Below are 60,948 nucleotides of genomic sequence, written 5' to 3' on the forward strand. Positions count from 1 at the left end.
AGGCAAAACCAAGAGTCTGATGCTTAACTGACTGAGCCACCCAGGTGCTCCTATTCTTTCTTAAATAATTCAGGGGAAAAGGTGTTCCTTATACTGTTTTCATAACATTTCTATATATGTGACATCTTTTTCAAAACGAAAAGTGCTGGAGACTGAATGTTTGTGTCCTCCAAATTCATACGTTGAAATAACCCAATGTGAGGGTTATTTCATGAGTGGGTTTAGTGCCCTGATGAAAGGGACCCCAGAGACCTCTCTCACCCCTTCCACCGTGTGAGGACCCAGCATCTATGAATCAGAAAGCAGGTCCTCACCAGACACCAAATCTGCCACCAACTGATCTTGGACTTCTCAGTATTCCGAGTGTGAGAGATAAAATTCTGTTGTTTCCAAGCCACTCACTTTTGTGAGCTTACAGCACTCAAAACTTATAGTGCCCAAACAGACTAAGAAAAAAAGTTTAAATTGAAAAAAAGTAAGAATAAGATCTAGGGTTACGAATGTTTATAGCAGCAATGTCCACAATAGCCAAGCTATGGAAAGAACCTAGATGTCCATTAACAGATGAATGGATAAAGAAGATGTGGTATATATATACAATGGAATACTATGCAGCCATCAAAAGAAATGAAATCTTGCCATTCGCGACAATGTGGATGGAACTAGAGGGTATTAGGCTGAGCGAAATAAGTCAATCAGAGAAAGACAATTACATGATCTCCCTGATATGAGGATGTCAAGAGGCAAAGTGGGGGGCATGGGGGGTAGGAAAGAAATAAATGAAACAAGATGGGATCGGGAGGGAGACAAACCATAAGGGACTCTTAATCTCACAAAACAAACTGAGGGTGACCAGGGGGAGGGGGGTAGGGAGAGGGTGGCTGGGTTATGGACATTGGGGAGGGTATGTGCTATGGTGAGTGCTATGAAGTGTGTAAACCTGGCAATTCACAGACCTGCACCCCTGGGGCTAATAATACATTATATGTTAATAAAAAATTAAAAATTAACTTAAAAAAAAGATCTAGGGTTAAATGCCATTAATGGGAATTAAAACACATCCTCACAGCATTTCCTATGTGTTACTATGTGTACCTATGTTCACCAAAGGACATGTATTCTATAATGTTCATCACAGCCCAATTTCAAAGAGCCAAAAGCTAGAAACAACCTAAGGGTCCCTCAGTAATAAAATGGGTAAACAAATTGTGGTCCATCATGCAGTAGGATTCTAGGCAGTAACCAAAAGGAACAAACCTTGATACATGCAATTTGGATTAATGTTACAGTTACAATACTGAGTAAAAGGAATCAGACACAGGGTGCCTGGGTGGCTCAGTGGGTTAAAGCCTCTCCCTTCAGCTCAGGTCACGATCTCAGGGTGGTGGGATGGAGCCTCCTGCCTGGCTCTGTGCTGGGTGTGGAGCCTGTTTAAGATTCTCTCTCTGGGGGCGCCTGGGTGGCTCAGTGGGTTGGGCCGCTGCCTTCGGCTCGGGTCATGGTCTCAGGGTCCTGGGATCGAGCCCCGCATCGGGCTCCTTGCTCGGCGGGGAGCCTGCTTCTCTCTCTGCCTCTGCCTGCCTCTCTGCCTGCCTCTCTGCCTGCTTGTGCTCTCTGTCTCTCCCTCTGTCAAATAAATAAATAAAATCTTAAAAAAAAAAAAAAAAGATTCTCTCTCTGCCCCTCCCTCTACCCCTCTCTCTCTCCCTCTTCTAAAAAACAAACAGGCAAGACTAATGTTTGCTGTTAGAAATCAGGATAATGATTTCTCCTTTCTCCACTTAGGTGGTGATGGGAGTGGCTGTAGCTAGAAGGGGTACGGGTACGAGAAGGGGTTTCTGGGCTGCTGGAACAGCCTGTCTCTTGATCTGCATGCTGGTTCCACCCGTGGGTCTACCCAGGGAAAAACCTCCGAGCCATCTGCCTATGTCGTGTGCTCTTTCCTGTGTGTGCGTATTTCAGCAAAGAGACGTGAAACAGTAAGACGCAGGTATATAAGGACAGATATCAACCCCAGTGGGGTGGGGGCCGTGAGAAGTGGGGGGAGCTGAAATGAAGGGGGGAGATAAAACAAAAGTGCGATGCGGGCTTTGCAAGGACTGGCAGCGATCGCATCTTCAGAACCAAAAGGAGGGGTTAGCTAATGCTCTGCACTTGAGTTTCAAGACTAAAGAAAGGAAAGGGTCCCCATTATCTGGATGTCCCTCACCAACCCCCAGGAGCACGAGCAAGGTGCACTCGATGACCAGCCCCATTTTAGCGTGAGGACTGAGGTCTGGCTTGAGTCAGGCAGTCCGGGCAGTCCCGACTCCTGCCCCAGTGTTCTCTCTTCCAGGGCCTACTGATCCGCACCCACCCGTTTCCCTGAGGAGCCTTCCTCCTCCCTGACCTCCTCCGTCCTCGCCAGGGCTCCAGGGCTAGGGCCTGTGAGGCCGGGATCTGGTGACAGCTATAAAAATAAAAGCTCCCCCAGCCTGGCTCCCTGGCCTCCAGACTCACCCCATAGAGCTCCCAGCTGCGCTGGCCCCAGACAGGCTAGCAAAGGTGCCTCCCAGGCCTGGCAGGCTACGGGCTTGCTGGAGCAGGTGGTGGCAGTGGCAGCAGGAGGCGGAGGGGTTATTCAGGGTGGTGTGGGGTGTCGGGTCCTGGCGCCGCCTCCCCGTGCTCTGCGAGCTGTGCGGCAGGGACCGACCCTCTCTGCTTCCAAACTGAGGACCTCCTTGGTGGTTTGCATAGAGAGGGTGTGGGGCCAGGATTCGACCTTGCTGGGCTTAGCAAAAGAGAGTCTGTCCGTTCCACACAGGTTGATTCCACTCGGGCAAATGCGTCAGTTAGAAATAGCTTCAGCTGCCAGTAACACGGAGCCAAAATGACAGAGACCTCCGTAAGATTGTTTTTATTTTTATTTTTTATATCATATAAATAAGTCCAGAGCAAGGCAGGCAAAGACCGGTGTGGCTGCTGCACTACCGTCAGGAACCCAGGTGCCCTTTATCTTTCAGATTCATCACCCTCAGTAGGTGGCTTCCATGCTTCCATGTTTGCCACATGGTTCAAGGTGGTCCCTGAAGCTCCAGCCATCGTATCTGAGCTCCAGGCAGAAAGTAGGAAGAAGTAGGGGGTGGGGGGGAGCCGTGGAAAGGGTGCAGAGGAAGGAGGCAAAAGGAACTGCACCTCATAGCTGAATCAGCAATGCCCCCACCCCCAGAGCTTTCCTGGAAACCTCACCTACAAATTCTGTTTATACTCATTAGTCATCCCTTGCTGCAAGACCATCTGGGAAATGTAGTCTCTTACCTGCCCCCAACACTAGAGGGTCCCACTGCTAAGGAAGAAGGAGGGGAGCAACTATCAAATAGGCAACGTTGGCGATGATGAAGAAAAAAATACACATGAAGTAAAAATTCTGGAAAGAAAGAACTGCAAACAGAACTCACGCTACCATTGCCCTGCATGAATTTACCTGTCAGATCTTTCCAGAACACCATGAGGAACTTCATTATCTTCTTAGCAGAGAGTGGGAGAACGGAGGGACACCAAGATGCCGTCACTTGCCCCGAATCACACAGCCACGAAGTGGGGGGGTTCAGAACTAGAATGCAGGGAGCCAAATTCCAGCGCCAGAGCTCTTAACCCACCAAAACGGTAATGAGATCGTTAATAATGATGATGACGGCTGACGCTCACTGCACGCTCACACTGCTTTAAACACGTTGATGGTTTCACGTGTGTAATCCTCACAACAACCTTACGAGACAGGTGCTACCATTCCATTTTACGAACACAGAAACCAAGGCCAGAGAGGTAAAGTGACTTGTCCAAGGCCACATAGCAAGTGTTAATGGGGTTTATTTCCCCATAGCGGAATGATGGGCACTTTCCATCCCCTTCTTTTTTTTTTTTTTTAAGATTTTATTTATTTATTTGACAGAGAGATCACAAGTAGGCAGAGAGGCAGGCAGGGGGGTGGGGAGCAGGCTCCCCGATGAGCAGAGAGCCCGATGTGGGGCTCGATCCCAGGACCCTGAGATCATGACCTGAGCCGAAGGCAGAGGCTTAAACCACTGAGCCACTCAGGTGCCCCCCATCTCCTTCTTTTATTGATGCCCTGCCTTCTCCAACCCTTCCACCAGGATCGTGCATTGCTTGGGAAATCAGAGAAAAAGGAAACACCTCTCCTGGGGTCCAGCCTCCTGCATACCCTCCAAGACTCCCATCCCGGAGGCCTCAGGGAACCAGGCCCCACTTCCCTCTCCAGGCTGGCCTTCTTCCCCTCTGCCCCCCCCACCCCCCTCCCCGTGCTCTCTCCTCTGCAGTCAGAGCTTCCCAAGGAACTCTCCCCCTCTTGGCTCCCCGCCTTTGCTCCTCCGGTACCCCTTCCTGGCATGCCCTTCCCCTCATTCCTGCCTGGTGAACAGCTCACTATGGCTCCAGGCCCTGGGTCAGAGGCTGCTCACCCATGAGATCTCCTGGGCCCCGGGCAGGAGGCCTCCCATGCCCTTCACCCACTGCACTTTGCCTCCTCCTGAGGCTGACGGGCCTGTTCCGTCCCATCAACAAACTTGTTAAGGGCTTTCCAGGTGCCAGCCCCTGCCAGGGACACCCACTCATTCCTCCTCCAAACAACCTCCATCAGCTTCATGCTGGCCTCCACGGCTCTGTGTGAGGGACCCCGCCACCCCTCTGTTCTCCTCTCTCCACGTCGCCCCTGGCTCCCTCAAACCCTAGGCCAGCTCCTCGCTCTTTCCCAGCACACCGAGCTCCAGCTCCAGCTCCGTCCTGTCTCAGGGTCTTTGCATTTGCTCCTCCTTCTGCTTGGAATGCTCTCTAATCACCCACTCCTTGTCCCCATCTACCACTCCCCTGCGCCTTCATTTTCTTCTTTCTCCCACACCAGAGCATCAACTCTGGGAGCCCAGAGACTGTCCCAGCCCACAGTAGGTGCTTGCTTGACTGACTAAGTACGTGACTACATACCCAGGCCCAAGGAGGTCAAGCATCTTGCCCAGAGTCATCCAGCAAGTAAGGGACAAAGCTCAGAACTTTTGGGGGTTTTTTTTGGCCCGAGCATCTTAACCCTCAAAGGCTGTAAAATCGAGGTTTGCCCATCTGTCCCCCCAGAGTGCAGTGATGGCTAAGCTTGGGGCTCACACAGGTACAGATCTAATATCCATTCTGTTTTCTGGGCAGGTAATGTCCCCTCTCAGGGCCTCAGGTCCCCCCACTTGGCCTCGATACCCAGGAGGGGCTCAAACCCTGACAGGTGGGGACTCCGGAAGCCCCAGTCCCCCCAGCACCCCCAGCCTCCCTCACTCCCCTGCACATGGCCACAGCCAACACAATGTTGAACACCCCCAAGGAGGGGCAGCCAAATGGACTGCTGGAGCTGCTGGGACTCCCTCAGGGGTCACCTAGAAGGCCAAGAAAGGATGGGGGAGGGGAACAGGACAGGAAAACAGAGCAAATGACAAGTTTGGGGCCAGAGGCAGAGACAGAAAGAGAAGGATTCTCAAGTTCAAAGGTAAGATGTGAATTCAAATGTCACAAGTCGCTCATCAGCTGTTGGGACAGTGACTTCGTCTCTCTGTGCCTTGGTTTCCCCAACTGAGGAAGAGGAATGATAAACAGCTCTCAAGTCATTGGGTTACTGTAGGACTAAAAGCCACATAAAACACCGTAACACCCAGCACAGCGTGCGCATGCCCAATAAACCAAGGCCCGTCCCCCTCACACCTCACCTGGCTCAGGTGTCTGCTCGCATGCCGCCTCCTTTGAGGCCTTCCTGGACCTCCCAGCCACTCCCTGCCCCACTTCCCTTCCTTCAGAGCCCTTGTCCCCACCTGTCATTACTTCGTTCTAGTTGGTAGACACTTAGTGTCTGCCTCTCCCCATAAACCATCACCTTTTTCTTGGTCACCATGTCCCCAGCCCCAAGCATCGGGCCTGGCACCCAAAAGGTGCTGAGCAAATGCTTGCCAAATAAATGGAAAAAGTAACTGGACAGATAATTATCTCAGAAACAAACACAAAATGGTCCCGTCCCAGGGACTCCAGGGGAGGAGGACACCTTTTAAGTGTTTCCACGGGGGAGATTCCCTTCTCTTTCCTACCCCAACTCGCACATTCTCAGTTGTGCCACCTTGGACAGGTCCCTTCCCCTCTCTGAGCCTGTCTGCTTGGCAGGAAAATGCCCATCACCAAAGCCGCAGCCTCCAAGAGGCAGCCGGGGTAATTCAACCGGCAAGCAGCCGGCAGTGTCTCCAGCTTTCACTCTGGACACCCACTTTTCTCCCTGGTGAAATCACCAGGCTGTGGGACAACTGCCTAAGATTAGGAGGTATGAATGTGTTTCGTCAACTCTCCTGTCCTAAGCCAACGCTGGTTGGGGCTCCCAGCTAGCCTCAGTGGTCAACCCCACTAAATGGGTCTGTGGTTAACATGATCAGCCTTCTTGGGCAGACAGAAGGATCCAGCAAGTCCATCTGAGCCAAGGCCTTGGAGTGGCACTTTGCCCATCGTAAGCACTGAACTCACACACGCTGTTGTTACTATTCCTCGAGGCTCATCTCTGGCCTCCTGCCCCCACTTCCCCCAGCCTACTCCCTTGTTTTCTGACTTGTGAATGGCTTCCTCCCTCCTCCCTGCAAGCCTTTAGTCCTCCTAGCCTTGTGATCCATGAGGTGGCTGTTCCTCCACCTACAACATCTCCCAGAGTCCTTTAGGCACAGCTCTGTCCACAGTGCTCCTGCACCAGGCCACCCAGACCACCAGCAGAGCCCTCAACCTGCTTACTTTTTCCCAACCTTCTTCAGATGGGCTCAGGGTCAAGTCCCCTTTCTTTTGCTTCCAAATTGTGAAACTGTGTGCAAGTCACTTAACTCTAGCATTGGGGGTACCTGAACTTGGGGCCAGGCAAGGAGTCATCAGGCAGGGCCCAGGACCAGGGGAAGGGGCTAGGATCACAAGAGGCTCTCGACGCCAAGCTTTCCCCGGAGACCTAGGGGTCAGACCCAACTCTGAAACTGGCTTCACCCCATTCCTTGAGCACTAACCCTACTTCTGTAGGCCGCAGTTTACTTTTATAAAATGGGTATTACACCTTCCCTGGAGTGTTTCTGGAGATTATATCCAGATGTGAGCGTGGAAAGGGCTCCAAGACAGTGCTCAGGAAAAGGAAGCCTGGGGTTACCATGTGGCTGGGTGGCTCCCCTCTCACCTTGGAGCAGCCGCCACCAGCCAACTCTCAGTGATAAAGAGGAGAGTGGGGATGGGGAAGATGTATTTCTGAATCATGACCTCCCCACCCCCAGCAGGACGGAGCCCCCTCCTTCCCTGGCATCGGGCTCCCAGCCTTTGCCCTTGAGCCCAGGTGCTGCTGCTGGTACTTGACTGACTTGGCGGGCCCAGGGATCCAAGCAGTCACCTGCCCAGCCAGGACAGAGAGGAGACCTGCTGGGGGTGGGAGGGACAATGGAGACCCAGGACCAAAGTGAGATTTTTCCCGTGCCCAGTGCCCATCCAGCCCCCTTGCCACAAACAAAAGGTTGGGGTTAGGGGGGCAGAGTTTGCCTGGCCCCTCAGCTCCTTGACTGTGGGAGCTGCTTATCTCTGCCCCCCTTAACCGAGGCTCCCACAGCGAAAGCACATCCAGGCCCCCAGAGGGAAAAGGAGGGGGAAAAGCATGTCCTCTTCTAAAACCACCATACCAGCAGCTGTTTCTCCACCCCAGGCTGCCCCAGGCCCTTGGCGAACCACTCTCTGAAGCTCCCATCTGACCCCACCCCTGAATTCCTAGGACAGGGGGACCCCAAACCATCTTCATACCCTTAGGGATGTGACAAAAGACTGCTCCATGGCTCTAAAAACTGGCCTCACAATCGTACCCACCTGTGCTAAGGTTGTTGGGAGGCTTACATGCAATGCGTTAGGTCCAGGACTTACTGGACACCCGACCCCTGGTAGGCACTCGCCACACTCTCGCTGCACTGAAGACTGGTTGCCAAATGCCAGGAACCTCCCAGCAAAAAATAATAACAAGAGCAAACGCTTATATAATACCTCCTGTGTGCCAGGCCCGGCGAGATGCCGAACGTGTACCCACACTAAGCCCTCCGTGTCCATCCTCAGCTCTCAGGAGTGCTGTCCAGGGCTGGAAGGGCCGTGGGGGTGCAGTGCAGAGGGGTGGGAGGGTCTCAGGGGGCAGAGAAGCAGAAGACTCGCCAGAGGTCCCTTCTGTCCCAGGGAATCAGAGACAGTGGTCCCAGGTTCAAACCTGCTCAGCCACCATGAGCAAGCACGTAAGCCTGGAACTTGGTGTCCACACCTGGGCAAAGAAGGCAAGCTGGTAAACCTCCCGCCCCAAGGAAGGGGAATGGAAATGTAGGAACCCTTCCCCCGCCTCCCTCCACCTGGCCCAGCTTCTCCCCTCCGGCAGGCCAGGGACACACAAACACAAGCTCGCCCACACACCCAGGCTCCTCTTAAAATAAATATATACACACACAAGTATTTTTTAAACAGCCCGCCCAACTACACTCACCAAAAAGAATCTGCCCCAACTTGGGCTCAACGGGACCAAGACCTGCACCCTCTTCTCCTACATAATGTGGCCTGCTGGCCCGATCCCCAAACACTATACAGAGGTCACAGAGACGCTTCTGAACCCAAGCCTGGCACTCAGGACCAGCCGGAGGCCCTAGACCTCTCCCCAAGCAAGGTTCCTAGTCACACCTCCTCAGCACCCAGGGGCGCTGAGTCACTCTGAGAGGCTGACCCAGCACTCCCCTGCCTCCCCCCACAAGGCACCCCCATCTCCAAGCACAGACCGTGAAGGGAGTAGCAGAGGAGGGGAGGAAAAAGAAACAGCTGTAACACCCCCACCCAACCACCAAAAACGCCAAAATTAACAGGACCCCCCCAACACACAAGAATCCCCCCACACCAGGAAAGCAAATATAAAATCATATAAACCAAAAATAAAAAAAAAATCAAAAGCCAACTACTGCCCCCAAAAGGCCTTTAACCATTCTTAAAAAAAAAAAAAAAAAAAAAAGTTTATTAAAGTGTTCTTAATGCTTGAAACGGAAAAGATTTCCAAATATACAGACGCCTCTTTTCTCATAGAAATAGATTATTTTTTATAATACAAAAAAAAAAAAAGACCAAAAAACAACAAGAACAACAAGAACACAACATCAACAACCCCGTAGGAACATCTTTGAGCGATTACTCAGGGCCCGGCTGACAGTTACACGTGGGTTGCGTCAGTCCCGTGTACACACGCGTTCAGCCATGTTTAAACCGATTGCATCAACTTCGAAACCGGCCCGCCCGCCGGCGCCTGGAGAGGAGGCAGGGGGAGAGGCAGAGAGTTTATCATTCATCTGTACACATAGACATTTCTTCTTTAAATAACACCACGGGCGGGCGCCCCATCTGCATGTGCGGTTGGTTTGGACAAAAATATAGATATATATATAATAAAATATTAAAATTACCGACGAGCTCCCCGCGCTGCCAAGTGCCCCAGTGCCAAAGTTTTGCCGGCGCCACCAGGGGCGGGGGCGGGAGCGCGGGCGCTTCCCGGAGTCTCCGCGGCCGCGGCGCGCCCGGCAGCGCGGAGGCCGGCCGGCAGGGGGACGCGCGCGGGGGCCGCGCTAGCAGTGGCCGGAGGAGGCGAGCAGGGGCTCGGGCAGCTGCTTGAACAAGTTCCGCAGGGTGCTGAGCTCGCGCGACAGCTGCTCCACCTTCTTCTGGAGCCGCTCGTTCTCGGCCGTGAGCTCCAGGACCTTGTGCTGCGTCTCCAGGTTGCGCATCTTGGCCTTGTCGCGGCTCTTGCGCACCGCGATGTTGTTGCGCTCGCGCCGGATCTTGTACTCGTCGCTGTGCTTGTCCACTGTCTTCTTGGCCTTGCTCTTGACCTGCGAGGGCGCCGGCGCCGCCCCCGCATAGCAGGCGGCCGGGGGCGCCTTGGCGTCGGCGGGGCTCGGCGTGCCGGGCGGACTGGACGACGAGGACGTGGACAGGCTCCCGCTGCTGCCGCTCGGCACCGCCTGGTAGCCGAGGTAGGCGCGCAGCGCGTACGGGAAGCCAGCCGCCATGCCTGCGGCACCGCCGCCCGGCGCTCCGGCCTCCTCCTTCCGCTTGCAGTCCGCGGGCTCGAAGCCCGGCTCCGCCTTGAGCTCGGCGGGCTGCGGCGGCGGCGGCGGGGGCGGCGGGTGCAGGGGCGCGAAGCAGCCGGGGTGCAGTGCGCCCTTGGCGGCCCCCAGGCGCCCCAGGCTCACGTAGCCGTACTCGGATGCCTTCTTGCAGTTCTTGCCCCCGTAGTCGTCGGAGAAGAGGTCGGAGAGGAAGTCGTGGTGCTGCCCGGAGGAGGCGGGCGCGGGGGCGGGCGCGGGCGGAGCCGCCTCGAAGGTGTCCGTGGCTGTGGCCGGCGCCGGGGCCTGCGGCGCGCCCAGCGGCTCCAGGTACGGGCTGAAGTCGATGGCGCGCTCGTGGTCGCCGATGCTACCCAGCTCGCCGGCGGGGGGGCGCGGCCCGGGTCTGGCCGCGGGGGGCGCCGCGGGGGCCGCCTTGCCGGCGTACGCAGCAGCCAAGCAGTCCGCCTCGTAGTAGAAGTTGGCCACTTCCATGGATTTAAAGGCAGGCGGCGGCGGCAGGGGCAGACATGCTGGGTCCCAGGCCACCAGGCGTTGCATGAACGCGGGTGCCCGGGGAGGGGGCCTGGGGCTGCCCGCTCCGGCCGGCCCGCAGGTGGCGCGGCCTCCTGGCTCCGAACTGTTGCCGCTGTGTCGCTGCTGCTGCTGCTGCTGCCGCTGCCGCCGGGGTGGCCGCTACTAGTGCGGGGGCTGACGGCTGGACCCTCGCGTGGGTCCTCTTCCCGGTCCCGTGCGCGGCTCTGACTCGCTAAAGTTTCTCCTGAGCCCGGTTATTTATAAAGGCGGCCCATGGCAACGGCTGCGTCACGCTGGCAGCCTCCCCGGCCCCTCCCGCCGCCGCCGGGACGCGGTGTGGCAGCCCGAGACCCCCGGGAGGGCGTCGGCTGGGCACGGCGGCCAGACCCGAGAGCAGGACTGCGCCCTCGGGGGTCGGTGGGCCCCGGGGGGCGGCCTCACGCCCCCTGCCCACCCCCACCCGGCCGCCGCGGGATTGGGAGCGAAAGGGGGAGGCGCGACCCCGCCCCCGGACCGCCCCCTCTGGGCTGGAGGCTGTACTGGAAGGGGGGGGAATCCGGGGAGGGGGCAACGCGATCGCCTTCCCCCACCCAAAACACGGCCGCCGCCCGCCCCCTGCTGGAGGAGGCCGTGGCTTCAGGATCCGCGGCGCCCAGTCCGGACGCCCCACGGAGGAGAGGCTCGCATGCCGGATCGCGGAGACCCCAGCCCATCGCCCCCCGCTCTGGCTCCTGGAGAGGTGACCCCGGGCGCGGCCCCGCCCCCAGATTTGCCCCCATCCCTAGCTCTCGGAAGGAAGGGATTCCACGCCGGTGGAGAGTCCCCTCCTAAAGCTACGTCCAATACAAGGACCCTGGTAGGGGGGCATGATGGGCAGCTCAAGGGAGCACTCCACCCGGGCCTCTGCTGCCGCGACTGCGCCCCTCCCCTAGCCCCGCCCATCGGACCCGCCCTCTCCCTTAGACCACACCTGGGTCTTCTCTGGCCCCACCCGACCCGGACCCGGGCCCAGGAGGTGGAAGGGGGTGGGAGTGCTAGAATCTGCCACACGATGTGACCTTTGGTGAGTCACTTCGCTTCTCCAAGCTTCGTCCATGAAGGTACCGTTACGGTTATTAACTGTGTTACTGTCTACGCCACAGATTCCCAAACATTAAGGCTTCATTTTTAAGTCCACTCTGGGAGGCACATCAGAAAGAAGCCACAGGCCCCCCCCCCAACACACACAGGGTAAGAAGAAGCCCCGGTGGGGGGCTACTAAGACACTCAGAGTCACAGGGCCTCGTTGCCCCCCTCCTAGTCTCCAGAGCTCTTGTCAGGGCACCCTAAGGACCTATTTGGCAACCTGAGACCAAAAAGCCTATTTCTGAGGCTGGGGTGGGGGTGTCAAGCCAGACCCCACCGAGAGCCATGCAGGAGAGAGAAGGGATTTCCCCCGTTGTTACCAGGTCCCCACTTTGTACTGATGGTGGGCCTGGCCCCAGGGTTCACTTTTCCACCCTGGCGGGAGGATGCTTCTGCTACTCCTGGTACACAGATGGGAAGACAGGCCGTGGCCCATCCTGGATTGGAACAGTGGGCTGCGTGGGCTCAGGGGGCCTCTTGCCCTCTCCAGCCCCATTCCTAGGCCATTTGGGCAGCTCCCTGGGCCCACCCCTCTGCCACTCCCAGCCCAGGCCGCCCAGGCAGGAGCTCCCAGCCTGCCTGGGGATAACCCCCGGCCCACTGACCCCAGCCCTGGCCCTGGCGGGCAGGCAGGCATTGCTCAACCTTCAATGTTATCTGCTGAGCTGGGGTGACCTCCGCCCCAGAGAGCTGGAGAAATGACATCTCCAAGTGCCCTTGGGGGGTGGGGGGAGCAGGGAAGAACAGGATGAAACACTGACCGTGCCTGCTGGCTTTCCAGGCCTTCCCAGCAGCCTCTGGGGCAGGGAGGGGTCTGAGGCCCCAGGGCTCCTCAGCCAGGCCTTCCAAGCGGCAAAGTGGGACGCTCAGAGCTCAGCAAAGTGGGACACTCACACCACCTCCAAGAGGCCCTCCTGGCCCCACCTGCAAGTGAATTTCCTTCCCAACCTGTCACCAGCTACCATTATCCTACTTGTCCAGTCTACCTCAGTCTCCACCCCTGCAAAAGCCTGCCCATTCCATGAGGGCTGGCCTGTGAATACTGGACCTCCTTGCCTGGGCATGACCAAAATTTACCAGTGGTGAATGCATCTGCTGTTCCCTCTGGACCAAGAACACTGTTCCCCTAGCTCTGCCCAAGACAACCCCTCAGGGTTCAGCCCAAAGGTTACCTCCAAGAAGCCCTTCCCACCGAAAGTCACAGACCCTCAGTGGCTTCTTTCACATTCCTGTATTCTCTTTACAATCAAAATTATCTCCCTTATGCATGTGGCTTTCTATCCCCACTGTCCCCTCCCCATGCCATCCCCATTAGGGCAGGGATTTTTGTTTAGTTCATTGCTGTGCCCCATGCCTAGAACAGTGCCTGACAGAGGAAAAATACTCAATGTATGAGGAGGCGGAGAAAGCCCATGTGCTGGGCTGTGTAACCTCGGGCAAGATGGTTTCCCTCTCTGGGCCTCAGCAGCCCCCCCACCAACACACACACACCTATCAGGGTTCTGGGGAGACTGCAGTGAGATCCAGGGTTCTGAAGCTCATTAGAGGATTTGCTGTGTGTCCTCAAGCATCTTCCACCCTCTCTGATCCACATTTTAAGCTCTCTGCTTGTATTAACGCATTTAACCCTCTTGATAACTTATAGGAAGCAGATCCTGTTATCTCCACTTTACAAATGAGGAAACTGAGGCCAACGTCACATTTAAGGGGGGGAAAGGACTAAAGCCTTTCCAGGCTCACCTTCCCCCTTTGGATTTATAATAAATCATAATGGGTCTGGGGATGTGAACCCCATTTTCTGAGTGGAAGAACTGAGACCCAGAGGAGGCTGCCCCAGGGTCACACAGTGAGTGGAGGGGCAACCCAATCCTGGTGACCGGCCCCCAAGAACCAGACTCACCCAACCAGGGTCTTGTATGGCTGGCCTCCAGGATGGACTTCACCCACCAGACACTGAGCCTTTTGCTGCCCGCCCTTCCCTGCTCCAGATTCCCCACTCTGGCCTGACGGAGAAGTCCACGGCCACCGCAGTGCCACCCCCAGTGCGGGCACAGAAGCTGTGTATTCGGGTGACGTAAGGCCTTGTGTTTACGAGCCTCATTGCTCAACAGGCCCTGCTAGCTGCTGCACCGTGAACATTCAGCCTCCCCTCCAAGGAGGGTCTGATGAGCACGGAACCACTAGGGCCCAGGGGCCACCAGCACGCCCCGTGGCCCTGTGCCGGGGACGGGCCAGAAGCCACGTTCCACCTGACACCACCCACAATGCCCTCTCCCAGTTACCATCCCACCTACGTGTCTGTAGGAGCCTGGGGTGGGAAAAGGTCTCAAATGGGGAGCCAGGAGTCAAATCCAACCTAGAAATATGTTCAGCGTGACTCTCTGGCATTTTGCTTTATTGTGTGGTTTTTTTTTTTCCTAATGAATTTATTGCCAACATTTAAAAATCAGGAGACTTCACATCAAAATTCCAATTTTCAGCTTCTCTTTTAAAACCAGAACCCGTGGGCTGGGCCTATGTGGCTGCAAGTGTGGGCAGGAACCAGGCGGGGGCTGTGGAGGAACAGGATCTTTCCTACCCGGATACACCCTCCTCTGCCCCCAAACTGCTTTCAAAATCCCTTCTCCCAGCTACTGCAGCTTCTCCTCGGCCCCATTTTCAGGAGAAGAAAACCAAGGCAACTTGCCCAAAGGGAGTCCCAGTGTCGCTCCCTTGATGGAGAATGGTTAAAGGTGTTCGCAGGGGGTAGAAATCAGCCCGCAAGTAGAAACACAAATCTGAAAAAGGAACCATCAGAGATGGTCTCTAGTGGATCTGGAATGGGAGGCTTGTAGGGGGTGGACTTTGGTTCCTGTTCTGTACCCTCCTGGCTGGGGACACTCCAGTATATCCTCTCGACCTCAGTCTCTGGTCTGTAGAGTGGGGTGATAATATCCCTCTGTCTTGGGCCTTCCAAACCAGCAGTTGCCCCTCCCACTGGCCCACCATGACACATGGGAGTGCATCTCCCTAGCCCCCCAGAGGGCCTGACCCTGGTCGGTCATGGAAGCCTCACAAAGTAGGCTGATGGGAAACAGGTCCAGAAAGGGTTAGGACCTTCCCCTAGATCACAGTGAACCAGTAAAAGAGCCAGACTGAAAAGCCAGACCCCTGATTCCCAGACTTTCCCCACGACACCTCTTCTTTAAAGTTCACTTTCCCCATCTACCAACTGGGGCTGGAATTAAATCCCTGAGGGCTGTCAAACCAAATATCCTGGGACCCAGAGTTTTGGAGTCCTGGGAGATGCTCAGGGCCAGCTGGTGAAACTTGTCTGCGCGTATGCTGCCACCATGTGGCGGGCTCTGGGAATGCAGGAGCGATTTAAGTAAATCTTGTTGCTTTGGGATACAGAAGTCGGCACTGTGGCTAGGACAGATACCCACAGGACAGGAGCAGGCTACTGCAAGAAATTAAAATGTCCAACGGACCAATGTCTACAGACAAAAAGTGCTCATCTTCACTTAGTCGTTCATCAGATATTTTTTGGCACCGACAGTGGCTTGTGCCCTAGAAACATACTCATGAACAAGACAGAGCGATTCCTATTTTCATGGTGTTGACATTCCCCTTGGAGAAGACAAACAAGAAACAAGGTCATTGAGTAACATATACATTGTGTTAGATCCTGGTAAACACCCTGGAGAAAAATACAGCAAAGGAAGGGAATGGGGGGGGGCTGGATTTTAATTTTACATTAGGGAAGTCGGGGGAGGCCTCCCTGAGGTGACATTGGAGCAAAAACATGAACACAGATAGCTGTGGGGAGGGTGGGCCCGGCAGGGAGAACAGCACGTGCAAAGGCCCTAATGTAGGAGCATGCCTGGCCCATGCAGTTGCTGTAGGTGGAGTAGATAGACAGTAGGAAGAAATTATTTCAGAAATAGTGGGGGCCAGGAGTGCCTGGGTGGCTCAGTCAGTTAAGTGTCTGACTTCAGCTCAGGTCATCTTGGGCCCTGGGGTGGAGTCCAGCATCAGGCTCCCCACTCAGCAGGGAGTCTGCTTGTCCCTCTCCCTCTGCCCCTCCCCCTGCTTGTAGTCTCTCTCTCTCTCTCTCTCAAATAAATAAATTTTTTTTTAAAGAAAGAAACAAATAGTGGGGGCCATATCACACAGGGTTTTGTGGGGCACTAAACAGACTTCGGCTTTTACTCCAGGTTAGCTGGGAGCCATGGAGAGTTCTGAGCAGAAGAGGAACAGGGTCTGACTTGGGTTCTAACGGAATCCCTCTGGTTGCAAGTGGGGGGTAGGGGGTGGACGTTACTAGCAGTCAAGGCCGAAGCGGGGAGCCCAAGGAGGAGGTAACCACAGTCCATGCAAGCAGCTGATGGGACACTCCCCCAGCAGGGTGGCTGTGGATGTGGTGAGAGAAGGGGTCAGGTTCCGAATCTTTTTTTGAAAGTAGAAGCTTCAGTATTTGCTGATAGACCCAACTATGAGACAGCCACACTCCACATGGACCGCCCCATGAACATTTAAAAGAATACAGTATTTGACTACCCGAAGCACAGACCCCCACAAGAAAGAAGTAGATAAATCAGACGATGTCAAAATTTAAAACTTCTGTGCAGCAGAGGGAAAAATCAACAGAGTGGTAAGTCAGCCCTGAGGAAGAGGAGAAAATACTTGCAAATCATGTATCTGATATCCAGAATATGTAAGAAACTTCCTACAACTCAACAACAGAGGAACAACCCAATTAAAAATGGGGGAAGGACTTGAAATCGACATTTCTCTAAAGAAGATATGTGAATGGCTAATAAGCACATGAAAAGATGCTTAACGTCACGGATCATTAGACACAAATCCAAACCACCACGAAAGACCACCCCACACCCACTGGGATGGCTACTCTCCAGAAAAATAGGAAATAACAAGTGTTGGTGAAGATACGGAGAAAATGTCGGTGTGAATGCAAACTGGTATAGCCACTGTTGGGAACAGTTGGGAACAGGCTCCTCAAAAAAATTAAAAATAGAACTACCATAGGATCCGGTAATTCCATTTCTAGCTGTAGGTTCCAAAAGAACTGGAAGGAAGGTTTTGACGACATGCATGCACACCCATGCTCATACAGCGTCATTCACAACAGCCAAAAAGGTAGATGCAACCCAAGCGTCCATTGACGTATAAATAGATAAACAAAACATGGCCTCCACATACGACAATTATTCAGCCTTTAAAGGGAAGGAAATTCAGAGATACTACAACATGGATGAGCCTTGAGGACATGACACTAAGTGAAATACACCAGGCACAAAAGGACAAATACTGTATGAGTCCACTTAGATGAGTTCCTGAGAGCAGTCACACTCATAAAGATAGAAAGTAGCATGGTGGATGCCAGGGGCCAGGGGCCAGAGGGGCGGGGGGGTTGTTTAATGGGGAAAGAGTTTCCATTTGGGATGATGAGAAGCTTCTGGAGACGGATGTTGGTGAAGGCTGCACTACGGTGATAATGTACTTAATGGCACTGAACTGTGCATTTAAAAACAATTAAAATGGTCAATTTCATGTTATCTGAATTTTACCACAATTTAAAAAATAAATCAATAAAAAGGACAAGGCAGATCTTCAGATGTCAACATGGAAAGGTACCCAAGGGCCCAATGAAGTAAAAGAAGGATGTGGCGAAGCAGGATCCTGGTCGAGTTATGTTTGTCTTGAAAATATTGGCCATTAGTTAAAGAAAAAATGTTTCTCATTACACGTAGTGTTGATGGTGTGGGAAAACACTCTTACAAACGTCTTGTGGCTGTGTAAAATGGTCAAACCTCTGGTTGTAATTTGGTCCAGAAACGTCGCTGAGCCCAGAAAGGCTGGGCGTTTATACTACAAAGATACTCACAGCTGCACCGAGAAAAATGGACATGGTCATAGCAGGAGCTTGTGGACAGCATCGGGGGCGCCCATCACTGGGGAACACTATGCTGCTGCTGGGGCTGAGTGATGAAGGAGAGGACCTAGGGAGAGGATCTAGACCCACACTGTCCCATAGAACTTTCTGGGACAATGGCAATGTCCTACATCTGTGCTGTGTCATATGGGAGCTACAAGCCACCTGTGGCCAGTGAGCCCTTGAGGCTAGTATGTGATGGAGGAAATGAATTTTTTTATTCCATTTTAATTACATTTAAGTAGCCTTCTGTGTTTAGTGGGTACTGTACTGAGCAACACACATCTAGAACCGAGATCTAGAAGGAGATCATTAAGAGGAGAAGACCAAGGGTGGGCTGGGAGGTGTGGTGTGCAAACCCCACAGAATTGAGAGGAAATGCAGAAATTCACTCCTGCGTGTGTTTGAGGAGGTTTCTCCCAATGGAAGGGCCACCAGAAACTGGCGACCAGGGGCAGCCTAGGGCACGGGGTGCTCTGAATACTGTTGTGTGATAACACACCCCGGAACTTAGTGGCTTAACACAATCGCCATTTGGTTTGCTCCCCATCCTGTGGGTCAGAAATCTGGGCAACTTCTCTCTGCTCCAGGGCCAGCTGCTGGCTGGAATGTTCAAGGTGACTCCCTGACCCCTGTGTGACACCTCGGCTAGGATGGTCCAGATGGCTGATGACCAGCTGGGGCATGTCTGCCAGCTTAGTCCTCAGTCTCTCTGTTCTACATCATGTAGTCTCTCCCTCCCGCCACGGTCTTCCCGGCACAGTAGCCACACATCTTATACAATAGTTGGCTTCCCCCAGAGCAAAAATGAAAGATGCCAGGCCTTCTTTAGGCTTAAGTCCCAAACCGGCCCCACCATTCATCCTATTGGTGGGAACCACTAAAGTCAGTCTTCTGCGGGAAGAGGGCTGGGGGCTGACGTGGGAGGTGGGAGGAAGCCCTACCTTTTTTCTTTCTAACTTTAAAATGTTCACAACGGGTATGTGTTACCATATTATTTGTTTTGAGTTTAGAAAGCCATACGTTGCATGGTCCTGCCTCCACAACTTGGCCTGTGCTGTTCCCTCTGCCTCAACACCCTTCCCTTCCACCTGCAGCTGAGACGATGCCTGGAGAAACCTTCCCTGAATGCCCAAGTCAAATGACTCCCTGTTTGCTCTGCACTCCCCACCTTTATGCCTCTAGGATCTCATTCTGCCCCTACTGGAGTTAGTTTTGGGTAATCCGCCTCTCCCGGCAGACCCTTCAGGTCAACCCAATCTAGGTCATGTCTGTACACACATACACACACCCTGAGTAGGTGCTCGGTGAATTCGGGGCCCAGACACTTGCCTGACCCACCATGTCCCCACCCCACTGGGCCTGTTGCCCGCATCTGTGGGTGCACTGTCCAGAATCACCACCAGGTGGCAGTCGAGCCCAGCCTCCAACCTCCCCCGCGCCTTTCTGAACCGAGAAAGCCCCCGCAGGTTGGAAAGCTGAGAGGTCACCGAAGGCCAGGGCAGGGGGTCCCAAGCCCAGCTTTGAGGATAAATTACCCATCCCAATTGTCCATGCCCCTGCTCAACTTCAAAACTTGCCTCCCCCTCAAGCAAGCGGGCTTTAAGGCGTACCAGCAAACAAGGGGGACCCACCCACAAAATCTTGCACCAAGTGAAAGATACCAGACACAAAAGAATGCACCCCGCCAGCTTCCTTTCGTATGAAATATTTTTTCCAAGGGAGAGAGATCTATTCAAGTTCCTTGGCCATTTCTGAATCAAGTTTTTTATGCTTGTGCTTTTGAACTTTGCTTAATTTAAAAAGTCCTTTCTCAGGGCACCTGGGTGACTCAGTGGGTTAAAGCCTCTGCCTTCGGCTCAGGTCATGATCCCAGGGCCCTGGGAGTGAGCTCCGTGCCAAGCAGAGAGCCTGCTTCCCCTCTCTGCCTGCTGCTCTGCCTACCTGTGATCTCTGTCTGTCGAATAGGTAAATAAAATCTTATTTTTAAAAAAAAGCCCTTTCTCACCTCTGGCATTAAGTCACTTTCTATTCTTCTACTAATGGGAGAGTGCTTTTTTGGAGTAAAGTATATATAAATAAAATGATAAATGAAATTTATCATTTTAACCATTTGTAAGAATACGATGCCGTGGCGTTAATTACATTCACAATATCTTGTACATAATCACCACTATCAATACCCAAAACCTTTCCATCGTCCCTAACACATACTCTGTCCCTACTAAACAATACCTCCCCATACTCCCTTGCTTCAGCTTCTAGCAGTCACTGTTCTACTTTCTGTCTCTATGAATCTGCCTATTATTGTTCTTCCGTGTCTGGCTTATTTCCCTTAGTATAACACTTGCAGGATCTCTCCATGTCGTAGCATGTGTCAAAATCTCTTTCCTTTTTTTAAAGATTTTATTTAGAGAGAGTGTGTGTGTGTGTGTACATGCATGCAGGGGGAGAGGGAGAGAGAAAATTTCAACCCAGCTCCACACTAAGCACAGAGCCTGACATGACCCATGAGATCATGACCTGAGCCGAAACCATGAGTCAGATGCCTAACCAACTGAGTCACCCAGACGCCCCTAGATTAATTACTGGAGAAACATTGAGCAGCTATAATGTGGGAGATGGAGAATCTCATCCAGGCACTGAGATACACCAAGCCCTGAGTCCTGCCCTCATGGGGCTTACAGTGTAGTGTCAGGGCAGGTCGGGGGAGACAACAAACACGCGTATGGGATCATTTCAGGTACTGATAATACGATAAAGGAAAATAAAGCGGGAGCTTGATCTGTGTTGGTGGCAGCATTATTAGAGGGCATGTCTGAGGAGGTCTGAGCAGAGGCCAGAAGGAGCCGCATCTGGTATATACAGACTGCATGTAAAATACCAGTGGAAGATCCTGACACATAGTAAATGCTCAACTAACAGTGGCTCACGGCTCTACCCTACCGATGTGTTTCCGGGTTTGCTGAGCGGCACAGGCCCTGGGCTACTGTCACATTTCCTCCTCCCTTGCTCCCTCCAGCTTAGAGGCGGCAGTGACTTCTGCTGAGAAACCCCAAGCTTTTTCACACCCTCTTTTTTGACTTTTGGGCTCCTCCACCACCCCCCTCGCCCCCGTCACCAGTTCCTTATGGGAAAATATCTCTGCTTAAATGCACAGTGGTTTCCTTTCCTGTGGCAAGGAAGGGATCTGAGAGCAAACTGGCAGTTGAACAGCACAGCAGGCTTTCACAGCCCCTTCCCCCTTCTTCCCTGGTGGCCTATAGGCAGGAGAGGCAGCTGGGGGCTGGGGACCAGGCCTGGTTTTGTCCTAGCTCTGCCAGGTGTCAGCTCTGCAAACTTCGTCAAGCCAGGTTCCCTCCCTGAAGGAGGGATTGCACTCATTGGTACAGGGTGTTCTGAGGATTTGATGGGGTGTGGCATGGACAGCCACAACCGTAAGAAAGAATAGTAAAGAGGAGACTTCCCCTCACCTGAAAAAGGCACATGCCAGTATAAAACAGTGGGGTCCTGGTGCACAGAGACACGGGCCAACGAGGGAACGCAGTGGGGTGGGAGCCGATCACAGCTGTCTGAGAGCCTCAGGGTCTGGACCACAGCCCGCCCGGGAAAGGACGATCCTTCAGGAGATGGTGTTGGGAAACTGGCTCCCCAAAAAACTGTGAACAAAGGCAGACTCTTCACATGGATTAATGTCTTAACACAGAGGGGGAACACCATAAAATTAGTCAAGTTACAGACACGTGGTGGAATATTGCTCAGCCCTAAAAAGGAGTGAGATTTGGGGGTGCCTGGGTGGCTCAGTCATTTGAGCCCTACACACTCCGTGGGGTGTCTGCTTGAAATTCTCTCCCTCGGCTCCTCCCCCAAGACGCTCACGTGCACTCTCTGTCTCAAATAAATAAATCTCTTAAAAACTCATCTAATGAAGGAATTCTCTCATCACATCCTCACTAGACATCCACATGGGTGCATGGGTCCTTACGTTATAGAAGAAACGGAGGCTCAGAGAAAGTCCCAATGTGCCCTCCCTCACCTAGCTAGTAAGTAGGGAAGCTGGAATTCAAACCCAGGCCACCTCCTCACCTTGGTGCCTTCCTTCCAAATCTCCTTGCTCTGCGGCTTCCCACACTGCCCTCGCAGCCCCCCTGTACCGCTCCTGGAAATTTCCAGTGCCTTGCCAAGCTGGGCTGCAGTTTCACTTTATGCCAGGAGGTGTCACCAGAGAGTTCCTGGTGGCCACAGTCCGGGGTCAGCACCCCAGAGCATGAAGGTGCCATCGTTTATCTCATGACCTTTAAGGATATTTCCAAGTCTGTCCTCCACAAACCAAGGTGCAGCTCTATCGTAGCACCTGTGGTCACCAGCTCCAAGGTGAGAATGTCTCTGGGAATGGATTCTTAGAAATGGCGTTGGAAGAGGAGTGAACACCTTTGAATTGCTCAAATCCCAGGAACTTGCTAAACCTGATTTACAGCTGAGGAGGATGGAACCCACAGAGGATGGGAGCCACAGACGTGGGTCACCCAGGATCGTGTGCAAGTACAAGGCCAGTTCTGAAACCGGCTCCTCTGGCCACAGACTTTTCCCACCGCACTCTGTCGGAGGCTCCCACCCCGGTGCAAGGGCGGTCTGTGCACTTTTATATGTGTACGGACTTTTATATGTCTGTCATTGAATCATCCGTTCACTCACCTAACAACTATGTGGGTGAGATACCAGATCCATGCTGTTCAAAAATGGCTCCAATAACAAGTGTTTCCTAGATTAAAAAAATAATAATTCATCTTCCTTTCTTACATTAATCTGAAGGATTAATGGTATCAGACTTTACGGTATCAGGGACCCAGACTCTTCCTTTTTTTTTTTTTTTTAAGATTTTGCTTATTTATTTGTTTGTTTCTTTAGAGAGTATGAGTTGGGGGAGAGGCAGAGGGAGAGGGAGGATCTCAAGCAGACTCCACACTGAGCACAGAGCCCAACATGGGCACCATTTCATGACCCGGAGATCATGACCTGAGCTGAAATCAAGAGTCAGATGCTCAACTGACTGAGCCTCCCCAGGCGCCCCAGGACCCAGACTCTTTTTTTTTTTTTTAAGATTTTATTTATTTGTCAGAGAGAGTGAGCACAGGCAGACAGAGAGGCAGGCAGAGGGAGAAGCGGGCTCCCCGCCGAGCAAGGAGCCCGATGTGGGACTCGATCCCAGGACTCTGGGATCATGACCTGAGCCAAAGGCAGCTGCCTAACCAACTGAGCCACCCAAGCGTCCCATCAGACTCTTTCTATCTTATAGCTTACCCATCTTCAACTGGCAGTTTCCATCTCATGGCCCAATGTGGCTGCCCTAACACTGCTATTACATCTACATTCCTGCCAGTGGGAAGTAGAGAAAAGGAAGCAGGAGTCAGCCTCTTTAAGGGCACAACCCAGAACATTTTGTGCCACTTCCGCTCTCATTCTAATTCCGTCAGAATTAGTCGCATGTCCTATACTGCTGCAAGGAAGGCTTGAACAGTGGTCAGTAGCTAACATAGCTGGGCAGTTTGCCACGCTGCTGAAACTTGGGGTTTATAACCAATGAATATATCGTCCACCCCCTGCCACCCACACTTTTTCTGAGCACCAACCACGTGTGAGAGAAGTTGCAGCAGACTAGAAATAGCCCATACTTTGGAATTTCATTCATCTTGGGTTCAATTGCAATTCTGCCTTTCACCGCTGTGTGTCTCTGGGCGTTATTGTCCTCATTTATAACCCGGAGAGAAGACGGTAAGTGTGCTCATGCCATGTGAGAGCATGTGGACTTAGCATTGAGCCTGGCATACAGTTGGCACCAAAGGAACGGCACCTGCTTTCCAATGAGCTAGACCCTGAGCTGGGCTCCTGGGGGCCAGAGGTGACTCAGCAGAGGCCCTGCCGTCAATTCCAATGGGGAGACATTCCCGGGCAGCCTCCGGTTAAAAAAAAAGCCCAGAGACCGGTCAGCATATAATCCCAATGCGTCAACTGTGCGTGAGTCAGAAGCAGTTATGCCCACAAGTCATAAAGTAGCAGCTGGACCCAAGATAACTGGCATCCTTCCAACCCCACCCCCCGCCCCAGCCCTGTCTTAAAGAAGAGCAAACAGAGCTGAAGGACGAGCCGTGACCACAGCGTGACTCCACGGTTTTATTTTATCAGTCTTGTCCTAATAGGACACGTGGGTTAGTTCCAGTTTGGAGCAATCATCAACAGCCTTGCTGGGCCTCCCCGCGCCTATAGGAGTGGGGGTTTTCCAGGGTCGCTGGGGAGAAACAGAATTGCTGGGGTGAACTAGAAGCCCAGAGTGTGTTCCGGTTGCAGCAAAGGGGGGGTGTCTCTCCCCAGCTTGCTTGCAGATCAGTTTCTCAGCCTCAGCACTGGTGACATTTTGGGCCAGAGAATTCTCTGTCCTGTGCATGGTAGGACATGTAGCAGTACCCCTGGTTTCTCTACCCATGAGACAACATGGCATATCACCACCCCCCTCTGTGACAACCACAAATGTCTCAAGACATTGTCAAAAAGGGGTCAAACGCAGCCCCAGGATGGAAACTACTGCTTGAGATCTACAGAGCCTGCAAGTAGGAATTCTAAGCACAGATTCTTTTTTTTTTTTTAAGATTTTATTTATTTATTTGACAGATGGAGATCACAGAAAGGCAGGCAGAGAGAGAGGAGGAAGCAGGCTCCCCGCTGAGCAGAGAGCCCGACTCGGGGCTCAATCCCAGGACCCTGGGATCATGACCTGAGCCGAAGGCAGAGGCTTTAACCCACTGAGCCACCCAGGCACCCCTAAGCACAGATTCTTTAAGCAGATTTATGGATATGAAGGATTTTCTTCTCTTTGGGCAGGTGCGATTTTTTTCCTCTATGGAAGGGGTACAATGACCCTGGTAGTCACTAAAGATTTCAGGTCATTATGGCTACAATTAGTGGTATTTGAATATGGATCATAGAAATTATATTATAATCTTCTTTAAATCTTAAATTTCCTGATTTTGAACCTGTTTCAATCCCGTGGCCACATATGAGAATGTTCTTGTTCTTAGGAAATGCACACTGAAGTATTTAGGAGTAAAAGAACGTTGCACCTGTAACTGACTCTCAAATGATTCAGAAAAATTATAAACACACAGAGAAAATGACAAATCAAGTGTAGCAAAGTGTTGATGATTGGGGGATCCGAATGAAGGAGATATGGAAGCTTACTGCACTATTCTAGCAACTTCTCTGTTAAAATAAAATTATCTTAGAAATTATGATTTTAAAAGGATCTTGTCATACTCACCTATGTTTTATTTTAGTTTTTAAAACATGGTTTTAATCTGTTATTCCCTGGACTCCAAATTACTCCTGTTCCCTGAATAGTACACGGAGTACATTCACACTTCATCATCCTTGATCTCGCCACACCTGCAGCCGAACATACCTTCCCTCCCTTTTCTCCCTGATGAAATCTTACTCATCTTTGGGCAAGTTAACTTTTCTGAGCCTCAATCTTTTTTCCTATAAAATGAGGCCAAAGAGCAAGTGTACGTAAAATATCCACCTTCAAACGCCAGTCCCCCACACCTTTCTCCCCAATCCCACACTGATCTTGATCCTTATGCTCTGCCAGTAAGAAAGAAGATGTAAAACAAAAACAGATGTATTGGTTTCCTATAACTGTGAAGTCCAGAAGAAGATCAAACACAGTTCAGGTAAGGTTTGCTCGGGGTATTTATTTAATGCTAATAATAATAGCTATAATTTATTGCCAGACACTCTTCTAACCACAATGTATTTATTAGCTTATCTTCACAACCACCCCACAAGCAAGGCATACTCTTGTTATCCCCATTTTCCATATTAGGAAACTGACATCCTAAGAGAATAAATAATTTGCCCACGGTCACACAGCATACAAGCGGTGGGGCTGAGACTTAAAAAAGTCTGGCTGACTGGAAAGGGGGTACTGCTTTCAAGCAAGGTTTGATCCAGTCACTCAAAGATCTCACCAAGGACCTGGTTTCTCTTGGTCTTTCCTCTTTCCCTTCTCCAGGGAACTCACCCTAAAGGTGACCCCCTCATGGCTGCCAGCAGATTCTGATGAGACTTGCTTTCTCATTCACATCCAATGGGGTAAAAGCATCTATTTCCCAAGATGTTCAGATTCCTGGATCCATGAAATTCCAATGGCAGGATCCTGAAATTGACTCTGACTGGGCCACCTGAAGTCACACACCCATCTCTGAACCAATCACCATGTTTCAGGTGGCTGGACATCTCTTGGCTTATATTAAAGATGTGGAGTCCATCCCATACAAACCACAGGCTGACACAGCAGGCAAGAGAGAGTCCTCCAAAAATTCAGAGTATTGTTTCCATGAAGGAAGGGGAATGGGCGTGGGCACCCAGAAGCAGATGTCTCCATCCCCATGACTCACACGTACAATAAAACACTTTAGGGGCGCCTGGGTGGCTCTGTGGGTTAAAGCCTCTGCTTTCGGCTCAGGTCATGATCCCAGGGTCCTGGGATCGAGCCCCGCATCGGGCTCTCTGCTCAGCGGGGAGCCTGCTTCCCCTCCTCTCTCTCTGCCTGCCTCTCTGCCTACTTGTGATCTCTGTCAAGTAAATAAATAAAATCTTTAAAAAAAAAAAAAAAAAAACACTTTAAAATGTAGAAAGAAGAAAAAAAAAGGAAGGCTTAATTTGAGGATGGCTGTGCCATAGCCCAGGCATGCACCGTCTGGTCAGTGTAGTCTGGCCATGACCTCCAGGGAAGGAGGCCTTCCTGTCTATAGCCACTCCCTGTGGTGCTAGCAGGGCCAGGAGGCAGGCCCCTTCAGGGTGTTGGCAAACAGCCTGCAGCAGGTCAGAGCACAGCATGGGACACTTCCTTCCGGGTAGGAGGCCCTGCTGGGAACAGGGGAGATGGAAAGGAGATGTTCCCACAGACTGACAGAGGGAGCAAGCAGCCCAGCGGGGCACACAGGGCCTCAAGGGGTAGCGGGATAGCTGGCATGCTGACTGCACAGCAGCCCCCCATCTCTGAAACTCTTCTCACAGCCAGGAAACTCTGACGCCCTTGGTCCTTCCACCAGGCTAAGACCTGGACCTTCTTAGATCCCTGTGGACCCTAATCCCACTTTTTCTTAACAGCCCACACATTCAGTCAATCATGAAAGCTAGTAAGCCTCCGTCCCACCTCAGGGCTCTTGCACGGGCTTTTTGCTCTGTCAGGAACACTCTTCCCCTACAGTCGCACATGGCTCCCTCCATCCCCTCCTTTAATCTGCTCGCCTTCTATCTTTAGTCTATCACCTTCTCAGTGAGACATTCCTTGGCTTCCGTAGTTAGCTAGTCAACCTGCCCTCCAACCTCGCACCTTCCAATCCTCCTTACCCTGCTTTGTTGTGTTTTTTCCCCCCAAAGCAGTCATGTCGGCATAGTTTAGTACGAGTGATTATTGTCCATCTCCCCCTTCTATCTCCGCCCCCCCCCACCCCCCGCCGCTGTCAACTCCAGGAAGCAGAGATTTTTGTCTTCTTTCTTTCCTGTTACCTAGAGCAGGCCCCGCCTTGTAATACCTGCTCAATAAATATTTGCTGGGTGAATAAATGAAGGTAAAAATGAAAATCTGAGTGAAGCTCATTTTTGCAGTCAGTTTGTGTGGTGTGGAGCCTACATAAATACGCGTGAGGCAGGAACTTAAACATTTCCCCATAACATAGGGCGCTGTGTGTCACTAGGAAGTCTCGCAGGAATGAGACTCCACTCCCCCAGGTCCCTCAGCCCGCAGCATGGGGCTGGCTCGGGGCAGATGCTGAAAACATTCACCCAGCACAAGCACACCCAGATGGTTGAAGAGGAGGCATAAAGAGGGGGGAGAAGGAAGTCTGCTGGCACAAGCCCCCATCACAGCCTCCTCACCCATCACCCCTGACCTCCAGCCCCCTCAGCCATCACCCCTGCGGACCCTTCTTACTCATCTCCCTCCCCTCATCTAATCCACCTCCTCTGGTAGCTAGAGGGAGCTTCTCAAAGCACAAATTGGATCTTCTGCTCTGCGGGGCACCCTGGTGCTGCCCTTGGAAAGGTCAAGATTTCTCTGTAGGGCACCAAGCATGCCCAGGCCCCCAAGGATCTTCCATTTCTCTGCAACTTTCCTCTCATGCTATACCCCAGCCTGGTTTACTGTCTTTTCTTCCACTCAGTGAGTAAAACAATCTCTCACCCCTGGGTCTGTGCACATGCTAGTCCCTGTGTCTGAAAGACCCTCATACCTCCCCTGACTCCCTTTCCCCCAACCAGTTCTTACTTAACATAAGATGTCAGCTCAGGCATCCCCTCCTCCAGGAAGCCATCTCTGATTTCTCATCCTGGCCTAAATGGTGCATGACGATCTGGCTCCTTTGTACCCCTCTGATGCCACCTTCCCCCTTTTTCTCCACTCACCCTCTGCTCCAGCTTCAGAAGCCTCCTTGCTGTCCCTTGAGCACACCAAGCATGCTCCTGCCTCGGGCCTCTGCACTTCTTCTCTGGGTATCTTCTTGGCAGCTCTTTCCCTTCCTCAAGGTCTCTGCTCAACTGCCACCTCCTCCAAGAGGCTTTCCTGACACCTTCTACTCCCCATCTGATGAAGCCCTCCCTGTCATTCTCCACCCATCTCTGCAGCCTGCTTCACTTCTCCACATCATTGGTCCCTACCTGAAATTAGATTATCTTTTTACGTGTTTCTTGTCTGTCCCACTTGCAAATCTAAGGGCAGGGCCCCCCACATGTCTTGTTTGCTGCTGTACCATCAGCATTTTGCACAGTATCTGGCCCACAGCAATTCTCAGTAAAGATCTGATGAATAAGTGAATGAAGCAATCCAGATCAACGTGACTTGAGGCAAGCCGGCAGGGGCTCCATCCCCCAACACTGTGACACCTTGTGGGGGTGTCCATCTCGGGCAGCTTTGCAGCCTGAGTCTCAGAGCCAGGAGGAACTGGAGAAGAGAGACGGAAAGGGGGAGAAGGAGCCAGCCACATACCTCCCCAGGGAGACAGTTCACCAGGAAGCAGGTACAGCAAGTGCTAAGGCCCAGTGGCAGGATGACACTGAGAGATGTGAAGAGACATGGCTGGAGAGTCAGCAGGGCCCAGACCAGCAGGGCCTCGAATGTCAAGTGAGGGTGTGGATCTCGTCCCAACGCCTTCATAGTCAAGTGTAACACCCAAGGGAAGTGATGAACATTTTTCTGCAATGTCTCCTGCCTGCCAGGTACTCTGCCTTTCATTGTGTTCACTGTGAACCTTATGAAAGCCTATGACACATTCTCTTTCCGTTTAACAAAGGAAAACAGACCTACATAGGCTCAGAAACAGAGCTGTGAGACTCCAAGTTTCAAAGGCTGAGCTCCTTCCATTGCCCAGCACTGCCTTTGACCTTTGCACTGTCCGCCCATTCCCACCTTAGGCACGTGATTCTGCCTCTTCCCTCCTTACTGACTTTGCTCTCACTTGGTGATCAAAAGCGCATGTCATTCTCAAGGCCAGAAAAACAACCTGATGCCCACTTGATACCTCTGCTCAGAACATCCAGCGTGCACCTCTTGCGCAATATGCCCAAAACAGAACTGCTGTTCTCTCCCGCTCCCCCAACGTGCTCCCACCGGGTTCTCGCCCAGCTCCGTCAACAGTATCTCCATCCTCCCAGTGGCTCAGACACCAGGAACCTGGGAGTCACCCTCAAACTTCTATTTCCCTCACCCCACTCCATCTCATTGACCAGCAAAGGCTGGCCACACCACCTCCAAAAACACATCCAGAATCAACCACTTCCCCCACGTCCACAATCACACTGCTCTGACCCTGCATCCACTCCTACCTGAGCCATCGTGGTCACCTCTTCCTGGTGTCTTGCCTCTGCACCGTCCCGGAGTCCATTCCTTGCAGGCAGCCGGAGACACCCTATTAAAATGCACAGTCAAGGTAACTGCACAACTCTTTACTAGAACTGCCCGACAGAATTTTCTGTGATGATGGACATGTTCTACATCTGTACTGTCCAATTTGCTTGCCACCTGCCACAGGTGACTATTGAAATGTGCTTAGTGTAACTGAAGGGCTGAATCTTTAATCTGACGTAAAAAGCCCCACTCTGTCGGCAAGGCTGTGGGAAACAAGCTCTCTTGAACACAGCTGTGGGAGTATAAATTAGCATGTGATTCTTTTTTCTTTTAAATATATTTATTTATTTGACAGAGAGAGGGATCACAAATAGGCAGAGAGGCAGGCAGAGAGGGGGAAAGCAGGCTCCCCGCTGGGCAGGGAGCCCAATGTGGGGCTCCATCCCAGGACCCTGAGATCATGACCTGAACTGAAGGCAGAGGCTTAACCCACTGAGCCACCCAGGCACCCTAGCATGTGATTCTAATCCCAGTATCCACCTACCTAATGATGGTTGTTCTATATCTGCTAAAATGATAAAGACATTTATCTTTATCACAGTGATCCCAGTTCAAGAGTGTGTCATCTTGATCTACCTTCACATGCAACAGTGACATTGCATAAATAGTTGACAACATCTAAAGACAGAAGCAATAGGCATTCCATTCCATTCCAAGGTCCATTCAATAGGCAACTAGTTAAATGAATTATGGTCCAGCCACACAATGGAATATGATGACGTTGTAAAAAAAAAAAAAAAGAATATGGAAATATAACACCCAGGGCACACAGAAAGAAAAAACACAGAAACTGGACTTCATTGAAAGTAAAAACATTTTTTTAAAAGTAAAAACATGGGGCACCTGGGTGGCTCAGTGGGTTAAAGACTCTGCCTGCAGCTCCGGTCGTGATCCCGGGGTTCTGGGATCGAGCCCTGTATCGGGCTCTCTGCTCGGCAGTGAGCCTGCTTCCTCCTCTCTCTCTGCCTGCTTGTGATCTCTGTCTGTCAAATAAATAAAATCTTTTTTAAAAAATTTAAATAAATAAATAAATAAAAGTAAAAACATTTTTGTGCACCAAAAGACATTATGCAAGCAGTGAAAACACAACAAACAAAATGAGAAACAATACTTGCAAATCATGTATCTGATAAGAGTCCAGTGTCCAGAATACATAAAGAACTCTTACAACTCAACAATAAAAAGGCAAATAATCCAATTCTTCAATGGGCAAAGGATTTGAATGAAAGCATTGGGCTGAGCCTTAATTCACTCAGCAAGCATTTACTGAGCTTCCACCACGTGCCCTATGCCGATCCAGACATGGGGATTCGGCTGTGAACAAAGCAAACCCTGGCCCTCGGGAACTGGTTTTCTGGTGGGTGGCACATGAACTGCAAGTTCATTGCCCATGACAAGCGCTGTGAAGACAAAACTTGATGATGTCACAGTGACTGGAGGAGGGAGCAACTTTGAGCAGGGAAGTCAGGAGGGGACTCTGAGGAGGCAACATCACTGGTTATTAGGAGTCAATGAAAGGCTGTTGACGAGCTCTTGGCCCGGCGTCTAACAGATACTAAGCGCTCACCAAATCTTATAGGGACGCTTAAGGTCATTCTCATCCGTTTACTGTGCTCTCCCTCGGGAGAACAGCAGGTCCTGGGGGTCAGGCTCGACGACGGCTCTCCTCCCCGGGCGCTCAACACCTGCTGGCGGACAGTAGGTGTACGCACGGTCCTTGTCACCTCTGCACGCGGTAGGGCTCGAGAAGCTAGCCCAGGCGGAGAGGGCCCCAGCCAGGGAGCCCTGCTCGAAGTGTCCACCAAGCGCGGGCTCCCTGACCCCGGCCCAGCGGCCCCCACTCGCGCTCCTTGCACACAGGAGCCGCTTGACAGTGCGTGCTGAAGAAACGCCTGTTTCTGGGTCCGGCGGCGCACGACCTCGGCCCATTGCACAGGCCGGTAAACCGAGCGCGACGAGGGTGCCGCCGCGCCCGCTGTTTCCGCGGGACAGGCGAGAGGCCCCGGCCGGGGGCGGATCGCTGCGGGGAGGGACGCGCCACCGCCCCACGCTTCCGTGCCCAGCTGCGCCCAGCTGCGCTCCTGCCTCCCGAGCGCCGCGGTTGGCTGCGGCTCGGAAGCCGCTGATTGGCCACCGCGGCCCCGGCGAGGTCCCCGATTGGCTGTGACGCGCGGCCGGGCGAGGCCCCCGCCGGCGCCTCCGCCGCGCCCGGCGCTGAGCGGTCATTGGGCGGCGTGATCTCGCCGCGGTTCCGCGGCCCTGCCGCCGCCGCCGCCGCCGCTGCTAGCAGAGCGCACCGGGCGGGCCGGGCGAGTGGCCATGGCGGGCGCCGAGGACGGGCCGGGTCAGCAGCCGGAGCTCGACGAGGATGAGGCGGCGTATTGCCGGCGCTGGGGCGCGCAGCACGCCGGGGCCCGCGAACTGGCCGCGCTCTATTCTCCAGGTAAGACCTCCGGGCCCCCCCTCTGGGCCTGCAGTCACCAGCCCGGGCTGCGGACAGCGACCCCGGGCTCCCCAGATCGGAACCCCAGCCTCAGGCCCTGATGTAGAACTCCAGCCTTGGCTCCTAAACTTGCACATAGTGTCCCCAAGTCCGGGACTCCACCCCAGGGCCCCTTCCAAGCTCCAGGCAGAGCTCCAGGCACGGGGCTTTCTAGATGCACAGACAATCCCTCTATCAAGGAACTGCCATATCAGCTCCCTGGGCCACATACAGAGCTCCCATCGGACCCCCAGATCCGGATCCTAGCCTCAAAGCATCCGCGGCTGCAAAGAGCGCCCCTAGACTTGGGGACCCCCATCCTAGGCAGCCCGTCAGCTGCCTGCACTGCCACTCCCTCTACCCGCCCTCCCCCCCGGCCTCTTATAAGTCACATCCCATCCCAGGTTCCTCAGATCCGGAATTCACACCCTAGGACCCCATCTGTGCCCCAGACAGGGCCTGGGCGGCAAACAGTGACCTCACCCACCAAATCTGGGCACGTCAGCCTCTCTGCTCTAGGAACCGCAACTTAGGGACTCCCCGCTACCTAGCGCCCCAGACGCCGCCCTTCCCCCAAGCCCTATTCTGGTTAGAGCTTCAGTGGCCACAGACCGCCCCCTCCCCCAGCAGAGAGGAGCCTCCGCTCTCACTCTATTCCGGTATCCCGGTATCCCGAGTGGTGAGGGCACTGTAAGTCTTCCAGTTTAAGCTCCTCCCATCTGCAAGCCCCAAGTCCAGCCCTTGCCCCTTTCCCATTGCTATCAGCCCCCTCCATTCTTCAAACCCCACGACAGTTTAGAGACCCTTAGCGCCTGTTCTGCCCTGGCTCCTTCCCGCTGTGCCTACCGTTTATGCTCCAGCAAGCACCGGCTCCACCACCCTTCTCTGACTTCCAGTAGAGCCCAGGGAATCTCACTGCCTGGGCCCCCTGCCCCCAGGGGTTAAGGAAGTGCCCTGGAGAACTCCAGAGTCAGGTGACTGGGAGCCGCAGGAGGCCCCTCCGCCCCCGATGTCGCCATCACACCAAGCTTTGTCAAACCTTCTGACATCTTTTGCCAGGGGACAGTCACCATGCACAGCCCTTGCCTGGGGTGGGCATGGTTCCACTACCACCTTTGGCTTTCTACCATGACTGGCCGGAGTTTGCATATCATCTCTGCCGTCCTCCCTGGCTGTGTGACCTTGGGGCATTTGCTTTCTTGTTGAGTCCTAGGTCACCAGAGGCCCTTTCTGGACTTGCAATTCCTTGCTCTGGGTGTGGTTGTGTTTTTGTTTGTTTGTTTGTTTTAGTGACTTGGGTACCTGGCACATGATACTGTAGTTTCTTTAGCTTGCTCCCAAAGCATCTAGCCTATGGACCTAAAACCTCCTGCACTCCCTGGGACAGTCTGGGCTTGGCATCCTGACTGCTTCTTACTGTGTGACCCGGGCCAAGCCACATTCCCTCTCTGAGCCTCAGTTTTCTCATCTCCAAAATGGACATAAAGTAAAGTTAGCCCGTTCCTCAGTGTTTGGGAGAAGAGGAAATGAGATCATCCACTTTGATGCAGTGCCTGGCATACAGTAGGTGCTCCCTATTGCTGCCCCAATAGGCTGGTGTTTCCTGTGAGTCTTCAAGTAAGGGGTTGCACCTCTCTTGTCCTCAGACTCACCATCTGAGACTCAGGGTAAGGATTCAAAGGCCTCTTCCCTTGGTGTCCAGCTCTGCCCACCTGAGTAAACCCTACCCACTTTCAGCCAGATCACACTCAGGGATTCGGAGCTCCCCCAAGAGACTGCTCCGTTCTCCACTCCCCTGATGATTGCATCTTCGTCTGGCTCTGATTTCCCCAAATGCCCTTCACCCTCTGAAGCACAGCCATGCAGGGCTCCGAGAGTACAGACAAGCCTCCAGATGCCCCCAAATCTTCAGTAAAGGCCTTTTCTTCTCTTGACTCAGCGCTGGAAGGAGGCCAGGTGGTGAAGAGTGGGGAGTGGAGAAGCAGGAGACTGGTCAGACTGGTTTCTCCAAATTTCATAGATCTCCCTCCCTCTGTCTCTGTTCCTTTCCTGTGTGGCCTTGCAGAAGTACCTTGACCTTCTCTGGACCTGACTTACGAAATGAGGAACCAGACTTGGGGCGCCTGGGTGGCTCAGTGGGTTAAGCCTCTGCCTTCGGCTCAGGTCATGATCTCAGGGTCCTGGGATCGAGCCCCGCATCGGGCTCTCTGCTCAGCGGGGAGCCTGCTTCCCTCTCTCTCTCTGCCTGCCTCTCTGCCTATTTGTGATCTCTCTCTCTGTGTCAAATGAATAAATAAAATCTTTTAAAAAAAAAAAGAAAAAAAAAGAGGGACCAGACTCGATACGTATGGAGCATCTTTGTCCCGGTCTCCATTCTAGGCCCTGAGGGCAAAGTAGTGAAAAAGACAGGAAAAATAGAACTGGCATTTTACTAAGCCCAGTAAATAAGGAGAAGCGCTCCCTTGCCCAGTGGTGGCAAGCATTATGGAGCAATTATATAGCAGGAAAGGGGGAAGTGAAATGTTGTTGGGGGCAGTAACAATTTAGAGAGGGGGCAGTTAAGGCTTCACTGAATGAGTCATATTTGAACACAGACATGAGGGGAGGGAGGCCTGAAGATATTTGAGGAGGGATTGGTCCAGACCAAGGACCCAGCAAATGCAAAGGCCCTGAGGTGGGAGTATGCCCAGAGTGTTTGAAGAACGCCAAGGAGTCCCATGGGCTGGGGAAAAAAGAGCGAGGAAAGAGTAGGAGAAGCTTCTGGGTTCCAGGACTGAATTCTTGATATTCTTGGGGCCAGAGGTGGACTGGCATCGTGACAGTTGGCAGTAATAAATAAGGCAATTAATATAATCGACATTTCTTTAGCACTGCTCGTGCTAGACGTTTCCTTCATGTGATCTCGTTTCATCCTCACTACAACTGTCTCAGGTGTCCCCTCAGTGCTAACTGCAGTTTTTAGGGGAGGAAACCGAGGCTTCCCACCCCCCCCCCCACCTCCTGTAGCCTCCTCATAGCCCAGCCCCTACATATGTTCTTCCTAATGTTTGTCCTGTGTGGGATCAAGCCTGCCTCTGCCCCTCCCAGAGGGCAGGGTCAGCAAGGCCAGGACTGCTTGTGTTTGATTTGCCTGGCACTTCATGGGTCCCCTGTCCATCCTGAAGACGTTTCCTGAAGCTTAGCAAAGAGGAGAGCCTTGCCCACAGTCACACAGCCAGTCAGCAGCGGGGCCAGAACCAGAACACTGATGGAAGGAAGGGGATGTTCTAGGTTCCGTGTTCTTAATCTTCACTGTGGAAGGGAGCCAGCCCAGGGTGGGTGTGCAGGAGGGGCCCAGTGTTCCAGGTCAGTGGAGCAGCATGTGTGCAGGGCCAGCGGCAGAGCTAGTGGGCCTGGTATCTGCGGGGAACTGTGAGTAGTCTGACTGGGGCGGCACGGGGTGGCGGGACAGCCCTATCCTGTGGGCCCCGAGTGTCTGGCCAAGAAGTGGGGACCTGGTCCTGCGAGTCCTGGGAGTCATGGAGGGTCCCCTAGCCCACTGCACTCCGGGCTCAGGGTTCACGCAGCAGCCTGCCCTGTGCCAGGATTTGCGAAGGACCTGGCCGGTTTGGCAGGCCTTATGGGCAAGCCTGGGGATAAGGCTTCGCACAGCTTCCCAGCAGGTACCCACTGAAACCTGGTTGTGTGTGTGCCACATCTCAGGGGCTCCAGGCTCCAGGGGTGGGCCCTTGGGGTCACAGGAGCCTACTGTTCCAACCACCGTGGCTAACTACACGTACTTCTGGCCCTGGGGGATACAGCATCTCTTAGCTTGGGGTCAGGGCAAAGATTCAGTCCCCCCAAAATGGGCCTGATTGAAGCCAGAGACCTGGGGCCCCTTCCCAGGCCAAGCCTGGTCCCTGCCACTCTGGGCTGAGTTTTCTCTCTCTCTCCCTCAGTCTCGTTCTTCTTCCATTTCTTTGTCTCTCCTCTCTGGCTATGCTCTTTGTCTTTTTCCTCTGTCTCCCTATAATCTCTCCACGTCTCTGTTTTTCCTCTCTTCCCGTCTCCCCGCTTCTCATTTCTCTGTGTCTCTGATTCCTGTTCTCTCGCATCTGTTGGCCTCTGTCTCTTCCTCTGTCTCTCTCCGGTTCCTGCCTTTTCTCTACCTTCTGTCCCCCCACCTTCCCGATGCCAAGGGCCATCAGAAGCACAAGTTATTCAGGGCTTGTCTGACTGAAACAAGGAGAGTCGGGCCTGATGCCAAGCCCTTGGCCGCTGAGGCCTGCCCCCAGGAAAGCAAAGATGGCCGAGGCCTGGCGCCTGGCCTCCCCTGCTCCTCCCAGCCATCCACAGCCACCACATGCAACAGGCCAACAGGCATTCAGTGCCATAACTCGGAGCCCAGATCGTGGACCCTGGCCAGGCCAGGGGCTGACTCAGGAAAACAGGGCCCAGCACTCTGCCAGAGGTGGCCTGAGCACTTGGGTCCTAACCAAAGCCTTTCTCTCCCCCTGGACCTCAGTCTGCCCATCTGTATAGTGATGCTACTTAGACCCCCTTGCCTCGCAGACCCTGCCACGCTGGCTGTCCGTGCTGTGACTTTGGACCAGTCCTTTAACCTCTCGGGCCTCATTTCTCCCTCTGTAAGACAGGGCAGATGGTCCCCAGCCCAAAGGGTATGGTGAGGGCTGGCCGAGCTTGTCCGAGGCACCGTCACGGGCATGGTGCTCAGTGAAGGCCACTTAGTGTTATAGATGTATTCTTTTTTTTTTTTTTTTTTAGTGTATTTATTTGCAGAGAACACAAGTAGGCGGAGAGGCAGGCGGAGAGGCAGGCAGAGAGAGAGAGAAGCAGGCTTCCCACTGAGCAGAGAGCCCAACGTGGGGCTCGATCCCAGGACCCTGGGATCATGACCCGAGCCGAAGGCAGAGGCTTTAACCCACTGAGCCACCCAGGCGCCCCATAGATGTATTCTTTATGGATCAAAGTGGAAGCCCTTAGGCTGGGGAGTCTCCGGATTCTAGAGGCCAGAGATGGATGGCATTTAGCTGGGGACTAATCAGATTTCAGGGACATTCTCCAAGACACAGGGAGAGAGCTGGGCGCTCTTTAGAACCCGGAGAGCTCCGAACATCCAGGCTAATGTGTGTCCCATTGACAAGCCCAGGATCCAAACCCAGCTCTTCATTTTAACCCACTGAGCCTCAGTTTCCTCACCTGGGAGGTGAGATTACATAGCTCATCCCTGGAAGCACTGAGACTTGAGGGAGTGACTGGGCCTCCGGGTCAAAAAGGCCCCCAAAGGAAGCCGCCCAATAGGAAGCCACAGGAAAGAGGAGACTGGGCCGAACCAGGAGCTCTTGCCCCCATCTGATGGGGGTGGGCAGCCCCTGCTGCTCAGGCCTGGGGTGCCCAGAGCCTTGTGTTCTCAAGGGAAGCAGGAAATCAGGAATTGTAGCTGATTTTTGTTTCTTAAAGTAGCTTTTTTTTTTTCTTTCTTTTAAGCCAAGAGCAGAATATGCTGGAGGGCACTGGTCTGAGGCATCTCTAACGTGGGCTGCCCTGGCACCCCAGCTGTGCTAAGCCTCGGCGTGTGTCGGCCATTGTTCCTGGTACTCCACTGTGTGGCTGTCCCTGCAGTCTGGGGGGCGGGCAGGCAGGCCGGCTTTGAAGAATCCCCTTTTCCTTACCCCTTCCACCTGCCCCCTGCGGACTTCTGCTTCCGAGTCCCGGGCCCGGGCCACAAACAGGAACCAGAAAGGGGAAGGCCATGCTGGGCCAGATTACAGTGACCCCAGGTAGGGGCTGCTGGAGCAACAGGGTCATGTGGCCCAAGGGAAATAGCCACTAAGAAGTGGGATGCGAGAGGTTCCAGGCTACTGCTGCCGCTGTGGGACTGCTGTCGGGTCCTCGCCCTCGCTGGGCCTCGGTGTTCTCATCTGTACGAGAGGGGGGCCAAGGGGATGCCACCCAGGGCATGTTCCTTCTCCTCTCTGACCCTCGGTCTTTTCACAGGGTGAGGGGAGAGCTGCTGTTCTGATTCTGGCCCAGGGCTCAGCCTGCTTTTGTATGGCCTGGTCAAGGCCCTTCTCTCTCTCCAAGCCTATTTCCCTCTCAGGAGCAGTGGAATGCCTGATATTTTCTTCTAAGGTGCTTCGGTGAGGGGCACCCAGAGACAAAGCCTGGCCGTTGTCCTCTAAGATTCTTTTTAGATATTTGTTCATTCCACCGGCATTTAGTGAGTATCAGCTGTGTGCCAGGGCCCTGGTGAGCAAGCCAGACACGGTCCTGGGCTTCCTGAGTTCACATTCGGGTCGGGGAGGGTGGATGTCATAGGGGCAGCCCTATGCTGGGAGAGTCCAAGAGTCAGAGGAAGCATCATGGATAGCCTCCTGGAGGTGGAGGCTCCAGACCAAGGTCTGCAAGGGCATTGCCAGAGTCTCTCCAGGTCAGAAGGGAGTGAAGGAAATAGCAAGCATTAAGAGAGGACCGACACAGGAGGAACACCCCCCCCCCCCCGCCCCGCTGCCGCCGTGTCCCCTTCGGTTGTTAATCACTCACAAGGACCTGCCCGGCCGTAGGGTCCTAGTCGGTAGCTGACTAGCTGGACAGTCTTACATTCCTTCCTTGGGACCACTCTGACCCTCTGATCTCTCATCTGCAAAATGGCATCACCTCAGCAGGTACCTGGCACAGGGCAACTGCTTAGTAGATGTTAAACACTGATGATAAGAAAATTATTATCATTAAGGGTCTTCCATGCCCTTGGGACCAGCCGCCTGGGAAAACAATATCCCCGGGGGTCCTAGAGCACTGTCTGCACCGCCCACACAATGTTTTCCTTTCCTTTTATTTTTTTTTAATTTTAATTTACAATTACGAAAGATTTTTAATAGGGGAGTGCATTCACAAATACAAAATCCCAAGGGGAGTAAGTGAAAGCCAGTCTTGGTGAGGTAGCTTTTTCTTTTCTTGCATAAAGGGCTGCTGGTTAGCCCTTGGCTTTCTTGCATTCAACAGTATGTCCTGACAGCCTCCGTATCCACATATAGACAGCCGCCCTGGCATTTTTTGCTGGCTGCAAGGATGCTGCGGACCAAATTAATTTGGCTGATCCCCCGGGCTTTGGCCACTTGCAGTGTTGAGACCCCCCCCCCCAAAAGACACCACAGACGGGGCTGCAGTGAGTGAATCGCTTGTCTGAGCTCACATGCCTTTTAAAAATATGTGGCAGGAAATTTAAAAAGATTGCACACCCAGGTCCTCATTTCTGGCTTCTCTTGGGAATTAGGAGCTCGGGCACTCTGGGCCCATACTCCCACCCGGCAGGAGGCTGCCCCTTAGTGACCCTCCTTCACAAAGGGCATAGGGGCCGCACTCCATGGCCCCCACGCAGCCCACCTTACTCCATGTCACGTGCCTGGCCCCTCCTCTCCTGTGTCATGCTCCCAGACCCCCCTGTTCCCAGCAGGAGCCCTAGAAGTGATAACCAGGCCCATTTCTCCTAAATCTGTGACTCGTTGGACCCCTGCTTGGTGGACGTCGGGCAGGATCTGATCCTCTGGGGTTAAAAGGTGTTGGTGGCCTCCACCTCCAAGTAATTATGTACAAAAGGGGACAAGTAATGCCATGATGTCAGAAAAAGCTCATTAAAGTTCCCCGGAGCGTCTCCATGGAGAGCCCACAAGGGCCCAGGAGACAAGTTCTGGTCCCGTCCGCCAAAGAATTGGCCTGTGCAAGGCCAGCTTTGTGGGCCGGTGCCTTGGGCAGACTCTTCCCCTTCTCTGAGCCTCAGTGACCTCATCTGGGAAATCTTTTCTTCACGGCAGCGCCTACGTTCAGCCTGTGCTTGGCGCATCAGGCTCTGTGACCGTGGCAGGAGAGCTCATACAGGTCTGGCTCTGCCTGGCTTCGGTCCACAGCCCCGTGGCCTTTGCAGCCCAGCCTGCGCTCACCCCCGGCCTCCTCCTGTCCCTGCAGGCAAGCGCTTCCAGGAGTGGTGCTGCGTGGTCCTGTGCTTCAGCCTCATCGCCCACAACTTGGTCCACCTGCTGCTGCTGGCCCGATGGGAGCACACGCCCCTTGTCATGCTGGGCGTCGGTGAGTGCCCCGGGTCCCTCTCTCTGCCCGCCTCGCGTTCCCCAGGGGTCAGGGACCCACCTGCTGTGCGCATGCCTGTGTGCACATGTGAACCAATCACATGCCATGGGAACCCCACCTCTGTCTCGGTGACACCTCCATTCCTCCTCTTACTTGGGCCAAAACCCTGGGCATCGGCCTCAGTTCCTCTCTTTGTCTTCCGTTCCACATGGAGCAAATGCCCTTGGCTCTCCTTCCTTCCTTCCTTCCTTCCTTTCTTACTTTTAATGATTTTATTTATTTGAGAGCGAGAGAGTGAAAGAGAGCACGAGTGGGAAGCAGGAGTGGGGAAGCAGGCTCCCCACTGAGCAGGGAGCCCAATGCGGGGCTTGATTCCACGACCCCGAGATCACAACCTAAGCTGAAGGAAGACGCTTCACTGACTGAGCCACCCAGGCGCCCCTTGGCTCTATTTTCAAAATGTACCCAGAATCCAAACGTTACCTTCCACCTCCACTGTCCTCGCTCTGGTCCAGCCACTGGCCTGTCCTGCCTGAACTTTTGTGGGAGCCTCTTCCCTGGTCCCCAGCCTTCCCCTTTGCCGCCACTGTCCATACTCACTGGTAGCCAGAAGGATCCCATTAGATCCTCGGTAAAGTCACGCTACACCCCCCGTTCTCTGTATACGTAGAAGAAAACACCGACTCCTCAGTACCGCCTGGCCCCAGTTCCTCCTCAGACACCATCTCCCTCCACTCTTCTCCAGGGCATCCAGCTCCCTCCACACAGGTCACCTCATTGTGTCTCCACCATGCATTTTTGGACATACTCATATCTCAGGGCCTTTGCACATGCTGTTCCTATGCCTGGAACTCTCTTCCCACAGACACCTACCTGGTTCACTTCCTCATCCAGGTCTCTACTCAGAGGTCACCTCCTCAGGGAAGCTCTCCCTGATTACCCTTCAAAAATAGAAGCCCTACCATACACCATCCCCTCGACCTACTCCATTATACAGTGTATTTATTTGCTCAGTACCCGTCTCCCTCCACTCAAATCTCAGATCCTTAAGAGCGGACATTCTTGTGTGTTCACTGCTGCAGGCTCAGCCCCAAGCAGGAGGCCTGGCACACAGTAGGTACTCGATAAATACTTACTGAATCAGGGAACAAAGGAATGAGGAAGCCGCAACTTACAGAACCTGCCCGTGTTTCCCACCGGTCAGGCCTCCCCTGTCCACAGCTGGGGAGTCAGATGCCACACTTGTCGTCATTTTCCAGACGAGCAAACTGAGGCCCAGAGAAGGGCCAGCCGGCGTCACACCTCAAGCCAGAAGCATAACCTAGTTCTTCACTCACTGTCTCCACTCCCATGTCCTGGGGGGACTCCTTTCCTTCCTGTCTGTGCACTGGCCTCCCCTCTGCCCTCGAGCTCAGGCTCTCCTTCCCTTCCCTGCCCCAGGCGCCCAGGCAGAGGGGGCAGCTGTGCCCTTGGTCTGTCCTCCTGGCCCTCCCCAAGTGTTCAGCTCCTGCAATCTCATTAAAAACACTCTGGCCGCCTAAGCCAATAGTGCTCAGGCTGGCTAAGGGAGCCATCTGGGTGTGCAGTAGGGTGGGCCTGTGCGGGGGCTGGGCCAGCTGGGGGAGAGGGAGTTAACCCATCCGGTGCCGGGGAGCCTGGGCCCCCCTCGGGAGCCACAGGTGTCCCGTTTGCCCCAGGGTGAGAGGGACCTCCGCTGCAGCCTGTCTGCCTCCAAGCACTGCATTCAGGGGCAGGAATGTGGCCGGCGTGAGCCCTGTTGCCCCATCTGGGGGTGGTTACGAGCAGGCCCTGGGTTCCAGTCCCAGCTCTCCTGCCCTGTGGCTGTGGGGCTTTGGGTGGGTGTGCTTGCATCTCTGAGCCTTGTTTTCAACATTTCTGTGCTGGGGCTGCTCGGGGTACCTGCCTCCTCGGGCTGTCCCGAGGCTGAAGTGCAGCTGTGTGTAGCTGCCGAGGGACCGGTGACAGAGCAGAGGTGGGGAGGCGGCCCCCGACGTACCACTGTGCTCGGCAGTGGATATTTCCCAAGGGCCTACTGTGCGCCGAGCCGCACACTGGGCGCTTTTAACTCAATTCTCTGAGACGCTGGGTGACTTGCCAGTTGGCCCTCCCCAGGGCAGCCTCGGAGTCTGAGGTCATTTGCCCAGACATGCCCGGCTCTCAAGCCACAGCCTCTCCCAGCAGGGCCATCCAGCCTGCGGTAGCACCTGGAGGAGAACATGTCAGAGCCCTGGTGTGTGTCCCAGGCAGGTCACCACCTCCTTTCCCTGGTTGGGATCAGAGCTTCCAGTCCCTCAGGAGCTCTCTGGCTGTCCAGTCACCACAGGTGACACCAGTTCCCCCATCCCACACCTTTGCCTCTGGGCGATAAGAGCAGACAATCTCCTGATAATGATGTTTGCACAGTCCCTAATCGATTTAAGTAGCCACCCTGATTTGTGTGTTAACACGCAGGAGGCCAGGCACCATGCCAGTCTGCAGAGCCTACCTCTGGCCCAGCGCTATCTCCCCAGAGGCTCTAGTGCCCCTGGCAGGCCCTGGAAACCAGGAGAGGCGGAAGCATGAAAAGGTGCCCAGTTAATAAACACGGACCGATGATGCAATGCTGGGAAGCAAAATGAAGATAAGAGAACAGGCAGGGAAGGCCTTTCTGGAAAAGTGGCATTTGCTGGGACACCTGAAGGAGGTGAGGGAAGAGATTAGACAGATATCTGGGGGAGGGGGGGTTACAGGGAACAGCAGGTGCAAAGGCCCAGAGGCTGGTGTGTGTCCAGGGAACCGACAGGAAGCCAATGTGGCTGGAGAAGGCTGATCCGAGGAAAAGTAGTTGGTGGCAGCTCAGAGAGGTGTGAGGAGGGGGGTGTAGACAGCAGGACTGACTGTGGTCTGGACTCGGAGTTTTGTTCTGTGGGCCACGAGGGGCCACTGATGAGCTGCAGGGAGGATGGATGGGGGCGGGAGGACTGGAGAGAGGCGAGCATGGTGGGCCAGACCAGGTAGGGCAGTGGAGGTGGTGAAAAACCATCAGATTTCTGGCAAGCCGTGCAAGGTGAGCAGCCAGAGTGCCCCGTCAGCTCCGTGGCGGAGGCGAGGAGGGCCTGTCCATGGCAATTCTCAGGCTTGGATGGAAGGGACGAGGTGGCCATTAACAAAGGTGGGAAGAGGCAGCTGGGGGGGAGATGCTTGAGCTGCCTGCCTGAGAGCCCGGGCGAGGTACCAAGCACAAAGTTGGAAATCTGAGTCTGGAGTCCAGGAAGGCGGCCAGGGATAGAAATCTGGGGGTCCTCGCAGTAGAAGAGGTGTCTGAAGCTCAGATGCTGGCGGAGTGCCCCCAGGGGCTGGTACAGGCCGAGAAGAGGCCCAAGCCCCTGGTGCCTCCACGCTGGCAGGGGAGGAAGAAGAGCCAGCCAAGGGGTGGGCGGGATTACAGAGGGCAGGAGGAGAATGTGTCTCCAGAAGATTTGGGGGTCCACTAGGAGCGGCCGCGGAGCAAACCAGCAGGATGGGGCAGCGAGGGGACCACCGGATTCGGCCACATGGAGGCCATCAGTGACCTTGACAAGGACAGTATTGTTCTCAGCAGAAGCGTGAACAAATGAACGTCCCTGGGAGCCTTGAGCTGTTTGCTGAGCGTGGGCGCTAGAGAGCTGGCCCTTGAGGAGTGAGTAGGAGTTTCTGGCGGACTAGTAGAGGGGAGGGCGTTCTAGGCAAGGGAACACAGTGAATGCAAAGACTGGTGTTGAAGTCAGAGGTTACCTGGTCTCAGGTCAGGTGAGGAGTCAAGCTGAAACCTGGTAAAAGGTGATGAAGCCGGGATTTGGCCCAGGCCCCTGTGGAGCAGCCTGCCTTCAGCTGATGGCTTTTTTCTTTTTTCTTTCTTTTTTTTTTTTTTTAAGATTTTATTTATTTGTCAGCGGGAGAGAGAGCGGGCAGGGGAGTGGCAGGCAGAGGGAGAAGCAGGCTCCCTGCTGAGCAAGGAGGCTGATGCAGGCTGGATCCCAGGACGCGGGATCATGACCTGAGCCAAAGGCAGACACTTAACCAACTGAGCCACCTAGGCGTGGCCACATCTGTCTTAGCGGCTCTCCCTGTCTCCACGCCAGGCCTTGAAATCGGAGGGGACTAACAAGGCACAGCTGGCTGACCTGTGGCCACATGAAGGCCCCACCCGGTGGGTCAGGGTAGCCCAGAATGAGTCCTGTACCCTATTCCAGTGTCCTGCACATGGGGTGCTGACCAGCCCCAAGCTCCCCCCAGGATGAGCCAGCTCCAGCTACTGCCTCCTCCACTGGGACAAAGACGCCCTGTGTGTTTGCTCTGCCACCCCTGCCCCCGTCACAGCCTCTTCAGGCAGCAGGCCAGGAGTCCTGGAGTCACTGCTCTCGAAACAGCTTCTTGCACAGGCCTGGGGCTCACAGAGCCTAAGGATAGGGTGTGCTCCTCTCCAAAAATAATTCCTGACATCTGTCCAAAGCACCCATCCCTCCCTGCTTGGGAGCCTGCAAAGGCCCGGTGCTGGTCATTTGACAGATGACAAGACTGAGGCCTGGGGAGGGGGGGTAACACCTGAGCTACTAACTAGGGCCACTCCTGGGAGCGTTAACCGTGTCCCGGGGACTGACTTTACGAGCATCAGCCCAGTTCATCAACTGATTGTGCTTAAGGAAAGTAAGTGCTATTAACGTCCCCATTTCTCAGACCTGAATGTGAAGGCTCGGCATCACTGGGAACTGCCCTCACGATCGTCCCTGGCTACTCACGTGCAGCCCCAACTGCCCTTCCCCTCCGAGTCTGGAAAAGTCAAGATGTGTTGGGCCCCATCGTTGTGGACATGAACTAAGATGATGCAGTTTTTCAAAAACAGACTTTATTTACTAAAAGTTTAAGATTTACAGAAAATGAGCAGGGAGTACGTAGAGTTCCCACACACCCCCTGCCCCCAGTTGCCCTTACTGTTAACATCTTATATTTTACATTAGTGTCCACATTTGTTACAGTCAAGATACCAGTACGGATACATTTATTATGAATTATTGGGGCCCCTGGGTGGCTCAGTGGGTTAAAGCCTCTGCCTTCGGCTCAGGTCATGATCCCAGGGTCCTGGGATCAAGCCCCGAATCGGGCTCTCTGCTCAGCAGGGAGCCTGCTTCCTCTTCTCTCTCTGCCTGCCTCTCTGCCTACTTGTGATCTCTGTCTGTCAAATGGATTAAAGTCCATAGTTTATTCTGATCTCCTTAGTTTCGACCCAGTGTGACCTTTTTCTGTTCCAGGATCCCATCTAGCATTCCACTCACATTTATTTATCATGTTCCTTTAGGCCCCTCTCGGCTGTGACAGTTTCTCAGACTTTCCTCGTTTTTGGTGACCTTAACAGTTTTGAGGAGCCCTGGTATCTCATAGGATGTCCCTCTATGGGAACGAGAGAGCGCGCGTACATGCAGTGGGGAGGAGCAGAGGGAGAGGGAGCAGACTCCCCGCTGAGCAGAGAGCCCGATGTGGGGCTCGATCCCAGGACCCTGAGATCATGACCTGAGCCAAAGGCAGATGCTTAACCCACTGAGCCACCCAGGCACCCCCATTTTTAACATCTTTGATGCAGGGCCTGGCACACAGGGAGAGCTCCGTAAGTGGTAGTCAACTATCATAAATACTGTTTTTCTCTTATTTTCATTATTATCATTCTTGTCATCTGTAAGGATTAAATGCTTACGACGATTAAGGAGATAAGATGTGTAACCGGCTTAGGACTAGCCTTGGTCCAGTTTAGGGATTAAGAGAGATAAAAACATTTAAGGTGCTGGCACAGGGCCTGGCACCTGCAAGTGCTCCATAAATGTTGAGTGAGAACAAATATGTAGCTGGCATCTTGACCCCCGAGGCAGTGCAGGCATGTGTCTGCCCACAGGCTTGCGTGTGAATGTTCACAGCCTCGACTCCTAGAATCTGCACCTAGAAACCACCCAGACGTCCAGCAGCTAAAAACGCCCCATGGCGCCTCCCAACAGTGGAATACGGCTCAGCAGGAAAAAGGATGTGCCGTGACAGATAAAGCAGGGCGATGTGACCCAGCACCTGCCTGGGAGGGTGGCTTTAGCTAGGGGTCTGGGGTGATGTTTGCCCCGAGCCGAGGAGGACTAGCCCCCCTCCCCCCGCTGGGGATCTTCAGGGAGAGATGGAGTATGACATAGGGGAGCAGCTATGACATAGGGGAGCAGCAAGGGCAGAAGCCCTTGGCTTGGGGCCGCCTGGGTGGCTCAGTCGGTGAAGCGACTGCCCTTAGCTCAGGCCATGATCCTAGAGTCCTAGAATCGAGCCACGAGTCCTGCTCCGTGCTCAGCAGGGAGTCTGCTTCTCCTTCTCCTCCTGCCTCCGCCCCCCCCCCCCGCCACCACCTGTGCTCTCTCTCGCTCACTCTCAAATAAATGAATGAAATTTAAAAATAAATAAAGATTTTATTTATTTGAGAGAGAGAGCACAAGTGGGGCGGTGGGAGGGGCAGAGGGGGAGGGGGAGGCAGACTCCCTGCCGAGCAAGGAGCAAAACCCAGGGGTCATGACCTGAGCTGAAGGCAGTCACTTAACTGCCTGAGCCACCCAGGCGGCCCTAAATAAAGTCTTTTTTTCTCTTTTTTAAGATTTTATTTATTTATTTGACACAGAGAGAGAGACAGCAAGAGAGGGAACACAAGCACAGGGAGTGGGAGAGGGAGAAGCAGGCTTCCCGCTGAGCAAAGAGCCCAATGCGGGGCTTGATCCCAGGATTCTGGGATCATGACCTGAGCCAAAGGCAGACACTTAACAATTGAGCCACCCAGGCGCCCCTAGCCCTAAATAAAATTTTAAAGGAAAAAAAAAAAAGAAGAAGAAGAAGAAGCCCTTGGCTTTAGTCTCCCCAGCCTTCCCCACTCTCCTAGCCCAAGTGTCACCAAGGAGTAGGACTGCCCAGCCTGGACGGCACCTAGGGGTTTTTCTGCAGCCTCCACAGTGTCCCAAGGCCCTGGTCCCCTGTCACCAAGGAGGTGAGAACCCCAGCAGAACTCAGAGAACCCCTAAAAGGTTCCTGGTGTGTCTCAGAAGATTTCACAGGAAGAACCAGCCTGGGGAGGAGGAGGGGAAGGGTTTGTACCGCCACTCGAAACTGCATTCGTGGCCTGCATGGTTCACAGCGGACCCCCACCCCCTCCTATCGCCCTGCTCCAGGGGACAGTGAGCTTGGTGTCTGCTGCGTCCCTGGCTCTAGAGCTTAGCACACAGTAGGTCCTCACCAAATGGTGCTTGATAGACAAAATGATCGAAGAACGATTGATCTGTAGTTAGTGGTTTGCACTGATTCATTCCAGGAATGTTTACTGAACCCCCTACTAAGGGCCAGGAAGTGGGACGAAGCCATAAACAATTCAAGTCTAAAACCCCTGCCTTTGTGGAGTTGACATTCTTGAGCGAGGGAGACCATGAGCAGACAGAGGATAGGTGCTTGGAGAGAAAGAAAGGAGACAGAAGATGCTGGAAGCTGGGGGTGGTGGTAATTTCAGATCAGGTGTCTCCTGCAGATGTTTGACAAAGCCCTGGAGGAAGTGAAGGAGTGTGCCGCGCCACACCTGGGGAGAGTGATGGGGGATGGCACTGGGGTGCTCCCTTGTACAGGCAGTGGGCCAACCTGCCTCAGTTAACCCCCGTGTGCAGGGGAAGTAGATTTGGACCTCAGGACAGGTTACGAGCCCCGATGTGCCGCTTGCCATCTTTGTGGCCTCTGCCTAGTCCCTCCTGTTCTCCAGGCCTCCCGTTTCCGCCTCTGTAAGGAGAGCGTGAGGATGGTACCAACTTGGAACAGACTGTGGGACTCCACTGAGATCAAGCACGCAAAGCGCTTGTGTCTGGCACCGAAAGTGCTCAATAAATGGCAGCCGCTGTGTTTTTTGTGATGACCATTCCCATCGATCTAGAGGAAACTAGGACACAGAGAGGTTCAGTATCATGCCCAACATCACACAGCTAGTGAGAGACAGCTAGGATTTAAGTCCAGATCTGACAGCTCTTAACCTCTGTATTATACTGAGCCCTCGAGTGAGTGAACGGTGTTGGGGTCTTTGAGGGAATCCCAGTCCAGTTCCGAACACACTGAGAACAAAGTCAGGGAAAAGGCTGCCAGAGACCAAATCGTGGCATTTATTGTGATAAAAGCCAGGTTGGGGAGGAAGGCGTGGCTCCCGTCTACACTTGAGGTGTTTCCCGACACCAGACCCCAGAAGGATACTTCCGTCTAGTCACTGGCAGCACTGGAACAGAGCAGGCTTCCCTCTGTAGTGCCTGGGGGCCAGAGAGAAGCGCGCCGTCAGCTCCTAACGGGAAAAGTTGAGTTGATCTGCTTATGCCCAGTTTACGTCCTCCAGACTCACCAAGCAAATGAGTCTCCACATATCCCCTGGGCAGAGCAAGTAAAGGGACAGGAGTGTTACACCTAAGGCTCCATTCAGAGGGAAAAACGCAACCCAAGTAGAGAAGGGACATCACCCCCCATAACAAATGAGTGAGTGAGCAAGCAGGCGAGTGAATGAACGAGGGGCTCCCTACTGTGGGGTGGAGGGCAGGACTGTCCCTCGGGGTCCCCCACCCCCACCTCACTCTCCTCTTGTCCACAGTTGCAGGAGCTCTCATTGCTGACTTCTTGTCTGGCCTGGTGCACTGGGGAGCTGATACTTGGGGCTCCGTGGAGCTGCCCATCGTGGGGAAGGTACGTACCGTTGACCCAGCCCTGCCGCCTAGCAGGGGGTTGGGCTGTCTGTCCTTGGGCGAGCCCCCTCCCTCTCGGAGCCTCCCATTTCCCTGTTTGAAAGATAGAAACCATCATTCCAGCCTGACCCCATGCCCTTCCTCTGGGACGAGAACAGACTAGAAAACCCCCTGGGATTTTCTGGAAGCAAAAGCATGAAGCCTGAAATAGTCAGAAAGCTTTGAACCCCCTGAATTTGGGGGCCACGTCTTGTTCTCCTTTGCTAGCCCTGGTGTCCCTAACTGTTCGTCTAATTGAACTTAACCTTCTGTCAGATTCCTTTGGTTGTGACAAAGTCCGGTACAAGCTGGCATAACCAAAGGTCGCGATTCATGTAACTGAACAGTAGAGTTGAACCAAGGTAAAGCGTTGCCAGGTCCAGTAGGACAAACCCAGCAGTCCGGCCATACCATGTTCTCATGATTCTTTCTCTCTCCACGTCTCCCTCCGCTTTACTCTCTGTTGGCTTCATTGTCACCTAGGCTTTACCTTCATCCTACCAGCTCGGCCCTGTCGGTGGAAGGAGAACTCTCCTTTCCCACAGTTAGAGCCAAAGTCCCATGGCTCCCTCCCACTGCCCCAGCAGAGGTCACATGCCCATCCCTGTCCTGCACTGTGGTGGAGAAATGCTCTGATTGGCCGGGCCAGGATCGCGTGCTCACCTTTAACTAGGGGGTTAGTTAGTTAGTTATTTGGTTGGTTAGTCAGCCCCATCGGAACAGGATGTACCAATACAAGAGGAAGATGGGGAGACGGTTACCAGGAGGAGCATGGCCGTGGGGGAGAAAAAGAGGGAGGCCTGCCTGCCACTGTGAGAGGCGTCCTCAGCTGTATCAGAATGGGGAAGAAGGGTGGAGATCGTCTGCAACTCACCTCCCACCCCTGAGTGCGGGACTGAGGCCCTCAGGGGGCAGTACCATCCTGAGGTCCTGGCCAAGTCATTAGGACTGTCTTCTGCCAAAGCTGTTTAGGCCTGGACCCTGAAGGCCGGATGGGCTCCGTGTGGGCAGCATGGTGGAATGTTCTGGCATCCCAAAGGCCAGGAGGCGAGCCTGAGTCTGGTGTGCACAGGAGGTGGTGGAGAGGGGCTGGCCGCCACAGGCCAACTGGTCCCATCTGTCCCTTCTCTGGCCCCCACCCCACCCCAGGCTTTCATTCGACCCTTCCGAGAGCATCACATCGACCCCACAGCCATCACCCGACACGACTTCATCGAGACCAACGGCGACAACTGCCTGGTGACCCTGCTGCCCCTGCTGAACATGGCCTACAAGTTCCGCACCCAGAGCCCCGGTGAGTGCACCCACCGGCGGTAGGGCTCGAGTCCCCTCGCAACCTTAGAAAACACTTTTAGTTACCATCCTGTAAAACTGGAGTATATAAAAATCTGTGTTCCCAGCTTCTCTTGGACAATCTGCTCTGGCCATCCTGGGTCCTTGTTCCCATTTGGCTTCACGGGGCAGGAGCTGTGGCCTCCATCTTTAGATGGTCCCCATGACCCCCTGCTGCCCGACCCCTGGCCCACCTTGCTCCTGGGCATGGCCTGCCAGGCCCTGAGGGCCGCTGGCTTGGCTGCCCTGGCTTAGTAAGTAGAATACAGGCTGTGAACTCAGGAAGTTCTGAGTTCTGATCTCTCCCTGCCTGTTTTGGGGAAGAAAGAAAGTCACTTTCATCTCTGAGCTGCGGTTATGTCAGGTGGGCGGGCGGGGGGGAGTGGTAAGTACTTTTCCCTGTGCCAGGTCTTGTTCTAACAACTTGACCCCTTGTGAATCCTTGGAGCAGCCCCTCCCTCTGTGGGTAGATGTGAGGAGTTTCTGTGGTACAGTGGCCACTGCAGTGCCTGCCCATAGCCTCTTACACAGGCAGGTGCCCATCCCCCAGTTGCCATGAGTGGTGGCTGCTCCCAGCTGTCCCTTCTGAGAACTGCCAGAGCAGGTCCCACCTGTCCCCTTGGGATGCGTCTAAAGCCTAAGCCTAAAGTGACAGGAAAAACCTACAGAAGACCAGCCCTCTCACCTCTGGGTGGGACCAACTCTATGAAGCCATTAACCCTCCAGAGCTGCCCCCCAGGATCAGGCTGAGACAAGACTCCCCTAACCCCATCATTGCTTAGCTCTCCCCCCGCTTCCCTTACCCCCTCAGGTGTTTTTCTGAACAGAGGACGCCTCTTCCATTCCTCCTCATATAAATTCTGAGCACATGAACCCTTGTCTCAGGCTCTGCTTCTAGGGAACCTGAACAAAGACTTATTCCCATTTTACTGATGACAAGGTTGAGACTCAAAGAGGCAGAGGCACTGACCCAAGCTCATATAGCCAAGAAATGTCAGAGCACGGACCTGAAGCCGGCTCTGCCTGACTCCAGAGCCCACATCTGTAATTTTTTCATCCACTGACTCCATTATCTGCCCACTGAATGGAAGAGAAGACTGAGGCCCAGAGGGGAGTCTGAACTTGCCTGAGATCATTGGCGGGGACGGGGGGGGGGGGGGGGGGGGGAGGGGGCGGGGGCGGGGAGGCCAGGGAGCTGCCTCAGGGCAAGCGGTGAGGGCCAGGCTGGTGGTGGCCCCGCCCTGTGACCACCCTATGGCCCTGTGTGCACCCACTTCTCCCCACCCTGCAGAAACCCTGGAGCCGCAGTACCCCTGGGAGTGCTTCGTCTTCTGCCTGATCATCTTCGGCACCTTCACCAACCAGATCCACAAGTGGTCCCACACGTACTTTGGGCTGCCACGCTGGGTCACCCTCCTGCAGGACTGGCACATCATCCTGCCACGCAAACACCACCGCATCCACCACGTCTCCCCCCACGAGACCTACTTCTGCATCACCACAGGTGCGGCTGTGGGGTGACCTGGAATAGGCCATCCCCACCCCCTCCCTGCTGTGGCTCCACCCTCGGGGTCAGTAGGGCAGAGGTCACAGGAGGAGGTGCTGGAATCCTTGTCTGGCAGGAACTTGCTCTTACAGCACGCACAGACCTACGATGTGCCGAGCAGTCTAGGTGCAGAGGACACGGCAGTGCAAGGGAGCCAACCTTCCCCACTCCCCACTCCCACCTCGTGGGCTGGGATTCCAGCCAGCCAGCCGGCAGATACTTGCTGAGCACCCACTGTGTGCCCCACACTGTCCTGGGCTTAGAACACAGCACTAAACAGACACGGGCACAAATCCCTGCCTTGTTGGCGTTCCCATTCTCGTAGGGGACTTGCCAGACCGTACGTAAGTAATACATTTAACCATGCCAACTGCTCTGGAGCAGAACAAAGCCAAGGGTAGGAGAAGGAAATGGGGGCCTTCACCCTTGAGAGAAGGTGGTGAGGGCCTCCCTGGAAGGTGACATTTGAGCTGAGGGAGAGCACAATGCAGATCTGAAGGAAGAGCGCGCCGAGCCACGGGGAGCAGCAGGTGCAAAGTGCCTGAAAGAGAAACGCACATGCCTGGTTGGTTTGAGGAACGGCAAAAGGTGGTTCATGTGGCTGGAGCGAAGGGCATCGGGAGGAAATGCCCCTCCATGGAGGGGGCAGAGCAAGGTGAAGGGCAGAGAGTTATGGAGTGAGGAAGCAGAAGTAGCTGTTCGTAGAAGGAGGTGAGGAATCCGAAAACAAGTGTGAGAGGCACCTTGCAGCCAAGTCAGGACAGACTAGTTTAGACAAAGGGAATAGCAAGTGCAAAGGCCCTGAGGCAGGAACATGCCTGGTGTGGCTGAGGAACAGTCAGGAGACCCACATGCCACTGGTTGTTCACGGACTGGTACCAAAGGTAAACGGAGCCAGTTTGCTGGGGCCAGCTGGCATCCGACTTAGGTGTGGCAGAGCAAGTCAGGCTGGCATTGGCTCAACTCTTCGGCTCTTCTATGTGCGCCCTTATGAGTCTCACAGACCTCACTGGCTGTCCTTTTTCTTCCCCACAGGATGGGGCCCACAGCCCCCTCCTCATGTGCCACCTTCCCCAGCTGAGCTGTGAATGGCACTGTGGCAGGCACCAGGTGCTTGGTCCGTCAGAGGGCCCAGATCAGGCACAGCTCCTGGTTTGCACAGGGAGCAGGGGCATTGCCTTTCTGGAGGCAGAGCGGAGAACCACAAGAAATATTTTTTTGCATGTCTGAAAGTCATGTTCTTTAAGGGCAGGGGGAGGGGTCAGAATTTAGGCTGTTGAGGAGATCAGGTCACTGCTCAGCCAGGCCTAGGATCCATCCTGGTTTGGCCACCCACTCGGGAGACTCCACTCCAAGCCAGTCTTCACATCTGGAAAATGGGATGAATAGTACCTACCTCATGATTGGGGGCGGCGCGGGTGCTGTAATAGAAAGTGGGATTGTAAGCAGTATTTCTGGAGCATCTACTCTGCGCCAGTGGGATCACCAGTGGAAAAACCTGGGGTTTCTGCCATGTGGAGCAGGGCACTCTAGTTGGGAGTTGCAGAGAAAAACCAACAACACGGGAAGGTGGTGAATTAGTGAGAATGGTTACAGGTTATCATAAAAGCTATAACAAAACAAAAGAGGGTGATGTGTCAAGGAAGGCTTCCTGGAAGAGGTGGCAGGTGAGCCCAGTGATAAGAAACGCTGCCACTGTGCCTGGCACATACTAAGCACAGGGTAAGAAGGCGAATGAGTGAGAGGACAAAGGCATGTCTGAGCAGCCCCGAAGCCCATTAGTGGGAGGGCCCTATCCCCAGACTCCTTGGTCAGCCCTTGTCCCCTGCCCTGTGCAGACTTACTCCTTTAAGTGTTCCTGCCCCAGGCAAAGCCAGCACTTCCCTTCCAACTCCTCGACTGCTGCTCTCCCACTGAACCCCCGGTGCCCTCTTTCCACCGCAGGTTGGCTCAACTACCCTCTGGAGAAGATAGGCTTCTGGCGACGCCTGGAGGACCTCATCCAGGGCCTGACCGGCGAGAAGCCTCGGGCAGACGACATGAAATGGGCCCAGAAGATCAAATAGCTCCTCCGAACCTGCCACCTTATTGCCAACCTTCCCCAGCCCCCCAAACCGAAGCCATCTGCCAAATTCCAGCCTCCTCGTGCTGGCCCCTCCAGATGGAGAGGACGCCTCCTGGGCTGGGCCCGGGCACCCCCCAGCCCACCCCTCGTGACACAGAATACTTGAGCCACTGATTTTTCATTTCCTTTTATTTTTCATTTTCTTTCCTGGGCCCCTCCCCAGCCACCTGAGCTGCTCTGTCTCCAAGCCTGACTCTGCAGAAAAAGGAGCTCCACCCTGCCAGCCATTCCTTGGGTAGAGGGGAAGCTCACCCACTCCCTGCACTCCTCCAGGCCCCCCGCCTCACTGGGCAGCCCTTCAGCGTGGCTGGCACTGGGGCCATGGAACCGTCTTCTCTGTCTTGTTTGCCCCAGCGGTCTAGGAGCCACCCCAGGCACCACCTTCGGCCTGGCCTGTCCACCCAAGGATGGCCCAAGTGCAGCAAGCGTCTGAGGGCAGCCAGCCAGAAGAGGCAGGAATCCCCTGCCCAAGCCTGGACCTCCTCCCCGTGTCCCCTCCCCAGCTGCCCATGGGATTCCAGCCAGAGCTGATATCTCTAATCAGAGGATGTGTTCACAGAGCGCAGCCCCTGCAAAGGGTCCTGGTCTTTGGGAAGGGGATACAGAGTCCCCTCTGGCTAGGGAGATGTCCGAGAAGGAAGAAAGGGGCTTTTTTGTTTTGGTTTGTTTTGTTTTTTTTTTTTAAAGGTGCTTGCTTGTTTAATGTAAATAATAGAAAGCCTTAATATCTTTTCTGTAACACGGAGTAATATTTTAATGTCATGTTTTGGATGTATATAATATATTTATAACAAAGCAGCAAGAGTCTACTTATCCTCGGCTGCCTCGTGTTTCCTGGTTGGCTGGTGGGGGAGGGGGATGGTTAAGGATCCTGGAAGGTAAGGCCCCACCCTTATCCCATTCCTAGCTCCCCGCTTCCCATCTTGGGCTCAGAATGGGAGCTTCATCACCTGAGACAGTGAATCAATGTTGCCTTCTGCTCCAGACACTTTTGGAGGAGACCCACAGCTGGATGAGGAGTGTTCTTCCTGCAGGAGATCACAAGGGTAGAGTGATGAAGGCAGATCCCTATTAGTGAATTCCTTCAGCAAGTTCTTGGCATGTGCCGGGCTCTGACCTGGACACTGGGGCACACAGCAATCAGCAAACAGACAAGGACTTAACCCTGGTGGAGTTGACCTCCCGAGGAGACAATAAACATAAATAAATGCACATGTACATTCAGATGGTGATTTGTGAAGAAAATAAAAAATAATGTATCATATTGGAAAAGCAGGGTGGGGTAGCTTTGGCAGGGTGGTCAGGGAGGGTCTCTCCAAGGAGGGACATTTGACCTGAGACCTGTGGGAGAAGATGGAGCCAGCTGGGGGAAGAGGCCAGCAGACTGGATGGCAAGTGCAAAGGCCCTGAGGCAGGAACAAGTTTGAGGTTTTTAAAAGACAGTGGGCTGGACTGGAGTGAATATTGGGAAAGTGGAAGATATGGTTGGAAATTTAGGGACTTATTACATGGAGCCTCACGGCTGAGGAAGTTGGGAGACACTAGACATTTTAGACAAATGAGTATCTTGTTCATTTATCCACTGAAAAGACGTTATAAGCCACCTCCCATGTGCTAGGCACTGAGATTCAGTAGTGAACATAAAAGACATTACAATCAGTATCTAGTCTGGGCTAGTTTCTGCAATACTAGCCAAAAAGGTGGGGGGGGAGGCAGAGATGATAAAATACTCTTTAGAGTATCATAAAGTTTTTTTTTAAATGTGACCCATAACTTAATTTTCCTTAAAGTTTGCCCACCGCTAGACTTGATTTGTTACTGTCTGAGGGGATCACAAAAGGAAGGGGAATCAGAGTTCAATTCATAAGTAACAGAAAATAATAAGTAAAAATAGCTAAAGAAATTTGATTAACTCCTATAACTGAACAGCTGAGAGGAGGTGGTTGTGACTTAAGGTTTGGCAGGACCCGGGGGCTCATATGACTCACCAGACTTTGGTCAGTCTGGTTCCATTTTTCTCTAAGTCGAGACTTGACGTCCAACCCGCTCAGCAATCTCAGTGCGAAAAGTTTCCCCTCCCAGTGGTTGCAGCAAAAGCCCAGGGCAAGCTCTCAGCGAGCAGACTGGGTCTTGTGTGAATCGTTCCAGTGGGCCAGGTTTGAAACATCAGCTGGGGTTGCAGGGGTGGGAACACTCTCCAAGTGTAAGGTCTTATCAAAGGAAGTCTCAAGCAGGTGGGGCAGACAGGCAAACTTCAGAAGGGTCAGATAAGCACCCTTGGGGTTCCAGAGGTGGGTTTCCTGTTCACAGGCCCAGATGGAGAGATTTTTCCAGGCCTACCAACCGGTGTTAATAACCCAGAGCAAGCAAGCAAAAAAAAACCAAAACCAAAACCAAAAAACCAGTCTGGAGTCCAGAGGTGAACCAACTGGCGCCCGAGATAACACAATTAGTAAGACAGAGCCAGGCCTCACCCACAGACTTGTCTCACTGCTCCTGAATCCCAGGGGTCGGAAAAACACCTTCAGGACCAGGAGTTATGTCTTGTGTCTGTGTTGGGGTCATTTGTGAGAATGGGGTGGGCACTGCAGACAAGTGCGCATGAGGGCTGGGCAGGGGAAAATACTATCCACTGAACGCTTACCACACGCCAGACTGCACGGAGCTCCGTGCATTGAACCTGAGAGGTGAACTCCATTTACACAGGAGGACACTGAGACGCTGGGGTCACGGAAGGCCAAGGTCGCACAGCTGATAGGTGGCAGGGCTGGGACCCGAGCCTTAATTTGCCCTGGAGCCCTTCTACTTTAACACCGGCCTGTAGCCCCAGCGGAGGGATGGAGGTGAGGCGGCAGGTGCCGAGTGAGAAATATGTCCCCGGCGAGAAAATAGCTACACGGCAGGACGGGAAAGAGCAGCTGACACTGAGGACTGGGATGCCCTGGGGACCTGAGGCCCAGAGAGCAGCTGCTGCTCACATCAGCTGATTAAAGAGGAACCAGAAATCCAGATTTTTTTTAAAAGGCTGGCTCCATTTTTTAAACAGATGGTAGGCAAAATAAAACAGGTGTACGGGCCGACTTCTGCCCTCAGCTTCCCAGGCGGTACGGGGAGGGCGCGCTTTTCGGTGGATTTGTGCTGCTATCTGGTGGTGGAGTGGGGCAGGTAGCAAGCAATGCGGGGCAAACACGTATTTCCAGCTTGGCTGGGAATGTCATGCAACTCCCCTCTGCGCTGGCTTCTTGCTAGAGGGGGTCTGGGCGGCGGGGCTCCTATCTCCAACTTTAACTCCAACCTCTTGATAAACCTAAAAATCTCAAGCTACCCTCTAAACTTTTTTTTTTTTTTTAAGATTTTATTTATTTGAGAGAAAGGGTGAGCAGGTGGAGGGGCTGAGGGAGAGAGAATCTCAAGCAGATTCTGCACTGAGCGCGAAGCCCAACAAGGGGGCTCGAGCTCATGACTCTGCAATCATGACCTGAGCCAAAATAAAGAGTTGGACGCTAAACCGACTGAGCCGCCCAGGTACCCCAAACATTTTTAATAGGTAATGCCTGCATAAGGTAAAGAGTAAGAATCAATACAGAAGGATCTAGAGCAGGGGTTGGCTGATAGCTCCAGGGACCTAGATCTGGTCCACCTGTCATTCTGTGGCCCAAAAAGCATTTTTTTAAGTGGTTGGAGGGGAAGGGGGCTTTAAAAAAAAAAAAAAAAAGAGTATCCCCTAACACATAGTTTAAATTTCAGTGTGGTGGTCAAGTTTTCCCGGAATATAGCTACACCCATTCATTTGCATATTATCTAATACAGAGGCGAAGTTGAGAGACAAACAGCTGTCAAAGCCTAAAATACGGGGCACCTGGGTGGCTCAGTGGGTTAAGCCACTGCCTTCGGCTCAGGTCATGATCTCAGGGTCCAGGGATCGAGCCCCACATTGGGCTCTCTGCTCAGTGGGGAGCCTGCTTCCCCCTCTCTCTCTGCCTGCCTCTCTGACTACTTGTGATCTCTGTCTGTCAAATAAATAAATAAAATCTTTATTTAAAAAAAAAGCCTAAAATACTATCTGGCCCTTGACAACTAATCAGCATCATAACAATCATCATCATCATCTAGAGTGAAGAGTAAATTGCTCCCACTCGAGTTCTCCATGCCCTCAGTTTCCCTCCCCAGAGGCCATTATTCCAACAAGTGCCTTGCAAGTCTCTCGGACAGGCAGAGAGGCACGCCTGCCCCTGCTTTCACATGATAGATAGAATATTACACACACCGTTCCACACTTGCCTTTTTTTACTGGGTTGTGGAGACAGTGTTCTATCGATTGCTTCCTTCCTCTTTTTAACAGCTGTGTAGCATTCCAACTTCAGAATGGACTTCCCTGTTTTAACTCATCTTCTGTTGCACATTGAAGTTGTTTTCAATCTTGGATAATACGATCTGCACGGGAGAACCTAAGTCTTTGCTCATGAAGGCCAGTAGACCTGAGGGGTCAGGTCCTAGGAACCAAACTGTTGCACCCAGGATGTCTGTGTTCCATTTGGATAGCTCATAGGCCAAACTGCCTTCCAATCACCCATCTAAACTCACAACTTTGGAGAGTGCCAGGTTCCCCACACCCTTGCCAGCACAGTGTGTTATCAAGTGTTTTGTCCTTTGCCAATCTGATAGGTGGTTTTAATTTGCATTTCTCTTACTCTATTTCACTGAATCTAAGATATCATTGATTGTAAGATGCATCCTGATTCCAGAGATGTTTGAATGTAAAAATGTGCATCTTAGAATCACTGAAATGCACTGGGTTGAGTGAGATCAAGTATCTTACCTCACGTCCTTACTCTGTACATGTCCTTTTCCTATTTTGCTTGGGAAGTCGGGTAGTAGTGGTTAAGAGCTTGGGGTTCAAACCCCGGCTCTGCCGCTTACAAGATTGTGACCTTGGCCAAGTTACTAAGCCTCTCTGTGTCTCTGTTTCCTCATCTATAAGAAGGAGTAATGATGGTACTGAATGTATAGGGTAGTTGTGAAGATTAAATTAATTAATATACGCAAAACTTTATGTTCCTGGAACATAGTATGTGTTTGCTATGATTAACATCTTTTTTTTTAAGATTTTATTTATTTATTTATTTGACAGAGAGAGAGATCACAAGTAGGCAGAGAGGCAGGCACAGAGAGAGGGGGAAGCAGGCTCCCTGCCAAGCAGAGAGCTCAATGTGGAACTCGATCCCAGGACTCTGAGACCATGACCTGAGCCAAAGGCAGAGGCTTAACCCAATGAGCCATCCAGGCACCCCAATTAACATCTTTCTTTTGGAGTGTTTATGTTTTTTTCACCATGAGTTGCAAGGGCTCTTGATAATTTAGGGAAACTCAGCCTTTGGTTCCACCCACCTTGCCACCCCAGACCTCTGGTTCTTATTTATTTTTCCCTGACCACAAAAGTAGCAGATGATACAAAATTCAGACAGTACAAAATAAAGTGTATAGGAAGAAAGTCAATAGAAACAATTCAGATGTCCATCAAGAGAGGAATAAGTGGGTTGCACCATGACCCCCTACCCTACCTACTCCCATCCCTTTTGGGCTGTAGACTTCAGCAACTCCATCAAATGTTAGATAAAACATCTTAATGCTACACTTCAGACACAGTCCAGAGGGACATAATTCCATATATGTGCCATGAAATGCCATTAGCAAATGTGTCTCCCACATCCCATCAACCACAGACCCCCTCCCCAGCCATTTGACTCTCCGTCTTCCGGATACCCATGAACTTTCTTCCTCTGTCAACAATTTGTCCCCTTTACTTTCTGTAGTTTGTATTATAAATGCTATAGCAGGAGGTTGGGGGTTTTTCTTACCTATAAATTGGAAATATAAACATAAAATTTATACAATGTTACTGACAAGCTTGCTACTCAAAGTGTGATCTGTGCATTCCCTAGATACATGTTAGAAATCTCAGCACAAACCTCACCCCCAAACACACAATCAGAATCTGCATTTTAACAAGATTCCTAGTGATTTGTGTGCACAGTCGAGTTTGAGGAGTATTGCTCTAAAAAAATAATACTGTCGGTTTTATAAAAAACGTATTGCATTTTTTTTTTTTTTTTTACATTTTGAATGCACTACTTATGCCTTTCACATCACACAAATTCCCAAACTGCCCAGATGTTTTCCCACCTTGCTGAGAAGAATCTTTGAATGAACACTGTGGACAGTCCACGTCTGTGACTCTTCACTGGGCACTGTGCCAGCTATTAGGTATGCTTTTGACTGTGCCAGCTATTAGGTATGCTTTTGACCCACCTTTAAGAGCAGCTGAAGCAATAAAGACTTACCTCATGTCATAAGGAACCTGTAAGTAGGGGTGTCTGGCTGGGTCAATAGAAGAGCAATTGACTCTTTTGATTTTGTGGTTTTGAGTTTGAGCCTCATGTTGGGGGGAAGGGAAGGGAAGAAGGGAAGGGAAGGGAAGGAAGAAAGGGAAGGGAAGGGAAGGGAAGGGAAAAAGGAAAAGAAAGGGAGGAAGGAAGAAACTGTAGGGAAACAGCCGCAGGATTCCTACAGCAGCTCAACCACATCATGGGCGGTCCTACCCCCTGACATCTTTCTGTGGACACCTATAGTCTAAGTATAGGTTTTCTGGCTCAGGATTGCCACAGCTCCAACCATCACAACCTCCTTAGGAAAGAAGAATGGGGACCAAAAAAGCTTTCTTCTCAGCTATTCTCAAGGGAGGGAAACTTTCCAAATACGGCCCCTCTTCAACTCATTGACGAGAAAGAACTAGGTGACAGGCACACCCCTGGACCAATCCCTGGCAAAAAGAAATGGCCGTGCCAGGGATTGGCTCGGATTCACACCTGGAACTGGCCCTTGGGCCTCCTCGACAAAACCAGC

General features: G+C 53.1%; 2 protein-coding genes across 2 annotated transcripts; one reads left to right on the top strand and one right to left on the bottom strand.

Moving 5' to 3' along the window:
- Positions 1–9,026: 9,026 nt before the first annotated feature.
- CEBPB (CCAAT enhancer binding protein beta) lies at positions 9,027–10,984 on the bottom strand. The gene has a single exon (XM_080814184.1). It carries the CDS (start codon positions 10,695–10,697, stop codon positions 9,657–9,659), a length of 1,041 nt encoding a protein of 346 aa, XP_080670310.1. The 5' UTR covers positions 10,698–10,984; the 3' UTR covers positions 9,027–9,656.
- A 20,929-nt stretch (positions 10,985–31,913) lies between these two features.
- On the top strand, positions 31,914–55,264 carry LOC308348492 (plasmanylethanolamine desaturase 1). The gene is made up of 6 exons (XM_080812591.1): positions 31,914–32,135; positions 40,137–40,256; positions 48,913–49,004; positions 50,192–50,336; positions 51,666–51,878; positions 53,865–55,264. Exons 1-6 carry the CDS (start codon positions 32,012–32,014, stop codon positions 53,984–53,986), a joined length of 816 nt encoding a protein of 271 aa, XP_080668717.1. The 5' UTR covers positions 31,914–32,011; the 3' UTR covers positions 53,987–55,264.
- Positions 55,265–60,948: the final 5,684 nt, after the last annotated feature.

The sequence above is a fragment of the Martes martes genome, assembly GCF_963455335.1.
Source record: "Martes martes genome assembly, chromosome: 9".
Lineage (NCBI taxonomy): Eukaryota > Metazoa > Chordata > Mammalia > Carnivora > Mustelidae > Martes > Martes martes.

Bases quoted from the DNA above. Each gene is read 5' to 3' on its own strand.
- CEBPB (XM_080814184.1), bottom strand. From the start codon at position 10,697: ATGCAACGCCTGGTGGCCTGGGACCCAGCATGTCTGCCCCTGCCGCCG.
- LOC308348492 (XM_080812591.1), top strand. From the start codon at position 32,012: ATGGCGGGCGCCGAGGACGGGCCGGGTCAGCAGCCGGAGCTCGACGAG. The intron at 32,136-40,136 runs GTAAGACCTCCG...CTGTCCCTGCAG, and splicing joins GGCCGCGCTCTATTCTCCAG to GCAAGCGCTTCCAGGAGTGG. The intron at 51,879-53,864 runs GTGCGGCTGTGG...TTTCCACCGCAG, and splicing joins CTACTTCTGCATCACCACAG to GTTGGCTCAACTACCCTCTG.